The sequence below is a fragment of the Cygnus atratus genome, chromosome 2 (genome assembly GCF_013377495.2).
Source record: "Cygnus atratus isolate AKBS03 ecotype Queensland, Australia chromosome 2, CAtr_DNAZoo_HiC_assembly, whole genome shotgun sequence".
NCBI classification, from domain to species: Eukaryota; Metazoa; Chordata; class Aves; order Anseriformes; family Anatidae; genus Cygnus; species Cygnus atratus.
Genome location: NC_066363.1, coordinates 8,595,933 through 8,667,189, shown reverse-complemented (window position 1 = coordinate 8,667,189; position 71,257 = coordinate 8,595,933). Strand labels below are relative to the sequence as shown.

General features: G+C 47.4%; 1 protein-coding gene across 1 annotated transcript; it reads right to left on the bottom strand.

Annotated features, from left to right (window-relative positions):
• Positions 1–37,067: 37,067 nt before the first annotated feature.
• On the bottom strand, positions 37,068–45,925 carry INSIG1 (insulin induced gene 1). Its single transcript, XM_035554538.1, has 6 exons — positions 45,742–45,925; positions 44,580–44,948; positions 42,722–42,846; positions 42,025–42,191; positions 41,461–41,560; positions 37,068–39,335 (listed from the first exon to the last, which is right to left on the bottom strand). The coding sequence occupies exons 2-6, from the start codon at positions 44,929–44,931 to the stop codon at positions 39,306–39,308; spliced, it is 774 nt and encodes a 257-aa protein (XP_035410431.1). The 5' UTR covers positions 44,932–44,948; positions 45,742–45,925; the 3' UTR covers positions 37,068–39,305.
• Positions 45,926–71,257: the final 25,332 nt, after the last annotated feature.

Here is a 71,257-nt window from a genome sequence, read left to right as displayed (position 1 = left end):
TCCCGTTTGCGTTTTACCTCTTTATGTTACGCTTACGGGCACCCGTTCCGCACACCCCGCAGCGCACAGGGTGACGAAGGGCTCTGTGCCTGCACACCCCAAGCCCCATGGAGCCCCCGGCCCCCGGCTGCCGTGGGCTGGAGCTTGTCCTTCCTTCACTTTCTGCATCGCTGCCTCTCCGTAAAACCAGGCGGAAGGCCATAAAGCCCAGCACGCACACCGCTCGCCGAGGATTGACCGGGGGTAGTAGATACACGCCGCTGCCGTCAATATTTATGGAGGCACGGCGGCAACACGAATGTGAATAACACCATGCGCACTGAGCTGCTATGGACCGAGCTGTGAGCAGGGAGAGCGTTTCATCATTAAATCAATTTAATGGACTGGGGAAGAGATCACGGCAGCAGCGCCGAGCCCGATAGCAGGAGCCTCTGCCTCACGTGCAGCCCTCCTGTGCGCTTCCCGGCGGGTTAAAATGATGAAGAAGATGAAGATGAAGGTGAAGAACTGCCAGAGAAGAAATGTGGGTGCAGGTGAGAGAAGCGAGAAGGAAATAGCTGTGTTTTACTGGGTGGTACGGGGTGTTAAAAGTGATGGAAGACTTTTTGGAGAGAGCGGGATGAGCTGGAGCAGGAGGGTTTAGGTGGGAGCTGGTGCTCTACACCCCGGGTGCTAAATACCCCTGAGCTGAAACCTTGTTTCCAAGTGCTTTCAGCCCCTAAATACCCGTGTGCCCTCAGCCAGTGGTACCTACCAGTGCTGCAAAGCCTCCCGGGATGTGGATGTCTTGCATTTTCCTCCTGGATAAGGGAAACCTCATGAAGAAAGATTTCTGGGGTGAAATCTCTGCTCTGCAACAGGCTTCCTGATGTCTTTGGGTGCCCCCTGATCTTTCTCTTTGCATTTTCTGTGGCAGAGTGCTCTCCCCTGACCAGGCATTGCCCTTTTGGAGCATCTTTGCCGAGCTGTGCTGTGAGCACAGAGCAGCCTCTGCTTCACCAGCTTCCACAGCTGATGATCAAAGGCCTTTTGTAAATACGGACAAAGTCAGTCCAAACTTGTCCTTCTTTTCATTTGAGTAAAAGTGTTGGTGATGCAAAAGACCGGCAACTCTTACGTCCTTGCTTATGGACCTTGCAGGGGCCCTAGGATGAGGAGTGCCATGGGTATCTTTATGCAGAGACACAGCGCAGGGAATGGGGGAATTTGGGGGCGTATTCCTAAACCTGTTCTCAGCACACAGGCTATTCCAAAGCAGTTCACTCTTGCACAATTTTGACCCACTGCTTTAGATGTGGATTGTGTTAGTGCTGAACTACCCCGAGTTGGTGGATGGCACTGCCAGAAGCAGTTGACATTTTGGGAGATATTTGCTTACAGCTTTCTCTTTTCAGACTTATCCCAACCGGGTAATTGATGTTGGGCCACCTGAGGCAAGTAGAGGCAGAAGAGGCAAGGACACGGCCAATGTTAGTTGTATTTTCCCTTTAAGTGAGCATTGCTGGGTGGTTTTGAGCTGCCTGTCTGCTCACACAGTGGGGACCCAGCTGGGTCATCTTTAGCTGGATACAGCCTTTGCTGAACTTTGTGTGCCACCTCCGTGTTCATACACTCAGGAGTATTTTGGCTCATTATGCTCCATGCAAAGGCTGTTGGTAAAGCAGGAGGGATGGAGGACGCAGTGATTGTGTTGTCTGAAGCACCGAGTGACCCATTTTTTTTGCCAGACTGCCTTATGGATACCTGGTTTTGTGAGGTGGGAGCTGGGCTTCCACACCAGGGACTCCAGAGAGGGCACGAGCCCTACTTGCACGTCCCAGGGCTCTCCTCCCAGCATGTCCCCGGTGCCTGCTGTAGGGCAGGGTCCCCTCCTGCACCACCCAGTAAAACCATCTGGAGCAAACAGAGGGGACTGAGTGCCCGAGTTTGGTAAAATAATGTTACTGTCCTGAAAATGAGCACTAAATATCCCTGTGACTGCACCGCCGAAGCCAGTTCATTTATTTAGGCCACTTGTGCCTTGGGGAAGGCAGTGATGGTGACACTGATGATCACGGTAACGATGACGATGATGATGATGACAATGACGACGGCGATGATGGCAGTGATGACAGTCAATGGGGGATGCGCAATGTGACCCCGAGTGCTGTGCCTGGCTCTGAGGACCCCAACAGTTGTGTGCCTGCTTCTCACACCCCTAATCTGGGCACAGCTGCACAGCACTGTTAAAAAAAAACACATTTAGCATCTTTAAAAGCATATTCTATCAGCCTGGTACTTAACCTCGCAGTTATTTTCAATTAACTAGACTACAAAAAACTATTTCTGTCCTTGCTCCCACAGCTTCCTGGAGGTCGGTGCTGCTGCACAGAGCAGTGCTGGTTTCATGAGATTTTGGGTGGATGGACTTACCCATGCTGTATTGCATTAACGTGGCATATTGGCATCCACTTATATGAGGCATTTATGTACGGTCACATGATTTTTTTTTTTAATTTTTTGGGGGCATCTTTTCCTATTCTACTTAAAGGACTGAAAGGTATAGGAAAGAAAAATAGCAAAGTGCAAAGGTGGTCATGGGGGTCACAGTGTGTGCAAGCCTCCCAGTTGACATTAACGATTGTCCCACGTGCAGGAAAACAACTGGACTGAGTCTGTCTGTGCATCTCATGATGCCCATTTTACTACTTTCTGAAGCGCAAAGAAGAGAGGCTGTAGGGCTTTTTATCAAGGCAGTTGCACTGCCAGGATGTGTCAGTGCTTGAAGGCAGCCTAAACCCTGGATTTACCCCTTTTTCTTCCAATTTCCTCCTTACTTTGGTATGGATGGAGTTCCTCCCGACCTCGCAAGATGCAGGAAAGCAGCCCAAATTTGGAGTAGTTCTGCCAGGCTTAGCCCCTGCCACCAATAAACCTGGGTGTCCATAGGGGATGGAGGACTGTCATCGATGTGGGCACGTTGGTCAATTAAACTGCACGGAGCCGGATGGAAAATCAGGAATTTCCTGGGCCCTCAAAGGACCCCAGTGACCTGGCTATAACCCACAGCATATTTTGGAGCATCCTTGTGGGCCAGTGTAGTTCTGGTCTTTATTTAAGCGAGCAACGGCCCAAATTATTGTTATTATAGCCCAAATTATTGCTGTTAAAGCCCCTCGCTCTGGCTGCTGCCTCCACGCAGAGAGCAGAAGCTGGGAAGTGTTTGAGGCGAGAGGCAGCTGGAGCCGCCACAAAAGCAGCCACAGAACATTGAATCTGAGAGAAATTAGGACAAACATTTCCGGGAGCTTTGCGGGGAAGGCTGTTTGTTTAGCCTTAAAGGAGGCAGGCTGCTCCCCGCGCTGCTTCGCTTGCCTCAGCCTGGGAGACATCCTTCACGCTTCTGAACGGCAAAATCCCTGCCAAAAGAGGAGGAGAGGATGGGTTTCATGTGATGTGGGGTGCAAGAAGGGGAGTGTGGTGCTGCTATGGGGTCCCCTGCTAGGTGTGCACCCGCTGACGGCAGGGGTCCGTGGGTCCATGAGGGAAATGAAGTGACAGGGACTTGGCTCCAGCAAAGTGGCCACTTTGAAAAAAAATGTTTCAGGCAGATAATTTATCAGGTTTAATTGCTCTTTAATCCCCCTGATCAGCCTGGTGTGGAGAAATATCCTCTGAATGGGGGAGGTGGTTTGAAAAGTCCCGGAGGGTTGGAGGCAGGATGGAGGGAGGGAAGGGTGGGATGAAGGGAAGGGTGGAAGGAAGGAAGAAAGGATGGGAGGATGGAGGGAAGGATGGAGGGATGGAGGGAAGGACGGAGGGAAGGAGAGCCCCTTCCATGCCCACACAGCCTGGCCCCTCTCTACATCCTGGTGCCTCAGTGCTGCTGCCTACAGCCAGCATCTTCTGTAGTGATTTTATCAAGGGATTAAAAATCCCTGGGCCACTTCTGTCTCTTGTACCTTCCTGCTCAGAACAGGTTGGACCATGCTGTGTCACCGTGGCACGTACATGCCCAGGGGCTCTTCTGGCTGTCCCCAGCCAGGGACCTGGAGCAATGAGCCAGGGGGGACCCAAAAGTGGCACCAGTACCCTAGGGTTGAGCCCTGGTCCCCAGGGCAGAGGGGACTGAAGTGCTCCTTCCCTCCTGGTCGGCAGGGTATCTCCAGTTGCTTTCACAGGGTGTATTTAACTTAAAAATCATGAAATCCCACGCTCTGTGCCATGACACCAAGCTCTCAGGGAATTATAAAAGTCTACTAATCTTCTTAAAAAACAGGCTACACTAAAAAATGTGTCTGTACATCTCACCTCTCACTGCTCAGCCTTGTTTCTTCATGGCCAAGGTCTGCTCTCCCATACACTGGCATCAGTCCAGAGAGCTCCAGGGTGGGTTTGGTTTGACAGGCACGAGCATACAACGAGTGCAATCCCAAGGCAAAGGGAGGTTGTGTTCACCCCGTGTAACCAGCAGAATCGCCCGTGCAGCTTTATCCTGGAAATAAGGCAAGTTTCCCCTTCTCCGAGACATGACTCAAGGCCATTCTCCTGGGCACCTGGGCTCCTCCTACCTCTGTGTCCATAAGTGAACACCAGAACTGCATTTTTATTTTTATTTATTTATTTATTTATTTCTATTCAATCCATATGAATCATTTCCTTTCGATCACAGCGTTTACAGACAAATTCACTGTGCTGGTTCAAGGTGTGTGTTGCCTTTAATCCCGTAGGTACCATTCTGCTTTCATCACACGTCAAGTTGGGAGCACACTTTTGCTTGCTCGGGTACAAGGAGGAACACGCCAGTTAATTCCCGGTGCTCGAATATGCTACCGGGAACCTGTGTCTACAGGCTCCCAAGGAAATTAACCCAGGCTTTCCACTTGAGACTTCACGGGTTTTAAATCAAGATCACAAACCAACTACAGGCAGGTTAATGACTAGAAGAAAAAAATTGCACTGATGAGCCCAAAAGGCCCCAAAGTACATTAACCACAAGGCTCACTTTTTTTTTATTTTTTTATTTTTCCCCCAAATTTAAGCAATGCAAACTCTCAAGGAAAAGCTTCCCAGTGCCTAAAATATGCAACACAAACAAGATTGCTTTCTTTCTTACCCGTGACACACAAAAAAATTACACAGGCATCTTCCAAGGCAGAAAAGCCTCAAATCTTTCATGCAAATTGCTGTAGCTGGAGGGGTGTAGATGTGCCCTGAGCAGCCAAAGCTGCGGGGAACCTCAAGGACAGGTTGTTGTGCCTCAACAAAGAAAAACACCCTGTTGCAATGATGCTGCTAAAGAGCTTTGTGCTGGATCTTGTGAGGAAAGGGGATATTTCCATCGCAGTCACAGCGAGATGCGGTGGCTCCAGCGGTGTGGTTTGTGTAGGAACGGGCAAGGATGTTTCTCCTGCTTAAGGCAAGCTGTGGCTTCTGCTCACTCCAGCACCCTTGGGGCTCCTTGGAAATTGCATTTCTTGGCTCAGTGGCCGACAGAGCTATGAGCTACAAAAATATGAGGGACCAGAAATCCTTTTTTTTGTCCTTTCCACGGGTTGCTCCACCAGCAGTGGGCACCTGGGGGCTGCCCGCGGTGCTCTGAGGAGCTGAGCATCCTCTCTCCTGCAAGCCCACCCCAGGCTTGGGCAGGGTTCTTCCCTCCACGTCCACCCCCACTGCTAGCGAAGGTGACAAGGCAGCAATGGCATAACGATTTGCCTCATGTATGGCAAAAGGAACCTTTGAAACCAAGAAGTAACTTGTGCAAGGGCAGCCTGAAGGCTGGGCGGGGATTTTAACCCCAAAATTCGTTTAGAGGAGCCTGCGTGGAGAAACCCATGGGCTTTTCTAAGCAATTTGGTTGGGAGCAGGAACGTGTTTCCCCTCTCAGTTCAACCAGTTCTGTACCCACATCATCACGACTCCTGATGGTGCTGGGGCAGGAGAGTGGCATCAGAACCTCTAAACCACCCTATTTTTAACACGAGGCCCAAAACTGACCCAGCACACTGTGATTCCTTCCCTCTACACTTCTGTGGTCACTTCCAGATGGACACGTTACCACAACCCATCTATGGGCTTTTTTTTTTTTCCTTTTTTTTTTTTTTTTTCCCCTCTTTTTTGGCAATTTCTCCATTGGCTGCCCGAGGCAGGAGAGTTTTGCTTCCCCAGGAAGCGGGCTTGTTAGGCGTGCTCCCCGGCCTCTCGCTGCTCTAATTACTAGCACGAGGACAAACAGATGAGGAGCCACGAATGTGGTCAGTTCCTCCTGAAAAACAAAAAACAAACAAACAAACAAACAAAAAGACAAAAATGTATATATATATCAGACCTGAATTTGCCAGGCTGAGGCGTGACAGTGCAGTGGGGTGAGCAGTGATAGAAGTGCCTGGCCAAAGGCTGCCAGACGTATGATGTTGCCAAGCCTGGAGCAATGCCCGAGCCCTAAAGGGTGATTAAAGGCACCCCTGGTGTCCCCGTGTGCCCCAGTAAGGGGGAATTAGCTAGGTGAAATGTCCAGGTGGTGGCAGGATCCCTTCTGCAGCTCCTGGTTGCCTCCAGACGCAGGTTCAGCTGTCCCGCTTGTGGGTGCTGGAAATGCTTGCTCTTGTGGCTCCTTCCTTCTAACATGGAAAAAAGACAAAGCAAAGGTCTGATTTACAGGTGCGTTGACATCCCCGGGAGCCAAGAGGGGTCTCAGTGCCTGGGAAAAGCAGGTGATGAATGGCTTCACAGATTGCCTCACTGGGAAGCTCTTCCCTGAGTGTGCCAGGAGGGTCTCCTGCCTGCTTGCTCCTGTACCAGGATGTGCCCACTTTGCACTCCTGCCCAGCTGAGGGAGGAAAAAATATCGCAGGTGAAGATGCAGCTGGGGCCACAACACCAACGATGTTCTACCAGTGCATCGCTGCTTGCTCAGGCGGGGGGATCGATGCCTCTGTGCTTACCTTCTAGGCCTCCTCATGAGGAGGAACTCGTCATTGTGCTTTCTGGAGGAGTTATTAACTTCAAACAGAAAAGGACAGAGCAGGACACAGAAACCAGAGATCACATGAGGTCATTTTGTCTTGACAGACTGCAGCCAATTCCTGAGCTCTATCTTTATCCAAAGACCTAGAAACGGTGCCAGCATTATCACAATGTTTAACCCTCTACGAAAACCACTCATTTCCACTGCTGTTGGCTTGTTGACTAACGGAGGTTTTAGCATTAGCTCCATCAAGGCACATGCATGAAGCTGAAGTGCTGCAGGCATCTCTCCCGCAGCGGGAGCGGCTGCCCCGTGACGGGCAGGCTGTGTTCCTGGGAGACACAGGACCCTCACTGCCCTGCACAGGGATTTAGGCTGCAAATGCTGCAGCTCCTGAGCACGCACGGCTGATCCCGTGCCTGGCCCAGCCCTGCGGGGTCCTTTCCACAGGGCGATGGATGCTGAGTCGGGGCCGGCTGACGGCGTCTGTGACCCGAAAAGCAGAGCAATAATAATGCGGGCGCTTCCACGCTGACAGATTTTAGTATTTTAAAGGAGCCTGCGTTGTCAGACCTGAGCTGATGAGAATTAATTGCTGTCAGCGGCGGGATCTATGTCGCAGCCAGGCTGCGGCTCCCAGCCTCCGCCGTTCGAGCAGCCCGCACCCGATCCGCGATGTTGGCAAGTGCTCCGTGAACAGATGCTCGGGAAAATTGGATCATTTACAACGTGTTTACAAATACTTGCCGTTGGCCGATTTCCAAGTTTAACATCCTTGACACTCACAGAAAACATGCGGGCCCATCCCTAGCCGTGTCCTCCGGGCGCTTTCTGGTGGGCCTGTTCCCCTGCCCGTCCCTGGGTGCAGGAGGAGCGATGTCCCCGCAGCCTGGCTGGGATGCAGAGGAGGTGACAGCTCACAGTTCCTTCTGGGTGCAAGGCACAGCCACAGCTTGGAGGAATTTGGAATGAACAATGTAACCTCATGGGCACAGGCATCTCGCTCTCGTTAATCCATTTATTTTGCCATGCAGCACTTGGGACTGGGTTCAGCTTCTTCACAGGACCTCTGGGCTTGGCTGTCTCCTCAGCTCCCTCCACGTTGGGCTGCCGGACGGACTTACTGCCGCCTCGTGCCACAGGGCTGTGTGGCTGGAGCTCCTTCTGTGGGGGGAAGGAAGCCTGAACAGGCACAGAGCAAGGTGTGGGTAAGCAATTTGGGTGGCTTTCTGCCTCCTCTGGTTGTCTATCCATGCACCAACACCTTCGACATCAGTCGACTTGTAAATTCACCAGCAGCAACTTTGGGGAGCCCAAAGACTTTGGCTTGTGGCTGAACGAGATGTAGTTTGGAGCACACAGAGGAGCCTGGCGATGGGAAGGGCAAAGGCTGCAGTTTTCTTCATGGCTGTGCCAAACTTCCTCCAGCTAACAGGTGCACAACCTAGACTACATCTCACAAGCAGCGACACCGACACAAGTAGGCATGTACATTGCAAATACTCCAAAATAAAACTTCCCTGCATGGGCACCTTCTGATCCTGCTCTCTTCCAAATGTCCATTCTCTGAGTCCCCAGAATACTGCTCTGAAGTGAAGGTTTAAGGTTTTTAACATTAACAAGGGGAAAAGGAAAATGCGTGGCAGGACCCGTCTGCGCAGCCCCTGCTCAGACCTGTCACTGCTGCAGCAGCGACGGCAGAGGGAGCACACGCCGCTGCCTGCCAGGCACTGTGTTTTTTACCTAGATGTGACTTTTAATTTTAATTTTCTAGCAACAGCAAGATAGCCTGGCCCCTTCCTCCCCCCTCCAGTGATGTTTCCTGATTGGCACAGCAAGCCCCGAGCGATCGCAGCGGCGGGGAAGAGCTTTGCCTCTCTGGTGCGAGAGCAAATCCTGCAGCCCAGCTGCAGTTTGCTCCCAAGTAAGAGGCTTGGAGATATCGATTGGGACTGGCGAGGAGATGTGCACAGGAGAAAGAGCACAAGATTTGGGGATTTAAAAATGATATAATTGGATTCCTGAATTAAACACAGCCAGCAGGAAGGCTGGCAATGGCATCTGTGCAGGGGCTGAGGCAGGCTTTCTGTCTCGACTGCCTGCGGGTCCAAGGTGGGACCATGCTGGCTGATGTCCCCTGGGGCGAACGTGCTTTGGGAATATCTTTGCGGATGGGCCAAAATGACAGCGTTGCTTCCACTTGTGTGGTGTTAGGACTGATTTTCCTGTAGTGCCATGGCATAGAGTGGTTCATCTGTCCGGGGCTGAAGGATGTGGCTTGTGGTGCCCAGGGGTGGCCCATAGTTGCACTTTCCAGTGCTCTGCTTCTAGACACTAAAAAATCATATTTTTTAAAATTTGTATCATTTCAAGCTATAATCCCCTTTGTTGTTTATGTTAATGCTTGGAGACTTCCACTTTTGCTGTATTCTACTTTTGCTGTATGTCTCTCTGTATCTGGATGGCACAAAGTACATGCCCCCGTGGCTCCATGGGGTAACCTCTTCCCGCTGGTAGCTCAAGGCTGGGCTATGTGACATGGGAACAGGAGACACGAGGCCCCTTCGCATCACTTCAGGGATGGAGCTGGGTCCCACAGCAGGGCAGCCACTGTCCTACGGCTCTGGGGGACCAAGGTAGTGTCTCCTTGTCCAGAAATACCATGGGGACAGCACTAAACTGTCCCAGAGGCTTTACCCCGAACACAGAGCTTCAGAGCAAGGCATGGAGACCAACCCAATGCAACTTTTACCCCACAAGTCCAACTTCTGCCTCATGGCTCAGGGGTTGAGCATCCTCAGCATGGCAGCCTGCAACAGGGGCTCTCCAAAACATCATCCAGCTACAGGTGTGAGCTTCTGGTAGTTAAACTGCATGCTTATTATCATGTATAGGAAACATATATTCATCTTTTATATGCATTTAAACATTTTGAGAGACTCGGGAGCCCCAAAGCAACAAAAAGCCCATGTTTTGCAAATTACCACTTGTAGTTTTCAGATCTCGAAGCCTCCCCAGGGGTTTCCCACTCCCCGGCTGCCTCTGGCCAGCTGATTTTCTGGCTGCGTTTCCATGGAAACCGAAGCTGGATGGGTGAAAAAAAGGCGGAAAAAAGTTCTCGCACTTGGTGGCGTTTCCCGGCTTGGAAAGCGGGATTGTCCCAGGTGCGGAGGTGGTGGCAGGACCCATGGTGGGAGCAGATGGTGGGACTTGACCCATGGTGGGTCAACGTTGCCGTTTACTGCAGCCAGAGGCTTTAATGTTGTTCCTCGTGGTGGCTTTGTTGCTTCAGAGCTGGCAGTTGAGTTGCAAGCAAGAGTCTCTGGAGGGCTGGGGCAGGGCATGGGGCTGCGAACGACTTCAATCCACTGCTACCAGGCTTTATCAGCAAACATCTGCCAGGGCTTTGAAGCCCTCAGCTGAGCACCTCCATCCCGTGAGGAGTCACAGCGGAGGGGCTGGTGCTCAGCCTCCCCCTCCAGATTGAGATATCAAACCCGAGGTGCGCCGCAGCCGGCTGAAAGCAAACCCTAAATTACGCTCTCTGCGGGGAGAAGTGACAGCCCTGCTATGGAGATCAAGGGCTTATAGAGATGGGGCGGCCAGATCTCCCTCTGGCGTCCTGATAGATTATGTGACACATCAGGTGTCAGGGTATCGCCTATTCCCAAGGGGTGAAGCACGCCGTGCGAGCAGGAGGGGTGCGTTTGCCGGGCTGACACACTGGCCCGGGTGAGGAGCAAATCATTAAGTTACATCCCAGCAGGAGACAGGCAGAGGCAGCTCGCTGCAGCTTACATAGCCTCAGGTGAGCTGTACGACAGGAAAATATACATTTGATGTGGGGTTAGGCGTTCTGGAACATGAAATAATCATCAGGTTGGTTGCTTATTACCGAGCTGGGCGAGAGGTGCTGTCATATAATGCAGGATCTTGGTTTGTGATGCTGGGTTTTATACATATATACACACGCACATAGACATGCACACTCACTGAAGGTGATAGCACTTAAATTATTTATCTATTTATCTATTTATCCATTTATCTATTTATCCATTTATCCATTTATCTATCTATATAATGCACAGCTAGGGGAGAGCCTGCCCTGGGGCTGCTCTCACCCATCCCTTGCTGTGGTTATTTGGATTTACCCATAACATGCACTTGCACTTTTGGGCTTTCTACCCCTACCTATTTCTCTTCTTTCAGCTCCGGGCTGCTTTCTAATGGATAGGTTGAGGAAGTTTAAGGAGCAAATCCCAGAAGACGAAATCCCACCAACCTGGGCATCTCTCTCCCCGCAAAAGTAACCTTGAGCCCCGCATGTGTTGGCAGGGTCAAGGGGGAGGAATTAAGGTCTCACTTCAGCACGCTGATGGTTAACGAGCCACGAGGCACACGCTGAAGCGATGCTCCAGCTCTGCTCCCGTCCGCGGGTACCGCAGCACATATGGCGAGCCCGGCCACACGCTGCTCGGGCCCCGTGAAATCCGGCAGCACAAGGGCACACGCCACGGAGCAAATATCAGCTCTGAGCTCTGGCTGGCTCCAGGGGTTTCTGTCCAGAGTTGCAGTGTTACCTTAACTAATGGTTTTTCGCTGCAGAAAGGGTTTCTTTAAAACCCTGTCTCAAATGAGAAAAAAATTGAGTCAGCTCTAGAATGGGATGAGACGATTGCTGCAGCTGCTCACAGCAAAAGGCTTGGAGTTTTAGGTGATTTTGGGAGCCGGGGTGGCAGGAGGGCTGCCATGGGACACTGGGGGCCAAGCAACAGCAGCTCCAGCAGCCAGGAAGAGACCAGGGAATTGTTGGGTCTCGGCGATGCTGCAGCAGGCACACACGCACTGCTGGGCAGCAAAAGCACCCCCTGGGCTTTGGGAGGCGACAAACATCACGTTGCCTCCAGTCTCAGCTCTGAATGAGCATGATGCCAATGTCTGTCAGACCATCGTCTGTCACAAAACTTCGATGCAGCCAGGAATTGGTGCCCTCATCCCTCACAGCCTTCAAGCCGCTTTTCTTTTGGGGATGTTCATCCCAACGTGGGGCTTGGGCACAGTGGGGCAGCAGCTTGGGGTGGTGCCGTGGCTGCCAAACGCGTGCAGACCTCATCATCAATATATTGATGGTTTCATTCTTCAGTATTGTAAATCTAGTCGCTGTCGTATAGCTGAAGGCAACAGTGCAAGTTATATTTTCCCCTTCCTTTCTCTATGTGAATGCCAAAACTGTCTGCTTGATGATGTTCAAAGAAAGTCACTTCTCGTTACTGGACAAGGTCCATCTCCAGGACAATGCTCCTCGTATTGGGATCCCCAAACTTATAACCAGTCTCCTTGTCCACCAAGAGCCAGGAGCTGCCCCATTTCCAACCAGAAATCTGCTTTTCTCCATCTCCTGACACCTTAAAACTTTTCAAGTGAACAGGATAATAATCATTAAAAAAAAAAGATTTAAAGCAAAAAAACACCTAAAATATTCCAACAAATACATCCACTGTTAACCCCCGTTCCTCACTTCTGAGCAGGGGCTGCCAGTCTGCAGAGCCTACCTGGATAAAACAAGCTGTCCCCAATTTCATTGTCAGAGCATTAAGAGGTAGTTTCATCATTCTAATTTAGCATGAAAATACATCTAAATAGCATTTCATTTTGCCCTTTCGCAGTATTAAATAACTGCAAGTATCTTTTCAAGAGCAATTGCCCACAGCTTTTTGTGCAAATATTCTCTTTACAAAGGTCTCATGACGATTTCGGAGAAGCAATAGGGAAAAAAAAAATGTTTCACTGACAGAAGAAAGGAGAAGTCTAGTGTAATACCCACTATAGCCTTATTTATCCTGTAGCTAATTACAGTGGTAATCTGTTTTATAAGGGAGGCGTTTCAATGTCAAATTTCATACAAGAGATTAACGCTCAGCAAAAGGGGAAGCAGCTGTTTTAGGAAGCTGCTGTGAAGCTGGGTTGGAGGGGTCAACTCTGGAGCTGATGGGAGGTCCCACCAGCACTCTCCAGCACCCACCAGCACCCACCAGTTCCCACCAGCATCCACCAGTACCCACCAACACCCACCAGCACCCTCCAGTACCCACCATCCCCCTCCTCAGCTCCATCCCAGTCACACACCTGGGCACCGGGCAAAGTTGATTTGGGCCTGAACGACAAACATCTGTGGTCATTTTGTTAAAATAATTGCACAAAACCTGTGCAATAATTCTGAAGGGCGTCAACAACCTAAGCATAATGGTGAAGTTATGTTAGCACCAGTTCAACAGGACTTTACTGTGTTCACCACTGGGGAGCAGGCTTAAGAGAGCAGCTACTACTCTGTATCAGACACATTTCAGAAACCACTGGCACAGGCCTCTGCGGGTGTGGGGACTTTCTTCTGTCACACTTTTGTGGACCTATGCTCATCCAGCTCCCTGTGAGGGTGATGAACAGCAATCTGCAAGAACTAAGTTCTCAGCTCAGCCAATTTCCTTGTCCCAAAAAAGAGGGATGCACTCTCACAGTAGGTATTTGTTATGCCGGAGGGGGCCTGAGGTATTCAGGTGACATCTGTGGGGCCTTCCTGAGCCCTAGTGGGGTGACCTGTGTGGTGTTGGCCACCCATCAGGTTCACTGAGAGGGAAACTTGCTCATAACCTCCTCAACATCTGGTCCCAGAAGAAAGTGATGTGTGTCCCAGGCAGGGACCTGTGAGGTCCTGCTCAATGAGGTAATCCTCGAGATGTCCATCCCCTATGGGCATCCCTACTCTGGTTATGAGAAGTGCAAGACAGTAGGTTCAAGGAATGGGAGATTCAAGTTTTCAAGTGTCCAACTGATTAGAACAACAGAAATTTAGGAAGGACAAGTTCTTGTGAAACCACGAACTGAAATGCCATTCCTGCTCCACAGGGCGAGTGCCCTGCCTTCACCTCCTTGTACGGTGTGCCGCAGAGGCTTGCGAGCATCTCTGCTCTCTACCTAAAAATAAAACCCTGAGCATGAAGGAACGAGCCCCCGCCGGCAGCCTGGCACGGAGGCAGAGCATGGTCGCTGCCAGGCGTGTGGTGCCTTTGTCCTCGCAGGTCAAACCTGCAGCTGAGCTGAGGACGCCAGGTCCCCAGATCACGCTGGGAGCCAGAGCTCCTTGTCCCATCTCCCCCCAACCCCTGCCCCACGATGGGCACCGGAGCCCAGCACTGAGCTCGAGGGCATCACCCAAGCTGAGGAAAGCCCTCTCCCCTTTACCAAAGCACACTGAAGGAAGACAGAAGCAAAACCAGAGTGGGTTTTGGGTGGAAATTGTGAAGCCGTGACTCCAGATCTAGTCCAGAAGTGGAAATAGGAGCTTTGCTTTTCCAATGCTTCCTCCTGCAAGCCCCTCGCTGTCCCCCTGGGTCCCAGAGACTGTTTTCTCAGGAGGATGAGGGAGGGAGGCTGGGCTGGGGCTTGGTGCCTTCTGCTTCCTTTTCCCTCCCAAAATGCAGGATAAGCCACTGCCCATCAGAACTGAAAAAGCCATGTCTGAGTTTCCAGAGTGATGTCCCAGCTTCTTTGAAGGCCCACGCCTGTGTCTCAGACGCACAAGCCCAGATGTCCCCTGCACTCTGCCCAGCCAAAGGACACTGCTGACCCTGCACGGACCATGTCCCTCCATGGAAGTGACCAGGGCGAGAGGCTTTGCCTTGTGCTTTGGCTTTCATGGTGGATGAAGCCCGGTGCCCCTCAGATCATCCATCAGTGGGATGTTCCCTCATGCAGTTATCAGTGCTGCACACCCGTGCTTTGTGCCTGCTGTGGTGTCTGCTACCTGGCATGGGTATAACACTGCCACCCCCAGAAGCCAGAAAATGGCAGAAATGCACCCAGGACATCTCCCCCAGGGAAAACAAACTCCCGTCACTGTCAGCTCAACATGTTGGTGAGAGGGTTTAAAGCACTTGCTTATGGGTGCTACTTATTTTGTGTCAGAAGAGTGCCCCTTGGTCCTGACCAGCACTTGGCTCTTGTTAGATGGGGAGAAATAAAACTAAACCAAACCCACACAATACAAAACAGAACTAAAAAAAAAGAAAAAAAAAGGGGGGGGGAGAAATGTTGAGGTTTCTCTTTACTCTGAATCTTCACATAAACAGAGCATCAATAAAACAACGTTCCTGGGAGAGCCACCTTTCAGCTGTTCTCTCCCCTTCTGTCCTACCCTGCCCTGGCTCCCATGGCCAGGAGCTATGAGGTTACAAATAAAGCCCTAAAGGAGAGAAGCTTTGATGTTGGCTCCAGCAATCAGGATTTCTGCTCTGTCTCAAAAAAGAAAAAAAAAAAAGTGGCAAATCTGTCATAAAGTGCTTAGAGGATATCCTCGCGGAGCTCAGGCATAAGCCTGGTGTGTTTATTAAACCCATGGCCTGGCGGAGGGAAGGTGCCTGTCTGAATTACAACACAGTTCACTTTGAAACACTTGGTTTAAAACTCTTCGCCATGGTTTAGTGCATTGTTGGATGGAGGAATGAAGCACCCAAAGTTTACCATGCCGAGGTGCCCTGTCGGTGTGCTGGTCTCCTCAGCGGGCACCCGGGGCTCTGGGCTGGCTTTCTTAATGCAGTGACTGCCTTGTCTGCTTCATGGGGCTGTAAACCAGAACAGAAAATAAGGTGTGCTTGTGTCTGTATGCCACTATCCATATCTGATAGATGGACGGGTGCACTGTGCAAACATATATTAAAATGTGAGGTTTAATTACATGGGGCTGGCTCGGCTCTCGGTCCCATTCCCTGGCCCCAGACCCAGAGGGCCCATGTGGGCCTCAAGCCTTCCTGCGGCCCACGTGTGGGACAGAGCTGGTGAGGGACGGCTGCTGCCTTGGTCCAAACGGAGACGTGCACACAGCCAGGAAGCTGGCCCACACTCCTCAGGCAATAGTGTCCTAACCAACACAGGGCTGAAACTTGCTTCTTGCCAGAGGTGGTGTTGCTGGAAGGCCCTGCAGAAGGCCTGACACTGGTGTGGCTGCAAGTGTCACAGCCCAGAGACTCGTGTTGGTGCCAGCTGCTGGAGTGTAGGAAAACCTCCACAGTTTGCAAATTTCCAGGCTACCACCATGTCTGTGAGTCTGAGGGCTCAGTGACCGCTGGGGTTTGCTAGTGGCTTTGGTGACCATACCACATCACGTGTGACCTTCTCCTTCCCAGCATGGAGGGACCCCAGGAGAAGGGCACACAGTGTCCACAGCCACCCCATCGCTCCCCCATCCCTCCCAGCCCCACAGCCCTTCCCTTTCCCCATCCACACCCAGAGAGGCGGCTGGGAGGTCAGGGACAGGCGCCAGCCCTTCTTTACAGAAAAAGCTCCCCGTTTATTTATGTTTCCCTCCTGCTGCGGTGATCCCACCCATCTCTGAAAACTGTACGAAGTTATTTGCTTCAGCAACCTGACAGCAGCCCCCGGGCTAAACTTTTGATCCGCCAGTTTGCTGCCACCTTTAAAAAGTGCCGCTGCGCCGAGGTGTGTGGCCTCACGTGGGCAGGGGCAGCCGGTAGATGTGGACCCATCCTGGATTCAAGAACAGGGGGAAGAAGCTGGAGCTGGGAAACCGTAAGCTAAGAAGGCCCAGAATCTATGCTGGATAGCCCAAACCTCCCATCTTGCTTTTTTAAGATGCACATGGATTGTCATAGCATGAAGCTTTGTTCCCTAATTGAATAGGAAGAACTGCCTAGCTAATCCACACGTGAAACCACAGGTATGGTGCATACACAAGAGTAATGAAAAATGTGTTCATCACCAAGCTGATACTAAGGTGTTATATCAGGGGAATAAAAAATAAGGCCTCTACTCTGGACCAGACTTTAACCTCTGCTGACTCCAGCATATGGCTCCTCACCAGCTGCTGGATCTCACCCTTCAGCAGCGAGGACAAGCTGCCCGAGGGAAGTGCTGCAAACTTGGTAATGTACAGGGAAAAGTGATACACAGAGGAACGGAGCATGAGATTGGGTAAAAAGTGGCCAAACTCTGAAGCTGTTTCTCAGTCTTTGCCTCCACAAACACCCACGGCAGATGAGTCTGGCTGAGCAGTAAAGGAGTGCAGCAGATCCTCGACACTTCAGTGCCTGCAGGGAGACATCCAGCTCCAGACTCGAGACTATGATGAGTGGCCTGAGTTTCAAAGATATTGAGCATCCAAACTCTGGATGGGATCATAAAAGGACATTGGCATATGTGACAAAAGTGAGCTTTCTCACAGTCTCCCTGGATAACTTTAAACCCCATTCAGCCATCTAGAGCTATGCAGGAAAATCTGTAAATCAAGAAGTTACTCCAGGCAAGATTTAAAATGCTCTAATTGCTTGTTGGATTTATGACAAAAGTACCACAAGAGACAAACTAGTTTCAGTACTTTGGCATAATTTAGGGAAAAAAAAAAATTCTTTCTGCAATAAGTTATCACCACATTAGGTCTAGTGTCCAGACTTTCTTCATTAATTTTGCAGTATTTTATACCCCAAAAATGTGTGTATAATTGAAAATCAAAAATCCTTGAAGATCAGAAGAAAATACATATATATTTTCCCAGTGAGTTTAAAAAACAACTGCAAAAAGAGATTATCATTTGGGATTTTGCTGTTAAACATGATGAGAGGTAGATGTGCAGTCCAAGCCATGTTCTGTTCTCACCACCGTGATGTAATTAGGACTGATCCTACTGAAACACAGTGGGTTTCAAGAGTTGGCCCAATATATTTTTAAATATAGGTTTCATATTTAGACAACTCCTACTAAAGTCCATCAGACCCTGTAGTTGGTTGGATGGAAGAGGAAGGCAAAGGATGGAAGAGGAGGGCAATGGGTAGAAAAAGAAAGTGAAGTAAGGGGGTGGAAGAAGGGGATGAGGGGTGGAAGAGGAACCCACAAGAGCTTTGCTGTCCTGGCTGCTCCCAGGTCATCTTTCTAGGAACAGGGAAGCAGTCTTCATGCCACGCTGCTGTACAACAACATTTTATAATGGATGTGAAATAATGCTGTAGGCTCAAATGTGGAGAAAATTTCATTTGAAAGGCCAGATTCTCCCAATGCTCAGTAACAAAGCCTCACTGATGTAAGTAGTGGTGCTGGTTTACAGTAGCTGTAAGAAATCAGCACAACGTATCAGTAACCGGGGGAATATTGACTTTAAGTATCCTGGCTTCTTTTGGTTCTAACTAGTGGTTTGGATCAAGAATCTTAAAAGAAATTCTGACACTGGCTGTTATAATACTTCTCCCTGATGGTATCTTTCCCCAGGTCACCACTAGAAGTAAAACTAAGAATAAAAATATTTTTTTCTGATCTTTACACTTTATATTAAAAAGTAACTCTCAATAAACACCTTCCAGGATCACTTTTGACATTAAACATTGATTTCTGTGTCCGTTATAAACCTCCAAGAATTGCCTCAGGCACTTGTAATAATCTAAGCATTAGATAGGAGCACTTTCACTATCTAATTATTACCTGGTTTAATACAAGCTGCACTTCAAAAATATTTGAAAAAGGGAAAATTATCTTAAAAAGAGACCCATCCCCCAACAATTCCACCACTGCTGTCAGAGCCAAATGTGGTGCATGCCAATAAGGGGAATGCAAGTCAGACCACCCATTAACACAACTTCTTTGAAAAGACATTGCAGTATATACAGAAATGTCAGGGTCTTCTTCTTTCTAAACAGGTAAAATCCTCTCCCCATCGCCCTCTTTTGCAAGAGGAATAACATCCGCCTTCATTCTGTCCTATTTTCAAAACATGCCCCATTGCTGAGCACATTTCAAACACGAGGTTAATGTAGCAAAGTGCATACCGCGCCAAACTCCCATGTCCCAGGCTGATTCCTGCCTGTTTACATTTAAAAGCCATAATTTATTTTCGCATTTGCTCCCCAATACATGGCCTTCAGGAAATGAAAGCTGGGAACATTCCTCCAAAATTCAGATCAGAGGGGCTGGTGGGGTACATCCAGGGATGGGGAGGGCACAGACAGCCTCTGGAACAGCCTGCATTGAGGGTCTCCTGTCCACTTATTTCCATGGTTTAAATGGTTTAAGTTTACTTTCTTATTCTGGCTTTGTAATTCTCATCCCAAAAATTTTAGGGGAGCGACACACCTAGCATAGGAAGGTAAACACTTGATCTGGAATTAGTTGGAATTAATTAACCCTTCGCTCCCCATGATTATATGGGACATCTAAGGGACTGGCCAGGGTGCAGACACTTGCCACACACATGGCCATGCTTGGGCAATGCACCCCAACCTTGTGCCCACAGCCAAGCCACAGAAGATGCCCAGGCACAGGTGGGGAGTAGGGGGGCTCCCAGAGGCTACATTTGGGGCCAGGGCAATGCCACTTCTGACCCCTGGAAAGGTAGGTGAGGTTACATTACACCTGGGGGGCTCCCACACTTACTTCAGGTTTGAAAGCTGCAGACCCTAAAGGCTGTCTGCTGTCTGCAATTACTCCAGCTAATCTAATGGAGCTGCTTTTTCTTCCCACTAACACTGCCTCATTTACATGCTTCAATAAAAAATAGCAATAACCACTGTCATTGCAAAGAGGCTTCCAAGATGTTGGGAAGATTTTGAGCTCATCTTACAGCAGCACAGCCAAGAAGTACGAGACTGTGACAACATCGCCTGTTTTCCCGGGACATTGCCACACACTGCACAAACAGAGCTAAATGTGATTTGTGCACCAGTTATCGGCAAGAGAAGGCAATGCAGTGAGCAGCAAACATCTCCTGGTGGAAGGCATCAGATTAAAAAAGGATAGATGATTTGAGGCAGGACGGTGTAAGACAGAAAAATCAGAAATTCAGGACAGAGGAAAGGATCAGGTTTTCTCTAGGTCTAAAATAGCAAAGTTTTATGTAGCCCCATATTTTCACTGGCCGAGCATCTGGTGCCACGTGTTTGATCGAACATTACTCGGGTCGCAGGGGTGCAGGAACATCGCAACCTCCTTCCCCAAGGGGCAACAGAGAGCAAAGGGTGTCGAAACCAGTGTGCTACCTAGACCATCTTCCAGCGTTTCCCAAAGGAAACCCATACTTCTCTGCAAGGAAAACACCACACATCTCCACAGTTCAGCAGCCCAGAAAAGAATGAGGTCATACCTTCCAAAAAAGCTTAATGAGATGTTTTTTTTTTCTTTTTTTTTCTTTTTTTTTCTTTTCTTTTCTTTTCTTTTCTTTTTTTTTTTTTTTTTTTGGTGCAGCATTTCATCCACCTCTTCCAGCAACTACAGGCACCTTGGCTGGGACCTCAGCCTTTCTCTGTGGCTGGTCTCCTGCAAAACCAGTTCAACCCTGACTCAGTGAAGGGCTGCATCCCGCGCCACCAAAGCAACGTTGCTGTTATGGAGGAAATTGCTTCGCCTCCTGCTCTCATCGGTGTGGGTTGGGACCAGCTCTCCTTACGTTAGCAGGTGACACCTGTCCCACTGACTCTGGCTACAGCAGGGCTTCTTGTGTGGCAGTGAGGGAGACAAAGCCAGCTTTATAAACCAGATTTTGGTCTCTTTGCACAAGGACAATTTGTAATAAACCCTGTGGCTAATGTGAAGCTATTGCAGACTTGCACTGGCATGAATGAGGTCAGAAACCAGCCTGTGGCAAGCGGCGCAGAGGTACCTCAGAGAGAAATTTGGAATTTGACTTCTTCCAGCCCCTAATCACAGCATGGCTGACACTCCAGCTTTGATGTATTTTGGGTCAAGCTGGTGAGGATCACGGACCAGGACCAAACACACCCAGCATGCAAAAAGCCGCACAGAGCTCGTCGGAGCGAGCTGGCATCACGAGCTAATTAGAACCCTCTGCTCAACGAGTTTAGCTTTAACTGCTCACAGAGTGTCTGCAGCTAGATTGGGATTTCCTCAAATTGATTTGTAATTTGAGGTTACTCAATTAATTTCTTTCTTTTTTTCCTTTTTTTTTTTTTTCCCTGCTCCCTGGCTCACCCGCGCGCTCGCTTCCCCTTTCCCCGGCCCTGCTCCCGGGCTGGGCACACGTTCCCGCACTGCAGCCAGCACTAGCCTCGTCTCCCACCATTAACCAGCAGCACAGGAGGAGGTTTCAAAGAAGCAGCACAGAGGAAATTCAAACTTTTTGCTTTTCTGGGCCACGCAAGCCTTGCCCAAGGCGTTATCCGTAGAAAAAGTAGGCTGCTACACGATTCAGTGGCGGGGTGCAGAATTTAAATATAATTTTCTTTTGTCCCAGTTACACAAACCCAGCCTGATTCCCCCATCCCTTCTGCTGGTGGCAGCCAGGAGCAGCTCCAGCAATGTGGCCAGGATTTCCCACCCACCGCAGGGTCCAGCTTCCCCCTGCTGTGAATACCTGCAAAGGGGCAATCCAAATTCATTCTCTTCCGAGCGTTTTTGTGGTCAGGCTTTGGCCGTTGGTGTGTTTGGAGGCAGTGAATGCAGAGGGTCCCTTAGTCAGGATGCTGCATGGGAAATGTTTATAGTGTTCATCTCCCACAGCTGCCAACGCAGGGCAGCCAAGGGACCCGCTTGTGTCCCTGGGCTTTGCCACCTCCCACATGCAACTGCTGCTTTAAGCCTCACTGGTCTGTGCTGTCTCTACCCTATGGAACTTTTACACTGTGAGAATTCAGCTGGCTCCAGGGAAGTCCCAAAATAAGTGGCGTGCTCTTGGGAACCATTTGGTTCTGGGAATGAAACTGCAACTCCCGTCCAGAGAGCTTTGCTTTCACAATGATTGGGATGGACGAGATGGGGACTGAACCTCTCCTGCAGGGTACTGCAGACCCTTCGATGCTGCTGCTCAGTCTTGGACTCCGTTGTTCCAGCACCCAAACCCAAGTATCTGTCAGTGAGAATATCTGGATCATTCCGAGTCCAGAATGCTCCAAAACATTTCAAATAGCCTGCAAAAGGTACCAGGACACTGCCTGCCCACTCAGACACACACCTGTGGCTTGGTCCATTGTATATGTACCTAAAATGCCAACATGAACACTTAGGGGATATTGCAGGATTTCATAATAAAGGTACTTTGGGGGAGGTTATTCAGATTCTCCCCCTGGGCGGTGGTACCCAGGTGCACAGTGAGCTGCCTGTGGTAGCAGGGGGGGCAAGGTGGCTTTCCCCACCACCACCGGTCTTCCCTCCTCCTGGCAACTCTGATTTTAAATCAGAGCAACTCCACCAACCTCAGGGAGCACCTTCTGATTTCCGAAAGTATGCCTAGGAATATAATCAGGTTGGCAAACCTCCGCTGACAGCAAAGCCCCATGCCAGCTTGCCTCAGCAAGAGACACAAGATGGAGCAGGGGGGAGCCAGCTGCGGGAACCAGCCCCACCCAAGGCTCCACCAGCCCAAAGCCTCCCGCCACCTTCATCCTGGAGATGAACATTTCAGGAGCAGGACTGAAAATCAATAGGTGACAGCACAATAAATTCACCTACAGGGAGGAGGTGGATTCGGCTGGTACCTGGCAGGCTCCGGGCTGCCACTGGAGATGGTGGAAACCTTGCTCAGACCTTATTAAGGCCATGGATGTGCTGGGCAGGATTTGGCCCATGAATGCTGGTATCTTGGTGTCTACACGTGAGCAAAATGCACAAGAGAGAGCCCTAGGGCTTGTCACAGGTGCCCCCAAAATGCCTGGAGGTGTCCTGGGGTATGGGGGACACCCATGTGGTGACGCAAGATGTCACCGAGGAGCTAAAATGGCCGTCGCTCTCCTGGGCCAGCAGCTGGAGGTCAAATGGGACTCCCTAAAGAACATCTCGACTGACAGCCTAGAGAGCCAGTCCTGTCCTGGACCACACCAGCAGCAGCGTGGGCAGCAGGGCAGGGAGGGGATTGTCCCCCTCTGCTCTGCTCCCGTGAGACCCCACCTGGAGCCTGCGCTCAGCTCTGGGCCCCCAGCACCAGAAGGACAGGGACCTGTTGGGGTGAGTCCAGAGGAGGCCACGAGGATGCTCAGAGGCTGGAGCACCTCTGCTGTGGAGCCAGGCTGAGGGAGTTGGGGTTGTTCAGCCGAGAAAGAAGGCGGCTCTGGGGAGACCTCACAGCGGCCTGCCAAGGCCTAAAGGGGGCTGCAGGAGAGCTGGGGAGGGACTCTTGGTCAGGGGTGTGGTGATAGGACAAGGGGGAATGGCTTTAAACTAAAAAAGGTGAGATTTAGGTTAGACATTAGGAAGAAATCCTTCACTCAGAGGGCGGTGAGGCCCTGGCCCAGGCTGCCCAGAGGAGCTGTGGCTGCCCCATCCCTGGCAGTGCCCAAGGCCAGGCTGGATGGGGCTGGGGGCAGCCTGGGCTGGTGGGAGGGGTCCCTGCCCATGGCAGGGGGTGGCACTGGGTGGTCCTTAAGGCCCCTGCCAACTCAAACCACTCTGTGCTTCCCCGCCACTGGATACCAGCTGGTATCTATTAATAGATCGTCAGGGTGAACCACGGCAAAGATTTCTATTATTTTGATAATTCGCAGCACTGCTGGGGGGGGTGCAGCCCAGCTCGGTGCAGCCCAGCAGTACCCAAAAGCTGCAGCCAAGCCACCAACAGGTGCCGGCATGTGGGGCTGCCGCTCATCTGGGTGCTTTGGCACCGTGTTCCTCACCGCATACATCAGCAACACCTCCAAAGTGGTTGATGCCAGTGACACCGGGGGCTCTGCCAGGCATGGGGCACCCCAGCAGCACCGCTGGGCACCGCAGGGTCCCTGGGTGTGCTACATGTCCCCTCTGTCCCCACTGCACATCCCCTCCATCCCCGCTGCACGTCCCCTCCATCCCTGCTGCCCTCTCCTCCGCCACCGAGGGAAATGGAAGTTGCCTTTTGTCTGGCAGGGGTCAGACAGAGCCGGTTTGTTCGATAAAGCTTTAACGCTTTGTGAACACGCAGAAAAGCTCAACCCGAGGCCCTTCGACAATCTCCATTGTTTTGCAGCTAAAAAAAAAATAAATAAAAAAAATAGGAAGAAATAAAAAAAGAAAGGCTAGTGTGATTTAAAACACCAAGTTCATGGCATTTCAAAGAGGTACGATACACAGCGTATGGATTTGTGTGATACGGAGAGATAAAGCAGGGAATAAAATGCCAGGCAGGAGCATTACAAACGCTGCTCTCGGGGGTGAGCCTGGTATTTTGCCATCTGATTATTTTAAGAGGTTTCTCTCTCCTCAGCGAAATCTCTGGCATTAGCCGCACACCCCAACTCTTGGGCATTTGGGGCAAAGTCTGGGAAAGGAGAAGGTGTGAAAAGATGAGCGGATAAGCAATACTTCACTTTAATGTCTGACGTGCCCGGGAAATGGCATGTACATGTGTACGGTCCGCTTCATCCACACTGGGTTTCATTGTCTGCAAAATTCATAAGCAGCGTAATGCACCAGTTGCCAAGCAAAGCCGGGAACCAGGAACCCTCCCCGTAGTTTATTTAAACAACAAGATCCTAATAATAAAATAAAGGGGATCCTGAAAGAATCGTAGGAGCTGGCGAGGAGGTCAGTTGATTGAATATTTCATTTATTGAGCGCGCGATTGCCAAAATAAATAACCTGGGAAGGAAAGCAGTAGTCAGGAAATTGCCTGTGGTTTTGTCTCCGGTGAAGTTTCCCTTGAGTGATTTCCTTTGGAGGCTGCGAGCCCCGCGGGATGGGAGGGAGCTGCCCCAGCCGAGGGGGCCACGGCACCGTCCTTAGGGCGCACGGGGGGACGGGACCAGGGCCAGGCAGCAGCGAGGTGAGTGGGGCCCTGACTGCCTCCCCTAAACACGGGTGGTGTTCGCAGCGCTGCTTGGTGTCATCTGCGGGTGTGCTGTGTGCCAGCAAGGCTGTGCCCAAGGGGTGGATGAGGTGGGGGACTGGAAATGTGTACTGCCCTGTGGGTTGCTTTTAATTTCTTTTCTTTCTTTCTCTCTTTCTTTCTCTCTTTTCTTTCTTTTTCTCTCTTTCTCTGTTTCTCTTTCTTTTCCTCTCTTTCTTTCTCTCTTTTCTTTCTTTTTCTCTCTTTCTCTGTTTCTCTTTCTTTTTCTCTCTTTCTTTCTCTCTCTCTTTTTCTCTGTTTCTCTTTCTCTCTTTCTTTCTCTTTCTTTCTCTCTCTTTCTCTTTCTCTCTCTTTCTCTTTCTCTCTCTCTCTTTCTCTCTCTTTCTTTCTCTCTCTCTCTCTTTCTCTCTCTCTCTTTCTTTCTCTCTTTTTCTTTCTCTTTCTCTCTCTCTTTCTTTCTCTCTCTCTCTTTCTTTCCCTCTTTCTTTTTCTTTCTTTCTTTCTTTCTCTCTCTCTCTCTCTTTCCTTTTCTTTCTCTCTCTCTCTTTCTCTCTCTCTTTTTCTTTCTCTTTCTCTCTCTCTTTCTTTCTCTCTCTCTCTTTCTTTCTCTCTTTCTTTTTCTTTCTTTCTTTCTCTCTCTTTCTTTCTTTCTCTCTCTCTCTCTCTCGTTCCTTTTCTTTCTCTCTCTCTCTCTTTCTCTCTCTCTTTCCTTCTCCTTCTCTTTTCTTTCCCCTCTATTTCTCTTTCTCCTTTCTCTCTTTCTTTCCCTTTCTCTCTCTCTCTCTCCCTCCCTCCTTTCTTTCCGTCTCTCTCACACACCCTTTTCCCTTTTTTCTTTTAAGAAACGCGACTTTTGCCGTGGCGCGGTGCTGAAACCCCGTCGGGAGGGCTGGAGGGCTGGCTGGCTGGAGGGAAGGGAAGGACGGAGGGAGGCAGGCTTCGTGAACGCCTCTTGCCCCCTGGCGTCCCCTCGCTGCAAGAACAGCCGGGGGGGCCGGGGAGGGGGCCGGGGAGCCGAGGGGCTTTCGGCCGCCTCCATCTCTCACCACCTCTTCCCCCCCGGACCCGACCCACAAAGCCAAAAACCGACCCAAGCGAAACCCCCGGGGCCAAACTTGTTTCCCCCCCCCCCCCACTCCTCAAAGCACCTTTGAAAAATAAAGATCCTGCCCAGCTCCTCAAAGGGAGGATGGGAGGGGGGGGGGGGGAAAGGAGAAAAGAAAGGAAAAGAAAAAAGCAATAAATTTAAAGAGTTGGTTGCTAGGAAGGGAAGGTGGTGGCTTATTTGGCATTTCTATCCTCCTTTGCATGGTCTCAGTTTCAGCTGGCAGCCCAGGAGGTATGTGGTTGCCTCCATTAAATCTGGTTCTCACTGCAGGCTGACAAGATTTTAAGAAAGGTTCCTAATGACCGATACCGGCTGGCATCTCGGCTCAGTTTTGCAATTAAACCTTACTGAGCAGCGGCAGGAGCTGGGGATAAACGTCAAGGCTTTTTTAGTTTGGTTCTAATTTTTTTTTTTTTTATTTTTCCTTTTATTTTTTTTTCTCCTCGATTTTCGGAGGAGAGGCAGGCTGTGCCACACGGAAACTGCACCCGCCAAAATAATGCAGACATTATTTTGTCTGGAGGACAGCAACAAGAATAACTTGCACAAACTTCCCCAGCGAGCCGGGAGGAGGGCAGTTGGTGGGACACGGTGCTGAGCATCCCCCCAAAATTCCCGAAATAGGGAGGTGGGAGACGGCCCCGCAACAAGCCGCGGCAAGGCTGGGGAGCTCGGTGCGTGCCGAGCTCGTTATAACACTTTTTTTTTTTGCGGAGAAAATGGACTCGGGTGATGAATTCGCGGTGGGAAAAGAAAGAAAAATAGAAAAAAAAAGGAGGGAAAAATGAAAAAGAGGGGAAAAAAAGGGAAAATGGGGAAAAAAGGAGAAAACGAGGAAAAAAAAAAGGGGGGGGGGGAATAAAAAAAAAAAAAAGGGAAGAAAAAAATTTAAAAAAGGAAAGGAGGAGAAGAGAGGCACGCCGGGGCGGTGACGGGCACCCCGCCCGGTGCGGGCCCGCCCCGAGCCCCCCGGCGCTGCCCCGCGGCCGCCGCCTGCCCCGCCCCGCTGCCCGGCCTGCCGCTCTGCTCCGCGGTTTTCTTTTGCTTCCTTCTCTTTTTTCTTGTTTTTATTCTTCCGTCTGTTTATATTTTCTCTCTCTTTTTTTTGCTTTTTTCCCCTTTTCTTCTTTCTTCTCCCTTCTTTCTTTTTTCCTTTCCCCTTTCTTTTTCCTGTTCAATTCCCTTTTCCTTTCCTTTCCCCTTTTTCATTTTTCTTTTTCCTTTCCCACTTTTCTCTTTTTCTTTCTTTTTCTTTTTCTTCTCTTTCTTTTTCTTCTTTTTCTCTTTTTTTCTTTTTATTTCTTTTTCTTTTTCCTCTTCTTTTCTTTCCTTTTCCTTTCCACTTTCCCTTTCCCTTTTTCATTTCATTTCATTTTTTCTTTCCCTTTCCTTTTTTCTTTTCCCTTCCCTTTTCTTTTTCTTTCCCTTTTCCTATTTTTTTCTTTCCCTTTCCTTATTTCTTTTCCTCTTTCTTTTTCCTTTCCTTTTTCTCTTTCCATTTCCGTTTCCCGTTCCCCTTTTCCTTCCCCTTCCCCTTCTTCCCTTTCCCCTATTTCTTCCCCTTCCTCCCAGCTCTCCTTTTCCCTTCCCCCCCCCACCTCCCCATCCCCTCTCTTATCCCCGGACCTCCCCAGGTCTTCGCGGGGCCGCGCAGCCCCCGGAGCAGGGCCAAGGAAGCGTCTCCCCCTCACCTCCCTCTCATCTCCCCCTCATCTCCCCCTCGGCTCCCCCCCGGCGGCGGGGCTCCTTCGAGCTCCCCCCAATTCCCCGCAGCCCCCCTGGAGCCGAGCCCACCCCCGGGCCGCCCGGCCGAGCGCCTTCACTTCACCGAGCACGCTAAAACTTCCGAACTGCCGACTTTAAATATTTGTTTTTAATTTTCTGGCTCAAAAATTGGAACTAAGGGGGATGGCTCCTGCCGCCCCGCTCTGCTTGCACGCGGGGGCTGGGTGTCAGCGCTCCCCTGCTCAAACATTTGCTCCTCGCCCCCCGCCGAATTAACCCCCCGTGCCGCTCCTATTAGCTTTTAATTAGATTTTCTGCCCCCGCACACGTCCGAGGGACCGGGTTGCGCGGTTATGGAGCGAGATTTCCTCGAGAGCCCACTTGGCTAAACGTATTTACAATAATTCGGGTGGGTAAACAGCGCCACGGCTGGGGGGGGGCTTTAAGCAAAGCCGAAATTTAAGGCTGAAAAAAAGTTACCGAGAACCTCGGGCTCCAGCCTGCCCGGCTTCGGGCTTTCGTTGCCTTTAATTGCGGCTCGTTTTCCGAGCGCCACGCTGTTATTTTCAGTGTTTCGGTTTATTTTCAGCCAGCCTTTCCGACCTGCAAAACCTGCGGCCAGACAAAAGGGGCTGCGTGGCCACAGCACCCCCGGGCAGGAGCTCAGCACCCCCCGGGCACAGCGCGGGCACGGGCGGGGGATGCGCGGGGGATGCGCGGAAGATGCGCGCCCGCGGCCCCCAGCGCCGCCCGGGAGCGGATCCTCCGCGGGACGGAGGGAGGGAGGCTGCCTGCCCCGGGAGGCACGGAGCCCTGTGCTCCGCAGCAGGCTGAGCGAGGCTGGGGGGATTTTTTATTTTATTTTTATTTTATTTTATTTTATTTTATTATTTTATTTTATATTTCACATTATTTTACTTTATTTCATATCATTTTACTTTATTTCATTCTATTCAATTTTATTCTATTTTATTTCATTCTATTCAATTTTATTCTATTCTATTTCATTCTGTTCTATCTCAAGGCTTTATGGAGGCTTTGCGTTAGCCTCCCCCCTCCATGTTTTCTTTTGCTTACCTGGTGGGGAGGTGCGAAGGGGCTGCAGGGCTCCCCGCTCGCCCCATCGGCATGGAGACGGGCTGCCCAGGTGCTGTTCCTTTACCCCTTTCCATTTCCCTTTCCCTTTCCCTTTTTCTTTACTTCCTTTTTTCTTCCCCTTTCTCTTTATTTCCTTTCCCTTTCCCTTTCCCCATTTCTTTCTCTACCCCTGCTGCTCCCTCTACCTCTACCTCTGTCTCTACTGTCTACCTCTAACCCCTATCTCTAACCCCTATCTCTAATCTCTACCTCTAATCCCTACCTCTAACCTCTAATCTCTACCTCTAACCTCTACCTCTAACCTAACGTCTACCTCTGCCTCTAACCTCTGCCTCTACTTCCCCTCGATGGTGAAAGGGCAGTCACACTGATCCAGCTCCCAGATATCCTGGTGCTGAAATCCCCAAATCTTTTCTTTTATTCCTCGCCCTAAGATGTACATTTTTCACCAAGTTCTCTGCACAGAGCAGGCTTGTCTTCCTTCTGGACCGACAAGGCTCAAGCCGAAAACACATTTTCCTTTTTGTCCTGCCTATTAGATATAATTTAACATAAAACGCCTGTTATAATTACTGATTATACAAGGGGTCCCTTGTTTTCGCAAGCTACTAACAGGATTATCTAACAAGTGCTAGACTTCAAATTAACCATAAACATCACTTCAGTATTAATTTCTCCGCTCTCGAAATGAGTGAAGGGAAGGATTTGGGGTGGGGAACAGGGTGGTCCCGGGAGGGTGGGTGGGAGCCAGCACCCAGCATCGCTTCCCCCTTGCCCGAGATGGACATGCCAGGCAGAAGCATCACCCAGCAGGGCTTATGAAGAAATAATTACAAATCATAAAATACATATAAAAGTCAAAGAAAATATATATGGGAATGTTTTAAAGTGTTGTGCTGTGGGGGTTTGGGGCAGCCTGATCCGTCCTGAGGCAGAGCAGCAGCTCAGCTTCCTGCCCGCCGCCCTGGCATGGCCACGGGAAATGGAGGGCTCTAAAAAATCTATTAGAGATGAGTTAATTAATGGTAATTGGAAAAGGGACCTCCCCTACATGAGATAGTCTTTCCTCACAAAAGAACATTTAAAAAATAATCTAGGAAAAATAAAATAAAAATGACCTTGTGCTTTTACTGCTGAGGGCGGCAGTACGAGGGCAAGGGATGTCCTTGTGCTGCGTCCCCACCAAGGGCAGCAGCTCTGCTCACCTGCCGCCTGAGTGAAGCCTCCTGCTTTGCCATGAAAGCAGACTCTGTGGTCACCTCCGCATGTGGCCCTGCTTTTCCTTCTGCCTGGAAAGTGGCCTCACCTGGGGGAACAAGAGGGCTGTGGGGGACTCAGCCCCAAGCACAGGCTCCAGGGATGATGCTGAGGCTCTGCCCTGCCTTCGCCCCATCCCTCCATCCCTGCCTTCCACCCATACTTTAGGCCTCATGGAAAATAAATCCTTGTAATGAGTCAAATAATTTTGGACACGAGAAATTTCCCCTTCTCCTTTGTAATTAGAGCTGGCCGCGTGTCTAAAATGATCTGCTTTCCAGGGGGAAACAATAATTGAATTGTTGGGTGTCTCCCGAGCTTTGCCGGGCTCCGGGAAGGCTGCGAGGGAAGCTGAGCCGCTCTCTTGTTAGCGCCTGCAATGAGAGCGAGACACCCTAGAATTCAATTACGCGGCTCCTCCAGGAACCGTTATAATTATAACGTCAAGTTGTTTTTTAAAATTTCATAATTACGTTTTAGGATCCTTGCGCGCGAGTTCGGGAGCGTGCGTGCCCGGCCGCAGCCCCCCGTGCACCCTCATGTGCCGCAGCCTCTGCCCGCCCGTGCTGCTTGGGAAGGGGTCGGGGTTGGCGTCCCCTCCATGTGCCTGGCTGTCCAGGTGCCCTTCATCACCAGCTCCATTCCTCATGCCCACGCCATGGCCCTGGGGACCCTTCTTTGCATCCTTGCTTGCTCCAATCCCAAGCCCAATGTCCCTCCACATTTGCCACAGCATCGTGGCAAACGGCCTGCCCCTGGGCTGGTGCCACGTCCCCGTGCCAGCTCCTCCTGTTCAACCCCTCCCATCACCTTTCCTGCAAAATTGATTCCCGCACATGCGTATTTTGGAAGAAAATTGGGAAAAAGCAGGTCAGAGTCACCGGTTAGTGATGGTTTTCCACACATATAAGGAGAAATACCTGCCCAACGTTGTCCTCCCTCTGGGGACACCAGAGCATGGTGAGAGCTGGGGCCCATTGGGCACACAGGAGAGGGGTATCCAACCCCTGCTTGGCTCTGCACATTTATCTAGAAAAACACAAACATGAAATACTGAAAAACTCTTCCATCCCCTTTTGGGGTTGGAAAGAAAAGCTCCAGAGGGCTTGACGTGCCACTGGTGGTGCCTCCATACTACGGCTGGGAGCAGCATCGTGTTTGGAGGGTTACTGAGCAGCTTTTATGCTCTATTTATAAAAGTAGACCAAACTGCTTGTATTTTAGGTTCCTGAATCAGACAGCAGGGCTTGTGTGGTGAAACAAATAGTTGTTTTGAAATGAGAGAGCTGCGGCTGCTGTCTTGGTGCTGAGCCCATGCTCAGTGTTTCTTCTCTCCCCATTTGCCAGCTGCCAACCCACGGTGTCCTCTTGGAGTGGGCTCCTGCCCAGGGCTTCCTGAGGGTGTTTGGTGAACGGACTTCTCCCGCGAGGAAGAAGGAAGGAGGAGACTGAAAGAAAGGGCAGGATAACCAAAGAGCAAGAAGACCAAACGGAAGAAAGGTGAGAGAATCGTTCGCTGCTTCTCCAAAGAGATGGCACACACAAAAGCTAAGCCCAGACAGACACCATCAGAGCACGGAGCGTGACCCATTTCCAGGTCTGTGCTAAAAAGCCTCAGGCTGTGGTGTGGATGCTTCCTCAGAGGTGTGTGCAGGGAAACGTGCTGTGTGTTGGCCAAGACATTTTCCTGGGAGAAAAGAGGGAGAAACGTGCCCATGGTTCCCACCAAAGCTCCCCATACCCAGCAAAGAGGCACAAAGCACGCAGCAGAAGGGCTCATGTTCTCCAAGCCCACCACATGGCTCTGGCCAAGATGGCCCCGAGCAGAAAGAGTAGTCAGCACAATGAATCCTGGCCAACAGTCATCAGCACCAAGACACAGGTCCCAACAAACTACCTTGTTTTGATTGCGCTTCTAGCACTCAGCTGCTCAGACCAGCTTCTCCTGTGCCTGGACCCAAGTCCTGAGGAGGCTGGTGCACATTTTGCAGGTCCACATCGCTGTCCAGGAGAGGTGCAGAAGACGAAGAGCACGTCTCAGCCCTTGCAGGTCGGGGCCCCGCATCATTGCTGCGGCACTGGGGCGAGGGAGCAGAGAGGAATAGGCAATGACTGTGCTGACTGCGGGCTGGGAATAGCCTCACTTTTCATTCTCTCAGACAAGCAATTAGAGCCATCTCCCCAAGCAGTTCCCACCCAGCAAGGAGTTCCAAAATATGAAAATTCTCTCCTTTCATATTATTTTCCAGATGTTCAGTCTTCGCTTCCCTTTATTAATGCTTCTTTTGCCAGGGTGACTCATTTAACAATTAGCTTAGGCGTAGGGTGTAGCATCTGTTACAGATATTACCTGTGCCTCCAAGGCAAAGCTTCTTACCTTCATTTTTTACTCATCTCTCCATTCCTTCTAAGTCTTTAATAACTTGTAAAAATATCTTTAACGGCAAACTCTGATTCCTCAACCAGGTCAACAGATGGCTCATTTGGACCCGCCCTCAATTAAGCAGGTGGAACATGCCCAAGGAGCAGGCAGGCAAATGCAGCTGTTCTTTCCCCAAATCCCACTGCCGATACGATGGGATTCACTCACCGGCCCCTGTGTGGGGCTGGTTGTTCTAGCAACCTCATAACTTTGCGTTCAGACTTCCCTCTCCTGACTCCTTCCCATGACTGCTGGTGGTGGGGGTGATGACGCTGGGATATCTGCGTGTTGTTGGCTTCGGGGTCCATTTCCAACGTTTGATTGTTGGGCAAAATCCTGAAGCGCTGGTATTTCTCATCTTAAGTGCTCATTGACATCTTCGGCTTGTGTATTAGTGGATAGCGATGGTGGGATTCAAAACTGAAGACTTGTGCCACCCAAGATGTCCCACGTCCTCTTTTTGGCCTTCAGAAGCCACTCTCAGAGGCTGTGGGTCTCCTGTGCCAAACCTCTCAGCCCCACGAGATTGCCTTCAATGACCTAGGGTGTCAAAACTCACGGCAGATGTCTGTGTTTCACAACTGGGGCCCGATGAGAGAATTATTAGTCTCCAGGTTGTTTCTTTCAGTACGTATTGAGTACGAACTAATTTGTACCGTGGTAAGACTTCATCCCAGCAGCTCTGCAGGATGTTTGAGTAAAGACAAAGTGAAAACTAAGCAAAGACTCTAGGATCTGTCCTGTTGATAGCAAGGGCTTTCTTCACATAAGAAGAAGAAATCGGGTAAATATCTGAGCTCTTTTCCTGATGTTTTTATTCTCTCTTTCTCAACCCGTTCTGACATAGCCTTCAGCAAGGTGCTTGGAGGTGACCTACGGGAGCTTTGGTAGGACGATTGCTCAGTGGCTTTAGAAATGACCAAGACCACCAGGAGGGGATCTCCAGCCCTTAGCCCTGACCTCCCTGTTGTCCCAAGGCTGCTGCTGCCTCTGCGAGCACAGCTCCGTAAAAGGAAGAAAAAAATATTTTTATCCTGGAAAATATATTTTTCCGGAAAGGAAAAATATTTAAAAACAGAGCTTGCAAAGAAACTCACTGCTGCAGAGCTCGGCGTGGAAACGGATGCACTCTGCTTGCCCGAACAGGATCTCCATTGCACAAGCGAGCCCTTGAAGTTTTATTCGTGTGCTGTTTCGCTAATGCTGGGCAAGGCAGCAGGGAGTGTTCCTGGTGATGCTTCCCCAGCTCAAGAGGGATTCTCCCCCACGTCTCTGTTAGCTTCACGGGGATTTCTGGGCAGCTTGTGCGGCACCAGGTGGGAGGCACCGGCTCAGTCCCAAAGCACGGGTCGGGTGCTGGCGGTCCCTGCCCCGACTCGGTTTGTGTGGGTTGGAGATCAGGGAACCCCCTGAGCACCACGCGGTGTGTGTTGGAGAACACCCAGAGCCTCTTTGACCCAAAATTGAACAATTTTTTTTTTTTTTTTGCCTGTGAATGCAGGGTTTGCCCATGAAGCCCCCTTTGCTTGCAATGTGCCCGCACACCTGGCTCTGATGGTCTGGCACAACAGGAACCAGCCAGGGTCACTCCGAGGCACAGCCAAGTTTCCTTGCTTTTGGATGACACCAGATTCATACAGCCAGCTTTAAATCCATTAGCAGCGTGTGTTTATAAGGCAGCAAATACCTCCCGGTATTGAAACCTGAATCGGGGCTTTTAGGTTTCAGAGCTGCCCCGCAGCCCGAGGGGGTCGCTCTCTAGGAGCAAGAAGGTACCTAGTGAAATTCAGAAAAGTTTATTGACCCCCCCCCCCCCTTATTTTTATTTTTTTTTTGCCAAAAATGCTTATTTATCAAAACAGAAAATTTCTACAAGACATTCTTACAAATTTCTGTAACACGGAAAATAACTGGAGAAAATGTTTAGAAATTGAATTCGCTCATCCCCCTTTTACAAAAAAGCCTACTTCAGATTTTTGGTAAAACACCGCAGTGCTAAACAACTTGGACCACTTTTTGAGGAAACCGTGTGCTTTAACCCCAAAAGCTGCAACGATTGTCCTGCCCTCCCAAAAGGAGGGACTTCTCAGTGATCTCACTGTCTCCTGCTCCCAAACGACCCCTGATGTTAATGGAACATCTCCTTTGTGTCCAAGGTTCAAGAACTCCACCTGTCCCCAGAGGGATCACGAGCCCCTTGTTCAACCATGCACGTGCCAGAACCCCTTGGTGACCGCAGGAGCGGCTGTAGGTACTGCTGGGCACCTTCCCAGCCTTTCTGTACGGCAGAAGTCAGTCTCCTCCAAGCTGTGGTGGTCCCAGGACATCTGATCTGAGGCTTTCTCGTGTCTCTTGGGCACACTACGATTCAAAATGCCAGACCCTGTCCTGGAGAACCCCGTGGTCACATCCAAGCTACTGACCTTCCTGCAGAAACACCTCAGCAAGCCGCCACAGGCCAGGTTTATTGGATGCGACCTTGGCTCCCCTCTGAATCCAGTTTATCATATTCTATTTTAGGGGCATCTACTTCAAGATGCCACGAAAAGGGTGGTTTTTTTGTGCATCATGCACAGCTAACAGACATATACAGCCTTCAGGAGGCCTAATATACAAATATATATTTAAACAGAAGGTGGTTCACTTAGATACTGTTAGAATACAGCCCTCAAGGCGTCCTGAGCAGGGCTAAAACCTCAGGACTACTAAATCTGACCCCTGTGAAGTCAGTTATGAGCTTCTCTGAAGCTATGAGCTACTCAGCCGCTTTTGATGAATCAGAAAACACCAGCACAAAGAACCCTCTGGACCACGTGCTGTAGGAGACAGGGAACTTGGAACATCCCTGGAGCAGCTACAGGAGCTGGCCTCCCCTTCCCAGCACCGAGCCCAGGAGAAGCAGGGCAGCCGTGTTTGATTTCCGTGTAAAAATGCTGATCTGTTTTCATTACTACAGGAAATGTTACAAGTTGGTGGAATTTCTGCAGCACTTGTCTGCTGTTTAATATAACAGGACTCTGAAACCACCTAGACGTGACTTACCGTAAGAGAGAAAACATTTACAGCTGGGGGAAACTTCACCGAGCAGAACTCATAAGCTCTGACCTTTCAGGACTTCTTGAGCAGTGATGCTTTATTTACAGAAATTATCATACATCCTCTGAGTTCCGTCTTTGAGAGTTAACCAGATCAGGCCAGCAGCACCATTATAAGCTACCTGCTTTCTTATCATGCAGCTGTGCAATAAAACTGCTCTACTCACCCCCGTGTTATTAATCTGTCATCATAACCAGCATTCGTAGCCTGCAAAGACAGAAAAGTATCATTGCACAACAGGATTTAAAGGCAGGGAAAGGACTACAACACGAGGCGGGGCAACTCACGTGGTACTTCGTTACCCAAGGAAATCACCATTATTTTTAGGGCACCGTCCTGGCCCCTTCACTAAAGGGACCTCTCCAGCTGTGTCCCCTGGAGACAGACACCTCTCAAAAGCTTCCCAGGTAGAACCCTTAGTGATCTTTTCTATAGAAGAAGTATGCTTTGTTCAATTAGTCCTGCATGTAATGCTTTGTTCTCATGAATTTTGGAGCAACTCCGATGTGCAGGAAGGCTACTGAGACTTAATTTCATTATTCACCTCAATATGTTCCTGCTGTATTCAGTGAACAGTCTATGGGCCCTCCTGTGGCTAATTTAGCACCTGCAAATCCCCACGCTTAAAACCAAAGGCAGAATAACCCACAGAATGAGCATGCAGGAACTAAACACAGGTCAAATCATCACACTTTCTGGCAAGACTGATACATACATACATATATATTTTTTTTTTCATGTAGAAACTTTGGGCACACTTCCCAGTCTCAAAGGGAGACCATCAGTCAGATGTCCTAGCTCTCCAAGACCAGGCTACATCCCAAATCTTTTTGTGCATGTTTTTTAATTCCTTCTGGCAAAGCTCAAGCAGAATTTGAGGGAAAGCAATGCACCTGGAGGATCTGGGCCATCCTCAGACCGGAGATGTTGGCTACTGCTTCAGCTGGCGTGCAGCACAGTTACATCAAACTGAAGGCAGGCTGGCTAAGCCAAAGCTGTTAAAAACCTCATCATGAAGGCTGCTCAAGCTAAACCAAGACTGCAGTGAAGTGGACAAAGATTGATCACAAAACCATTCTACTGCTTCCCCTACAAACACGGCAGCTTCTAGAAGCCCCAAATAAGTATATTTAAATAAAGTAAAATCAAGATATTTTTGTTTAAATTAGCAAGATGTTATCTTTCCTAAATCAAATGATGCAAGTCCTAGCAGTGCCAAGCCTTACCAGCTGTGCTTATTCCTCCTTGCTGCGTGCCCTCTAAGATGCTTTGGCATTCAATAATTCATCACTGCAGACAACCAAGCTGGAAGTAGCATGTTTACCCTGCACCCTCCGTATTTTATTTCAGATTATGAACTTCAGCATCTTGGAGGACAATAGTAATAGCGTGCTGTACCCTAGGTCACGTAGCAGTAACGCATACTTACGTCAGTTGGCAAAATAGCAAGACTGTTTTTCTTAAACCCCATAACCCACGCTGGAAATCCTTCTAAAAGTTAATCTTACAGATTCAGTTTAGGATTATTATTTTCTTTTTTAATACCACTGAGTATGCATGACTGACTGTTAGTTATGCAACCATAACAACTGTCCTTTTCAAGAAAGATTCCTGCATAATGTGAATACAGAGAATCCATGGCAAACGTGACTTGATCGTAAAACTTTAATAGTAAAAAAAGTGTAAAACCAAACACACCAATGAAAACTTATCAGTAAGAATGAGAATTTAAGTGTTCAAATTCAGAATAGTGCAAATTTTCTTCACTCCCCTCCCACCTCTTCCAAACTTAAATCACTTTGGTTCAGGTACCTCTAAGTATTGGCAAAAAATGAACTTTTGACTTACATTTTTTGGCTGCATTATTTTTAACACATACAGATCTAGCTTCAGGCTTTACAAATAGATCTTAAATATTTCTTTATCAATCAAATATATGTAGAGATCAGTCATCTTATATCCAGTTTTATGAAGTTTTGGAAATGGTTTTAAGATGGTTGCAAAATTGTCTCTCCAGCAGGTAGCACACAAAGTATCTGAGCTGATCCAATCCTGATCTGAAGACTTATGTGATTATACTTTTAGGTTTTAAGCATTTGAGAAAAGGATCTTATGCCAGTGAAATTACTCTTAATTCACACCAAAGCAAGATTAGAATCGGGGGCTGTTTTGTAATACCGTCTTTGTGCTAATCTCTTCCTCCTATGCAGAAGCACAAGCAGCAGTTATAGCATTCCCGTAGAAGAGTGAAAACAGCCAGGATGCTGCTACCTTGCCTCAACATCTTTTTTGATGGGTCAGTCTTTAACAGATACCTCTAATTATATCAGAACCCATGTAAGGGTGGAAACAAACACACACGAAAAATGTAGAATACAAAAAGGCAAATGCATAAAAGTTTACAAGTACACCATAACCACAAAATTGGAGTTTCTAAAAATTTGGGCTTGATGAAAGGTACAACAAAACTAGCTTTACTATTACTAGTTAAATAAATTATTGCTCCATTTGACTCCATGCAGCATTGAAATGAACTCAGAACCTTCTTCTCTTTAATCTGTCATAAGAAATGATCGCTATGTAAGAGAATACAAGGCTCAGATTTTTACTGTACATTGCACTTCAATTTTAAGACCTAATACTTGCTATTTAGGTCTACTGTGGTCTAAGCTATCAAACGAATACATTGTGCTCACACAACTACGTATTAAGAAACACCAAACGTTTAATGTAGTGACATAAGCACTTTTCTCTTTTTTTTTTTTTTACACATGGCAATCACAGATTGCAAGTTCTATAGGGTTGTGAAAAAAACAAGTAGTGATCTTTTATAAACTGAACTAAGAAAACAAGCTGTTCAAAATTCTTCACATGCAGTTTAAGTCACATTTTAGGCTTGCTTCTGTTTCCAATGTTTTTAGTCAAAAACCTCACTCAAACAGATGCAAGATCAAAAACAGCTGTAGGAGGAAACTGCAGATCTTCCGAGGAGTTGGGGCCACATCCTCACTAACCACAAGCACCTGCAATGCAGGTATCTTCAGTGACACCACACATTTAAAGACACCTGAAGGCTTTCTTTGGTGAGACACTGAAGCACGAGCATACTTTTAAGCAGGAATACTTACAAACACTTAAATTTCCTACTGAATTGGGCCAGATTAAGATTTGCTCAAGCTAAAATTTCTTGATAAAGTTCATGTTGGAACAAGATTGTCTCCAGCGTTCACCTATTGTACTGAAGTAATTTAGAAATTTCCAAGCCAGGTGACTTCAAGCTTTCCATCCCTTGAACTCCCTCCATTGCCAAAGTCAAACTTAATGCAGCATTACAGGTAAGGTCATGATTCCTTCATAAGACTTCTAAAAGCATTAGTGCAATGCTTTTAATCTGTTTTGATCACTCTTATTTTTAAATAACCCTATTTTTTTTTTTTTAAAGATTTGGATAAATACTATTCCTATTAAACCATACTTCATCATTGTTAAGCACCATCGATCTACTTCCTTTGGGCACTGATACAGGCGCTTGTAATTAAATTTCTGTTTCAAGGCTTTAAAAAGTGGCAGCTGCTTCAATAACTTACACTGGAATCTAATACTTGGAAAACTGCCACTTAGCCTGAATGCTTGTATTCAACTTGGTGTTAAACTCTTCCAGAGAACAGCCATATGCAAATGCTTATGCAGTAAATCAGGGTAAGATTTCAAGATAAGCAGTTAATTTCACTTGGCTATTCTAAGAGTGGATTAATTTTTTTTTCCACAAGTCATTTGTGCAGTGAGCCCATAGAGAGATTATTTTTTCTAAATAATCTTCAATTTAAAACAGGAACATGTCTTCTCAATGTTGCTTTCATGCTGGCACCATGCTCTCTCCTCCAAGGATTTAGTCATTGTGTGGTTTCTCTGGAATACCCTATGGATTAAAAAAATAACAAAAAGTATGTTATATTTTAACAACATGTAAGAAGTTACTATGTTATGCAATATTTTCAATAACTAGAGTTAGTTGACTATTTAGTCAAATTGGACAGTGACCTAGCAGACATGACTTTTTGTAAAAGCCCAACGAGGATGTACTCCATAACTGTGGACAGAAGCATCACCGTGGTTCTGTGCTGCCTCAATTTGTTCATTTGATAAAAAGCATTGGGCTTGGTAGATAGATTAATAAGACTTCTTCAGCCTTCCTCTCTATCTCAGTCTATTTATTTGCAGGTGATGCACAGCACTCACTTAATAGATATGTTTCATTTTTAATGGCCCTCTTTCAAGCTGACTTCGAGCAAAAATTACTGGATTTTCCCTGCAAAGCCTAGTATCAGATAGACTTGCTCATCTCCTCCTAAGCTCCTTTTCTAGTGTGAAACCCTAGTACATCAATGTAAGAAAGCATTTAAACAACTTTTATTTAAAATAGAGCTTGTAGTAAATTTTCATTCTCTTGAGAAGATGGAAATGGCCCCAGGTATTCAATGTGTTCACAGTTCTGCAACCCCCAAGCAGTAGCAAACAAATACTCATGAGGGCCATGTTCTAAAGACAACCCTAGTTTGCCAGACGCTGAGAATGATGGTTACAACTCAAGATGTACTGCCCTCCATCTAATCCAGCTGATGGGTAATGAAGGAGCAACTTTAGGTGGCAACATGCAGCAAGAGCTGCAGCAGCACCTTCACCTTCTCTTCAGAAATCAAACTATTAAATGTTGGGTTTCATCAAGCTGAGAGGGAGAAAGTTACTAATAAGTTACTAATATATTTTATTTAAATTCTACCTCTCTCCCCCATACACTTAGTCCTAAAGGAAAAAAAGCACATGCAGATTGCACATCCTGCTGGGATTTGAAGTGGAAGTAGTGAACTTGTATTTTAAAGAATGACAGAGCAAACCAAAATTGACTGAAATTTTAAGATTGTGACTGAGGTCCTGGGAAATCTGGCTTGATACCAAGTTATATCAGGAAATAATTTTTAGAAGAAAATATTAAAATCAGGTAGACTTGCCAACACTTTTTTTTTTAAAAAAAAAAGTCTTTTGTACAAGAGATTACTATTAATTTAGTGAAACTGAGAATCAACTATGTAAATTAATCAGTGGTGGTCGAGCAACATGGCTTTTTCCCCCAGCTTGGCTGCAAGCCGCTCCATCTGCTGTATCGAGTTCTGACCATCCACATCTGAAGTACATGAGTGTCTATGCCCTGGGTTAGAAAGGTTAGGCAGAAGGGACAGAAAGCCTGTTCTAGGCAAGACAGCTAGCTGCAGACTGACCTTTTTGCTCATTTGTAGTTCAGTCCCTAAAAACAGCTTTCCCCTTTCCTAAACAGCTTTGGAGACTTGTATTTCAGGAGCTCCTAATGGATAGACACCAAGGCCCTTCCTTCAGTGAAAAGGAAAGGCACCTAAACTACTTAAGGAAGTAGAATGGTTGAATGCTTTCCAGAATATAAAGGAGTTATGTAGGAAAAGAAGTTAAATTATTACTATCCATCAGTGTCTGACTGCATTTGACAACCAGACCTAAAGCTCATGCACAGCACCAGGTTTACTGTTAAGTACCCTACAAGGAAATTACTACTTAAGGACCTAGCAAATGAGATAACTTCCACTACAGCAACACATTTATGGAGTGATACTGGAACTACATGTTAAATGACCAGAAAGAACATAAGTGCTTTACTGCATGAGCAATTAGAACAAGCCTACCTGTCTTTCAACTTGCTAGCTACCTTAGATGTTAAGTCAAGCTACTGATAGAAAGATACCTAAGATTCTGACTGGATCTGGTCTACTGATTCAAGTCTCATTTAGGCTCTTGCTGGAAAAAAGTTTCACGCAGAACATACCCAAACACTTGCTAAGAAAATTCCCACTCCACTGGTAACACAGGTTGCATGTTTACATTTCAGCTCTTGGGAAGATAGGTATTAATCTCCCGATCTGTGAGTCATACCCTTAAAGGCATAGTTTGTTCTTGGAGTAACAATGACAGAAGTTATTTGGACTGCTAAAAGGAAATGCTAATTGTACAGTAGTTACCATAGCCAGCTGGCGTCCTATGTTTCCTACAGTCACACCTCCTGAGAAAAATATACACGGAAGCCAAGAACGAATGTAAAGAAAATCTGGGGATGTATACCTAATAAACAAAAGGAAATAAATGAGAAACAATGTATTATCATGTTATCATCACTTCACATACTGTTAACAAGATGCTCTAAGTTTCTCACCAGACCCAACCAACACAGAAACATAGGAGCAGAAATAGGGAGACCAAATTAAGTCTCTTAACTTACGAGCTTTAACTAGCCAATGTCCTTGCCAGCAAGGTTTAGAAATTCTTCTCTCCTTGGTTGGTGATGTACCAAGTCAGGAGATGTTTGGTTTGTTGGGGTGTATGGTGAAGGGACAACAGCTCAGTCTACCCCCCTCCCCTCCATGCTCCATGTCATCATTTAGAACAGCATGACAATTAGCTGCCTTAGACATATAAGATGCCTTATAAGAACACACCAAATATGTTAACAAGTAGTTTACAATACCTGTGCACCCCCTGCTTTAATTAAGACAAGAGTTGAAATACTATTTTAAAGTGTAACTTACTGATAAACACCATTATATACAAGGAACTGAGTTATCAGAGTTGCTACAAAGGCTATTGTAATTCCAAGTCCGAGACCACTTCTTGAACGATCAAATGTCCACCAGAGACCCAGCGATAAGGCTGCTAGAGTCAGGGACAGCTGGACATTGTTTGCAAAGTCTAATTTCTGGAAAAAAGATGTTAAGGACAATCCTTTTAAGTCTGCACACATCCTACTCAAACTGGAAGTGAGTATGATTTTGTATTTCTAGATACAAAATGGTAGGGATCTGCCTTTCAGACCTGCTGAGCAATTACAGCTCTTGCTGACTTTAAGTTTTCTGCCCAAGCCATCACCATTCAGCACAAACAACGCTCTTACTGAAGATTTTAGTGGATCTCACTAGTTAATTGTGTTAGTTATTACATAGAGAACACGTACAGATTAAAATAACACATTACCCTGTTACACTCAGCTACACCAGCCATACAATGATGTCTGGCCCTTCTCCATCCCAGAACCCCGTAACTACTTTTAAGTTAATTATGTCATCCGTCTTAAAGTAGATATTGCACTGTATTGCAGGTCTCAGAAGTCTGCCTCTGCCAATAGCATTATCATTACCTTGGTAATTCTCCCAGGCACGAGTGGAAGAGCCTGTTTCATAGCAATACACTAAGTACATCAAGCAACAACATCAACTAGTTGAAGGATACAGCACTTGCATGATTAATGCCAACGAAAACTGCTATGCATCGCATTACGCTGGCCCACTCTCTTTTGAACTTGTGCGGTTCCCCCAGGTGGCTGTCAATGCAGGGGTACAGCAGGCCAACGACAGCTGCAAGAGAAGCAAGACCACTTATACTAACCATTATACTCTGATTATTTCATTATTATTAAATATTAGTTTGGCAAGTAAGTGCTTGATAAAGCCTCCTAGTAGTGAGGTGCCTACCATACTACTGGAGGCAGGATGAAGAAAACAGTTGTTAGTATTCCCACCCCACCTCCCCAAGCTTTAGAAATGAAAAAAAAAACAGAAGACTTTTTCAAGCAATATTCTGTTTGGACCTTTATAGCAGAGATACATAGTGTGAAGTATCTGACTTCTAGCTCTTTTTTTCCCCCCATGAGGAAGTATCATTTCCCAGCCTGAGTAGATGCTTGCTTTATACCAGTAAATGAAAAAAAAGCTTAATTATAGTGAGGAATGGATTATACCTTTATTGCTCATGTGCAGGACAGCTCCTTTTACAAACTTGATTTACTGCCTGTGAATCAGGCCCTGAATTACTATTTGCTTGGACTAAGAAGTTTCTTGGCAGAGCTGCTTTCCCTCCTTCTTCTGGACTGTAAGGCAGCCTATGTTCCCATCCAAATTAAATGAATTTGGATATCAAATAGAGGCAGGGCAGAACTTAAGGAAAAAAACTGCCATCAGTCCTGTGTCAGTGAGAAGTATCTACTCACACTGTTAGCCAGAGTTTTACCTGCGTATAGCCTTTTCTCAGCCTTATGAGAAATGGTTGCAGAAGGGAAAAGGTTAGCGTGCTCAGTTGCTGGACACTTGTTTCATTCTTTTAAGGATTGCAACTCCACGTATTGTCACAAACCCTGATTAGACAGTGAGCTTTAATTGTTTAGGATGTTTGTTTCCTCCCCTACTTTGTTCTTCTCCTTAGACTCCTAAGAAAAGTCAATTCCATATGAAAAGAGTTACAGAGATACTACTGTAAGTTAACGGAACTGATACTGAAAGCCTCACTTCTTGGTGCCAGTTGCCAGGACTTTTACCTTAAGATAACAGCTACATGCCAGAGATAATCCAAGCATGACAGGACTATCAGAAGCCTCATTACAGCCTATCTCGTGGCACTTAGCATGGAGCTTATCAATCTTGCTCAACACCGCTGCATTTAAAAATAGCTAGGAAAGCGCTGTGAAAGCACTTTTAACACAAGCCGTGGTCACAACGGCGTTGTTTCTCTTGACCTGAACTGTCGGCGCTCCAACCCCCAGGAAGGCATCGCGTCGGGGTTCACCAGTGCCAGCAGGCGGCCAGGCACAACGCCGCCGGCCCGCTCCAAGCCCGGCGCGGCTCCGCTGTGCCCGTCCTGCGGCCGCGGCTGCCCCTCCGCACGTGACTTCCTTGTTTTCGGCCCCGCCCCTGGCCTGTTCGCGCCCGCAGCCAATGGCGAGCGCCGCCCGCCACTCACCAGTTCGGCGGCAGCCAATGGCGGCCCGAGGGGGGCGGGGCCAAGCGGAGGCGCGCGGGCGCCGCTGTTGCCGTCGCGGGAACGCGCCGCGGGTTGCGCCGCGCCTGCTGCTGCTTGCGGCGTGCTTCGGGGTAGGGGGGAAATAAACCCCAAAATACCCAAATCGAGGCGGTTTCGTGTTGTGGGGAGCGGCCACGAGGTTGGGGCACAGTGCTGGGGTCAGGGCACGGCGAGCTGCGCTGGCTGCCCTCCCCACGGGGGGTGGGAGGCACACACACCTCCCAAAATAACCCGCAAACAATTAAAATCCAGACATATACAGAAAAATGAGTCAGCCCCGACGCGTGCCGCTCACCTGCCGCCGTCCCGCAGCACGGGGGCACCCACCAGGCGGAGGAGAAGAGCGTGGCGATGACCTCCTCGGGGAACAGCGTCACGTTCCTCTGCACCTGCAGCAAGTTCAGCACCAGCGCCATGAAAGCGCCCACCACGAAGAGGACCACGCTCCGCTGCACCAGGTGCCGGCTCCAGTTCAGGGTGCTGCCCGCACCGCCGGGGCTCCGCGCCCCACGTCCCACCGACGCCTGTGAGGGGCCTCCGGAGCTCAGCATCTCATCCGCCTTGGTGGCCGCGTCGCCCGGCTGCGTTTTGTGCCTCCCCCTGGCAGCACACGAACAGCTCCAGGCGCAGCTCTCCAGCCTGGGCATCGGCCTCGCTGGCAGCCCTGCAACGCGAGTGGGAAAACAACCGGTTATAACAAGCCTGAAGACGAGCACCGTGCTATGGGGCGAGCCGTGAGGAGATGTGGCAGGAGGGGAAGGAGCCGGGCCTGGAGGCAGCAGGAGACCAGCAGGAGGACAAAGATCCTCACTCCACTGGGATGGGGGCTCCCCTTCCTGTCAGGATAGGGCCCGGGGGGCTCCCGTTGCGGCTGGTGGGCTCCCATTCCTGTCAGGGTCCGGCCCAGGGGGCCCCTTTCAGGGCCGGGGGGCTCCCATTTATGTCAGGGTTGAGCCTGGCGGGCTACTCTTAGGGCCAGGCGCTCCAATTCCTGTCAGGATCGGGCCCGGTGGGCTCCTGTCAGGGCCAAGGGAACTCCCGTCCCTGTCAGGGTCGGGCCCAGGGGGCTCCCATTCCTGTTAGGATCAGGCCCGGGGGAACTCTGGTTAGGGCCGGGGGGCTGCCATTCCTGTCAGAATCAGGACCGGGGGGGTCCTGTCAGGGCACAGGGGCTCCCATTCCTGTCAGGGTTGAGCCCGGCGGGCTACCGTTAGGGACGGTGGGCTCCCGTTCCTGTCAGGATCTGGCCCGGTGGGCTCCCCTTGGGGCCGGGGGCCTCCCATTCCTGTCAGGATCTGGCCCGAGGGGCTCCTATCAGGGCCGGGGGGCTCCCGTTCCTGTCAGGACCCACAGCTTTGAGGCTCCGACCCCCCATTCCTGTCACAACCGGCCCCTGGAGCCCCCAGTTCCTGTCACGACCGGCCCCCCTCCCTCTTCCCACCGCCGCTCTCTCTCACCTCAGGCCCCCGCCGCCTAGCCTCAGCCCGCGAGGGACGGGACGAGAACAGAGACCGCCCCCACCGCCGTCCCGCTCCCGGCGCTCGGGTTTATAACCGCCGGCCGCCGCGGTCACGTCAGGCGCCGCCGACCTACCGGCGGCCGGGGGCAGCGCCGGGCCCCGCCGCAGCCGCCGCCCCGCCCCGCGGCGGAGGGGCGTGGCTAAAGGGGAGGGGGCGTGGCTAAAGAGGAAGGGGGGGTGGCGGCGGTGGGCGGGGCCGCGGCGCGAGCTCGCCGAGCGCGGGAGTCGCGCGCTCAGCCCGGCGGCGTCGGGTGAGGCGGGCGCAGCCAATGGCGGGCGGGCGGCTGATATGACGTGCGGGACACACCACCCGCCCCGCGCGCGGCCCCGCCGCCCCGCTCCTCCCTGCCGCCCCGCCCCGCCCCGCCGCGGGAGCGCGCGTCAGGCGTTACCTCATGGTGGGGGGAGGGGGGGGAGGGGGGAGCGTTACCTCAGCGCTGAGGCGGCAACGGGAGGGTGGCGGGCGGTGAGGCGCCTGAGGGGAGCTGAAGGGCAAAATAATCGTGTAATCACAGAATCATAGAATCATAACAGAATGATAAAATACATGAAATACACAATCACAGAATCATAGATTCATTAGGGTTGGAAAAGCCCTCCAAGATCACCTGGTCCAACCATCCCCCTACCACCAGTGTCACCACTAAGCCATGTCCCTAAGCACCACGTCCAACCTTTCCTTGAACACCCCCAGGGACGGTGACTCCACCGCCTCCCTGGGCAACCCGTCCCAATGCCTGACTGCTCTTTCTGAGAAGAAATGTCTCCTCATTTCCAACCTGAACCTCCCCTGGCACAACTTGAGGCCATTCCCTCTAGTCCTATCACTAGTTACCTGTGAGAAGAGGCTGACCCCCAGCTCCCCACACCTTCCTTTCAGGTAGCTGTAGAGAGCAATGAGGTCTCCCCTGAGCCTCCTCCAGACCAAACACCCCCAGTTCCCTCAGCTGCTCCTCACAGGACTTGTGCTCCAGTCCCTTCACCAGCTTCGTAGCCCTTGGTCCTAGTTCAACCCAGTTGTGTTTCGTTGATGTGTGCAATATAACAAATGTCAATAAATCATATGAAAAGAAGGACATCCCTTGTGTATGATAAAGTGAAAAATTCGTCTAGTGTATGGCTATCCCTTCTGATCTTTCATCTATCCCAGCTGGTATACAGAGCCATAGGATTGCTGAGCCTACTGAGCAACATGCCTTTTGGACTAGGTTCTGTACTGTCTTTGAGCTGTATAAATTGTTAGTGCCACTGCTAGAAGTCATAGAAGAGACTAATGTTGTTCTCTGAATAGTGACCAGCTTGGGATCAGACCAGTTCCACCTCTTAGTCCTTACTGCTGGACTGCCACATATGCCGACTCTGTATGTGGCTCTGTAGATGTTCACTTTCTATTTCTGTTTTATCCCCATAGTGTACCGAAGCAGTTTTGGTTTTACTCTCATATGCTAAAGTTATCTTGATTCTTCTGTCAGATTTTTTGAGATGTTGAACAAGATCGGTAATGTTTTTAGCTAGTTCAGAAGTCCCCATTAATTTGAATTTTGAGCATGCATAACTATATTCAGTTTGTTTTACAGTATAGGTTTACTTTAGTCTTTCTTCCTCTAACTTCAAGTAAGTTGAAATGTCAATAAATAGAAAATTTCTTTCATTCAAGAAATCTCACACCTTTTCCATCCATCGTTTCTGAAGTGGCTATAATGTTGATTAAGAGGTGACTGAGGAGCTGACTGAGGAGCTGCCTTCTGCACATACACTGCCAGTTTGGTTTTGTCGTCGTGGAATGGCACATACCAGCATTCTGCCACATACACCAGCAAAATGTGGTTGTGCCAGTTAATTCAGAGTTGCTGGTTTTCATCCTGGAAGAATATCCCTTTTCCTTCTTCCTGCCTCACCAAGTGTTCTTGTGTTAGTGCAGCTGGAGTTTTGCTTGTTTCTTAGCCTCATGAGTAGCTCACATGGCAATGCAGAACTGTGTTTTGCATTACACCATTCATTTCCTTTCCTTCATTTTTTTTTTTTTCTGACCCAGTGGACCTGCACTGTAAGTTTAAGTTAACTATTTTCAGAGAAGACAGCCTTACTGTATTGTCAGCACTTATGAGTTCCTCTGCAGAAACATTTGATTTGTTCCAGGCAATCACATGCAGACTTATCACTTCCCTTCATGGCAACCGTGTACTCGTTTTGAATTGACACAGGTGATTTATGTATATTCCTGGAACACTAAGCAATATCTTCAGCAACTCTAAATGAGGGCTAGAGTTCATTCCCTGGGAAATTTTCTTCTTGAATCACTTCAAGATTTATCAACAGGACTGCAGATCTGAGATAAAATGACCCGTCTTTGTAAGAAATTTCTTTTGGAGTTGACCTAAGGGAAACAAATACTAATTCATCCTTGCTTGTGCTACATCTCTACTTTAATCAAAAAGATATCTTTCTGTATTTTTTTTTTCCCTAAGTCCTACCCATCTGGGCAGAGTTCATGTTCCCTTGTGCTGCAGACATTTGCTAGTTATCTTTCCTGAAAGAACCTTTTAAGCATTTTTTATCCTGTGTTTTCCTTTCCTCATGGGTATGTCTCCTTCACTACCTTCTGCAGTATCTTTTTCTAACTTTTTTTTTTTTTTTCTTCCAGGCTTCTTTCAGACAGCAGAGACCAACTTCTGAGATGGTAAAACTTGCTGCAGCTTTGCTAAAACCAGTGGAAGCAATACGAATGTACACTAGTTGAGAACTATCCCCAAGCATATTTTTCATGAATTTACCTGCTTAGAATGGTTAAGTGCCCCATTATGATTGCATTGCTTTATAGTCATAATGTCTTGGATTTCCTTTTCCTAAAAAGTGTTAGGCCTCTGCAAGCTTTGATTAATGCCCGAAATGTTATGCTTAGCGGTTATTTCTGGAAAGAAGTGCTCAGGTGTCTCTGTGAGGTTAATGACAGCTATTTTTATCTCTTTCCTTAGCAAAGGCAGCAGACTCTGGAAGTACTCAGCATCATTACGTAAATTACAGAAATGATTTCACCTGCTCTTTCCTGCTTTCTGCATTAAGCTGTGACATTTCTGAAATCTGACAACCCGCATGTCTCACAAAGACTGTGTCGTGGGCCTCTTAAGCAGGAAACTTCGGATAGGTCACTACCGAATACTAGGGCATTTTGTTTTCCTCCCTGTTCACAATAGACCAAAACCTGAGCTGGCTGCTGATACAATCTCAGAAGGCAGCGGTAGAGAATCACAGAAATAACCATTTCCTCTGCTGCTGAACGAGATGTATTATCCCCAGCGCTGCTCGCCCTCTGCTTCACTGGGGACTTCTTGGATTTTTATTCACCTTTCAGGCTTTCTCCGATTGATACAGAGAAAAGGAACTTGCCTGGTCATAACCTAAACCTTAATCTCTCGTGTCTCCATAAAGGGATTTAGTGGCATGCATTGTTTGATCCCTGATGCCAACTTTATGCTCAATAGTTCCAAAAATCTTTTGACACGGGCTGCAGTTGATCAAACTGAGTTCTTTGCTTTGTCGGCTGTCTTCAGCCGTAGTTGGGTGAATTGTCAGGAATCTTCACTGAAGCCTGCGGGTTGCGCGATGCTTCCTCAGAGATCCCAGGACCGCAGTAACGTGGTGCCTGCAGAATTGTGTAGCACAGGTTTGTGAAATTGCCCAAGTCCCAGTGCAGGATCTCGTTAAAAGCTAAAAGGAGAAGTACAGGGAGTGATTACATGGTACAATAAGCAGTATGCAAAAAGTATGGACTGGTGACAAGACGAACCCCAGCCAGAACACTTCAGGCGTGTAAAACAAAGGGGTAAAGCAAAGTGTGTTGGTGGTTAGTATATAATAACATGAGTCATCCGCAGTGAGCAGAACTTAAAAACTCGGCTGCTTGTATATAATCTGAGGGTGACAAACTCAAGTTGGAGTCTTAACATGGAAATTAAACCCTAAGATATCCTAACAAAGCCATTTCTTTGTGCAGTTAATAATATCGTATCGGGCATATGACAAATGTTAATTGAAGTTTTTTTGTTTAGTTGCAGACATTTCTCTAGCTGTGTTTCTCCCAGAACAAAACAGAAAGAACAATTATATGTAGGCTGCAGTCTTCAAGTGTCTATAAATTCATGTAACAACTATCATATAATTAGCTAATCAACATCCCACATGCAGCTGTGGGCACTGACTCACTGTCAATGAACCTCTGTCCTGACACAAAGACAGCGTCTTTGTTTCAACTTCATTCATCACCGTCCTCCTGCGTATTTATGGAGCAGCTAGTTCAGTGAGTTCGGGCTTGATAGTCAACATGGTGGTTTGATCTAAGCTTCATAAGGAAAAAAAATACTATTTGTTGGTTATACTGTACAAAAAATTTCTGATGGCATTAGCAGGTTTATGAGGCTGGTGTGAGCAGTGTTACTCACCATTGCAAACACTTCCGTCCAGGCGTGGTTAAAAATTTCTGGAATTCTGTGGGTTTGTTTGTTTGTTTTTTACATTAGCTGTGGCATAAAAAGCAGGACACTATAAGGAGTGTGTTTCCTTAAAAGCAAAATTATTGGCTGTATTGCCTTTGTAAATGAACAGCTAGTCAACCATCACGTGAGGGAACATCCAGTTTTTTATGAGTAGTCCGAGTCACGATAGTCTAAAGCACGGGTGAAATAAACAACAGATGTTAAAAAACCAACCAACCAAACAAAAAAACCAGAAGGAACATTGCCTTTTATATAGATTATTTCTTGATGGGAACATTATTTGCCCAGAGAAGAACGCAGAGGAGTACATTTCTATCACTGGTCCTTATAAAACATGAAGTGTTGTAAAAGGGCTTCTCCAAGGTGTATGTGCAAGCCTGTCCATGGCTAGTTGTGAGCTCAAATGTTTTTAACTTCTTTAATGACCTGGGGCTTGGTCATTCCCTTCTACAATGCAAACAGAATTTCCTCAAGGAAATTATTGCACATTACTGCAATGTGCAATAAGTTCCCCTTACAGTTCCCTCTTCTTGTGGTACACAATTCCAGCACTTTTTGCCATCTCGTGGTGGAAACCTTACCATTTTTGTCACTAAAATGGGTAGAGGGACTGTTCCCTTCTAGGAGGGCTCCTGCAGCCTTGGTGCCTGAGGAGACAGGAAAGATCTGAATCAGATGAGCTCTCCTCTGCTCTGCCACTTCCTTGTCTGGCCTTACTGTAGTAATAACTGTAAATAGCAGAGCTGTAGCTACCGAGCACAGACTCAGTGTCACACACCGTGGTTATGTATCTACATCCTCATGGCCCTTAAACTCTGGGCCACAATGGTCGAGAGTTTTAGAGCTACTGCTAAAGTGTGGGAAACACTTTCTTCTAGAGCTCTACATATAGGATTGTGCTGTCCATTCACATTGTGTTATTTTATTTTATTTTATATATTTTATTTTGAAATACATATATTAAAGACACATATAGCTCATCAAGGACTCACTATAACTACCTGAAAGCAGCCCGAGGAGATGCCTGAACACTTCCAGTGCCTCTTCCAGGCTGTGTGAATATGTAGAGTTAAGCTCACCTTGAAGTACGAGTGATTAAGTTTGATTTTTTCTCCCATCATAGTGTAGACTCATATATTCAGAGAGCACTCTTACCTTTGAACAGGGCACTGGGAAAAGCTTAGCCATGTAAATCTCGGGATACAGCCAGGAAGACCAATGGAGAGGAAAGACAACATCGGAGAGAGAACTTGGGCACACATTACTGCATGGTGTGATATGAACATGTGGCTTCCCTGTTGCGTCATGGTTAGTGCTACCGTTCAGACACTTTTCAGACAAAATAGTGCTACTGTTTTGCCCCTTTTCAGACAAAATGTTGAGATTCCTGTTTCGGTGATGACATCAGCAGTAATCTGAAAGGCAGTGCACTCTACCTGGGTGGTGAGAATTGCTGTCAGGTATATTTTCAGGCTGCCAAACTGAACTTTAAGTTAGAAAAGTGCAGCATGCGGGGAGCCTACCATTTCGCCTGGGGCAATAGTTTAGAAACTGCTGAGGCCAGGATGTGCTGAAAAATGCATTTATTTAAAGCCAAACCCTTCAGCTTTTACTCATAAGAGGACACGCTTTACTTGTAATAATGAGATCAGGCCACTTGTATGTAAACTCAAGGACATAATTATATGCTAAGGTAACTCCTGCTATTGTTGTAATGTATGGTTGGTCCTTATAGGACTGCTTCAGCTGTATGCCATAGTAAATTTTACTTTTTTTTTTTTTTTTCCCAGAAACTGCTAACAGAGTCATCGTAAATGCAAAACTAGCTTAGGATCCTGCAGATTTCATCTTGTTAATGATCTGAGCGGCACGCCACCAGCTTCACTGTATTTTTCAGGCTTACTGGATTTCAAAACACAGGAGAGCAGCGTGCATGGTGTAGGAACATGCACCGCGCCCACTCAGCCTGCTGGGATTAACGCACCTGATGGCAGTGCCTCCGTTCGAGCCCAGTTCCTTGCAGTTGCCTTTGCAGGCAGCCAAGTGAGTGAATTCGTACCTCCACAGGGCTGCTGAGATCTGACTTTGAACTGGCCTTGGGAGGTGCCTGGTTCCTCCAACTGCAGCGAAAGCTTTTGCTTTCTGTATTCAGCAGTAAATGAAGGATGGATTCGAGCTCTGAGGTCAGACGGCGGCCATATGTTCATAGCCCGCTATCATGCAGGGTACTTGGTATGCCCAGACCTCATCCAGCTTTAACTTGGTGGTAAGGTTTGTTTGTGCATTGCCTCACAAGGTCAGGGGTTGGTGCCATTACTGAAGATGAGATCGGTGCCTTCACATCTATTGCAGAAGCTCAGAAATTGTGGTTGCAAAAAGACCTCACGGCAAAGAGGCACGAGCCTCTTGGGTGTTACTAGTTTCTTGTGTCCCACGTCTGGCAAGTGAGAAACAAGCACAAGGAATAACGAACTACACCCCCATCAGAGAAAAGAGCAGACATAAGTACAAAATGGCCCAAGATAAGATGGTTCTGTATCCAATTTTAGAAGCTATAATAGCTCTGTATCACATTTTAGGAGCTAAAAGGGCTTTGTGCCCCATGGTTAGAAGCTGTCAGTCTTCTCATCAGCCAACTTTGGCATCTGCTGGACTGGATATGCATTTATTTTCCCCATATTCACTGGGGGAATCTCAGCTGGAAAAATCAAGCAGCAGCTCCTACTTCTGAATCATCAGCACAAAGATTTATGGATATCGAAGAGAACTTCCCCCTATTTTTTAACACGAAAAAATCTGCTGGTTTTGCTGCTTTGTGGTTAGATGGTTGCCTGTGTTTGTGTGTGGAAATCTTTGTTCTCGCGCTGTGTTGTTTCTCTGGAATGCTATGAGCAGTTGTTTTTGTTTGCTCATAGTTGGGTGGAGCTACCTGTCTAATTGGGTAAATATTTGCAATGTTATGCTTGCATGCACAGAAGACAAAGAGGGCCTGATTCCTATTGACACCAGTGGCCTTTTACACCCTCCTGGCAATGCAAAGGCATACATAAAAATGATAACTACGAGGCCACAACATACGGTCACGCCATATAAAGTGGATTCAGCATAAATAACTGTCCTGCCCATATTTCTTTCAAATTACAGACGGACTACTATTTTCCAGCCAGGAGGCCTTGTGGTTACAGCCACGAAGGGGGAAGCTGCTTCATTTGCTGACTTCAATGTTCAGAAGCGCTCAACTTCCACTGAGTGTTGAGAAACAAGTCGCTTATTTACCAGTCTGTCTTCAGACACCAAGGGGGAGTTTTCCACAGATGTAGAAATTTCCTGCGTGAACACAAAGGCCAGATAAATGGGTCCAAATGCCCAAAGCTGTTTTGAAAATTGCAAGTTCCTCATGCTCACGGAAGGTGTATTTCTATGTATGATAAATATATTTAAACCTTGCCAGGTGACTGTTGCATGTGTTATCATTAGCAAAGCTACAAAGTACACTGTAAAGACTTACACATACATGAACACATCATAATGAACACTCATGACTGAAGGGACTGTTAACAGATAATTGAGCCTTTCTTCGTACAAAGGATAATAAAAATGGTTGTGAAATAAGGAAAAGTGAAAATGAGCTCCACAACTCAGGTGTCGTATAAACCTGATCCTAGCTCAACTTCTACATAGCTGCAGCTGGGAAAGCCCGGAGCTTACTGTGAACTGATTTATCTTGCCTAGTCTTGAAAGAATTGCATAGGCTCCAAGAGCCATTGCTTCATACATGCCTTATGGGGACAACACAGAATGTGCTTAGTGCCTTTCTTTAGGTCTAAGAAAAAACTTTAATATATGAGGGTTTCATTTTATTAAATATTCTTCTTCTTGTTTGAAATTCTCACTCAATATTTTCTTCAAGGTTCAGCTATTAATTCTTGTCCTTAAGAAATAAATAGGAATAATTTAGAGTTTCAACTCCACAGAGTCAAACTGTGATGCTCTCACACTGGCTGGTACCATACTGGGTTCAGTGATAATTATTCTGGTGCAAAGTAAAACTTCCAGTCTGTTTTAGGCCTTTTATTATCACATTACATCCATCCACTCCTCCATTCACCCTCATCCTTTCCTGCAGGTTCTAGATCTTTGTCTGACTTTCCAACATATGGATTGAACCCCAGATTATGCAAGCATTTATTGACTGGCTAGTCAGCCCTATCTCTATTCCTGCATACTCGTTCCTGTTGCCAGCCCCTACCCTGTGCTCACAGATCTCTCTGTGCAATCATTCTGTGAAGCAGAATGGGGACGGCAACCAGATAAAACTGACTGGTTTGCTCTTTTCAGTCCTCTCTGATCTAATTTACTTCTTATCCATACATACTGATTGCGTGGTGCTTGGGAATAAGCAGCTGCAGAGGAGCTCTCCTCACAGCCCCACGAGATGTTTTGTCTTCTCCGTTTGTAAAGAATGTCTCTGCAGTTAACCACCAAGGCATTCCACAAATGTTGTACCAAAGAGTTTCCTGTGAGCTTGTGCCTTTCAACTGATGGCAAACCGACTAACTTTTCTTGCTTTTGGGGCTGTAAGCTCCTTTGTAGGTTCTTGCAAGTACATGGTGTTATTTCCCTGAGTCAAGCGTTACTGGAATTTATAAAAAAGAACATATGATGCTGCCTTTTTCACTGCTGCCTTCATTCTGAAAACACCTATAATTTACTCACTCAGTGACCTTTATGCAATCGTAAAACCAGGTTAAGATTGGTCAGTGGTTTTAAAGTTACAGGATAAGTAGGAAAGCAAATACCAGAGGAGGCAGCAAGGCCAAATAAATCTTTTTTTTTTTTTCATTAAAAAGGGAGGCTAAAAATGGTACCACTTCCCTTCCCCCACTCGATACTTGTTAACTTACTAAATCTATATAAACAGTCGTCCTTGTGATTTTGAGATTAGTACTAATCCTATTTCTCTGCAGTGATTTTCCTGCTTCTTATATGTGAACAGACTGTAGTAATAGTGCAACGGCATCTAATCCCCATCTCGTGGCAGCCACCCATGGAAATACACTCCTCCTTCATGTCTCGCCTTTTCTCTGGGTGCTGCGTTTAATCACGGTGTTGATGTGTGCGTGAACAGCCTATGACGTTTCGCACCCTCCATCAAACCTTTATCCATCGTCACTGTGTTTTCTGAATGCTTCTGTCTGGTTCTGCTGAAAGATTTGGCCAAATCTTTCTGACCTGAATTATGTGTGTGTTTCGTTGACACTACTGTGATTTCTCATCTGAGTTGTGCAAGCAGAATTTGTCCTCTTGTTTGGTCTTGGGATATTACCGAGGCTCGTTTAAGTATCAGAGAAGCTTTCATGAGGCTGAGAAAGGAATGTGTCCCTTTCTGCTCCTACTCACCTACGTGGATCTGCTAAAGCTGCGTCTTGCCCATTCTCGAGAGAAATTTTGTCATGAATGTCTGATATTTGAATTGGCAGTCCGTCAGAAATGTCTAACTGCCTGATGACTTTCTTCATGAGCAAAAGTTAAATTTGCACTGGAAAATTTTAAGCACATGTTTAAAGTACACAGCCTAATTTGCTGAGGGAGGTCATTAAGGTTTAACTTTGTATTGGGAAATACCCTTTACCAATCCATTTCAATGGGGAAGAAAGATTCATTCATGAAAAGCTAAGATGAATGAAAAGGAATTTTACAATATTTTAAAAGACAATATGTCTTCTATGAGTGTTTCAGATTAGACTGACCATATATTTTACAAATAGCAATTAATTTCTCTGATCTTTGAGATAACAGTGTCATAAACACTGTAAGAATTACTGGCACATCTTTAATGTTCCTGTCTGCATAACATTTTGGGATTCTCCATAGAAATAATGCCTGCTGCTGTTTCATGTTCAGGATGAAATATGTCCATCAATATATTTCCCGGGGGAACAGAGAAAACGAGGGCTGGGAGAAGGTTGTTCTGCAAATACAGTCCTCGCGAGGAGCCAACTTGCAGAGTAGCTTGTCTTTAGCTCTTCCCAAGCAGTGGAGCGTGTCATTGCTTTTGCAATAAACCTTTCTTCAGGAACAGATACAAAACAGCTGAAAACACTATTAAAAACATAATTTTATGTAATACTGCCCGTCAAACAACTAAGTCTTTTCAAAAGGCTGCTGTTCAGCTTGAAAACAAAACAAAACCAAACAAACAAACAAACAAACAAACAAAAAAACAACAAAAGAAAAGACTGACGGAAGTGCAAGGAGAACAGAGAATATTTCTGACTGGTGGAAGTACAATTGGAGTTTTGCCCTGGAGAAATGGCTTGGTGAGATGTACTGCTTAAACCAAGCATTAGAAAAATAATTTGGACCTAGACTTGAGGTAATGATGTTTATCAAAAGTGCTGCAAAGGCTTCTTTACTGCTCAAGTGATATTGAACTGCCAGGAGCCTAGGAGCCTGTTATCAACTAACCCACAGCTGTGAAGTTGATCAATCCTACCTTTTGGGAGAGTTTGAATTTCTACTGAGGTATGAAATTTTTATTTCAAGCCTTTTACAAAGTTTTGTTCCCATTAGCCCCAATCCTGTCTGACTTGTCTCCTGCAGTTTTCTTTGCAGTTTATTGCATAGGCAGCATCAGGAAGGCAAACAACGCTTTATCCTACTCTGTCTAGAGCAGGATTTGCTATTTGGAACAGATCCTTTGATTCAACCAGTTAAAAGAACAAAAAGCAAAATTCAGTTTTCTATTCGAATCTAGCACACATAACACTTCTTTTTAGGCCCACAGTCCTGTGTAGTAGGTATCAACTCATAACTACAGAACAAGAAAAAATGCGGCAAACTTTAATAATTATGCTTGGATTAGCTACTGTAGCATTGTTGCTAGTGTCCTCTTCTGCTGTTAAGCAAATTTTTATATTTTTTCCCCAAACTGCCTGAGCCATAGCTCTTTCAAACTGACTTCCCGTTTTCTTTCCCCATTTAGTCCATCTGCTAACACCACCAGATATTATTTTGTCTCCTGAGAAGACTGAAAGGGGGAGGATCCAAAGCTGGTTGAAATTCACTTCCCTCTGCTCGCCCTTAATCCGTGTCAAGTGATACTGGATATGCTGTTCTGAGAGACAGCTCAGACTTCTCTATCTGCTGTGGTAGCATTGCTTTGCTTTTTAAATCAGCAAATAAGAAGTCATGCCATAAATAATTCACTTCATTATCTTTTGTTTTGGATCTTTTTGTTCTGTTTCTTAAGAAACTTTGGTGATCACAGATAATCATAAGGACATTCATTTTTCCTTGTAGCTCATGAATTGAATGGGCAGTTTGTAGTCATTTGTCTACAATAGCGCTGTGGAAATCAATTCTCTGTTATCTACGCACGGCTTGTCTGGGTTGTGGATTAACCAGGCTGGGGATGCAGTGACCTCAGTTTATTTACTACGTGGAAAGTTGACTTCGGACCAGCAGGCCGTATTGATCGAAGCGGAGAGTTATGTGAACATCTGTCAGATCTGTAGCTCCCTCCAGTCCAGTAGCAGATTACCTGCGTCACAGCTGTGTGAAGGCCTTGCCAGCAGCCCCTGCAGGCTCCAGCAGCGGTGTGCAGTGTCAGCCTCAGGATTGTGCTCCCAAAGGGACTCTGGAGAGAGCAGGGGAGAGACGTGAACGCTTCTTTGCACTGCTGCCATGAGTCAAGTTGGGCTTATTTATGCTGTGGGATCTGTGGTGATAGATCCCACAACAGGATCAGACCAGGTATCCTTGGGGTACTCAGTCTCCTGACCCAGAAGTCTGGGACAGGGAGCAGAAGAAACCCCCCACAGTTCATGTGGAAACAGTTAGGGGCCTGCTGCTCCACCTGGACTGTCACAAGTCAGTGGGGCCAAGCTGCTTTCCAACATCTATCAACAGTCACGGTCATCTGTAGAGGTCCCAGATATCTGGAGACTTGCTAATGTGACGTCCATCTATAAGAAGGGCCGAAAGGTGGATCTGGGAAACTACAGGCCTGTCAGCATGACCTTGGTGCCAGGGAAGGTTGTGCAATAGATCATCTTTAATGCAATCACACAACATATGCAACACAACCAGGGGATCAGGCCCAGCCAGCATGGGTTCACGAAAGGCAGGTCCTGCCTGACCAACCTCGTCTCCTTCTACGACTGGGTGACCTGCCTGGTGACCAGGTGGTTGAGGGAAAGCCTGTTGACATAGTCTACCTTGATTTCGTCAAGGTCGTTGACATGGTCTCCCACAGTATTCTCATGGAGAAGCTGGCAGCCCATGGCATGGACAGGTACACTCTGTGCTGGGTTAAAAACTGGCTGGATGGCCGTGCCCAGAGAGTCGTGGTGAACAAAGTGAAATCCAGCTGGTGACCGGTCACCAATGGTGTTCCCCAGGGGTCAGTGTTGGGGCCCATCCTCTTTAATATCTTTACTGATGACTTGAATGAGGGAGTTGAGTGCACCCTCAGTAAGCTTGCAGATGACAACAAGTTGGGGGGAAGTGTCAATCTGTCAGAGGGTAGGAAGGCCCTGCAGAGGGACCTGGACAGGATGGGTCGATGGGCAGAGGCCAATGGGATGAGGTTCAACATGGCTAAGTGCTGGGTCCTGCACTTTGGCCACAACAACCCCACGCAGCGCCACAGGCTTGGGGCAGAGTGGCTGGAAAGCTGTGCAAAGGAAAAGGATCTGGGGGTGTTGGTCAATGCTCGCCTGAACATGAGCCAGCAGTGTGCCCAGGTGGCCAAGAAGGCCAACAACATCCTGGCCTGTATCAGGAATAGTGCAGCCGGCAGGACCAGGGAGGTGATCGTCCCCCTGTACTCAGCTCTGGTGAGGCTGCACCTCAAGTGCTGTGCTCAGCTTTGGGCCCCTCAGTACAAGAAGGACATCGCGGCCCTGGAGTGTGTCCAGAGAAGGGCTACGAAGCTGGTGAAGGGCCTGGAGCACAAGTCCTGTGAGGAGCAGCTGAGGGAACTGGGGGTGTTTGGTCTGGAGGAGGCTCAGGGGAGACCTCATTGCTCTCTACAGCTACCTGAAAGGAAGGTGTGGGGAGCTGGGGGTCAGCCTCTTCTCACAGCTAACTAGTGATAGGATTAGAGGGAATGGCCTCAAGTTGTACCAGGGGAGGTTCAGGTTGGAAATGAGGAGACATTTCTTCTCAGAAAGAGCAGTCAGGCATTGGGACGGGTTGCCCAGGCAGGTGGTGGAGTCACCGTCCCTGGGGGTGTTCAAGGAAAGGTTGGACGTGGTGCTTAGGGACATGGTTTAGTGGTGACACTGGTGGTAGGGGGATGGTTGGACCAGATGACTTTTAAATGTTCAGGTATTTAAATAATCACCTCTATATGAAAATGATGTGAAAAAAAGAAGGATCTAGTTTGTTTTGTTTAATTGAAAAAATCATAGGTTTATATTTACCCCATTTCAATAACTTTATCTTTTATTATTCCAAAGAGACCGTGAATAAACTTGCTATCTAACCTTTAACTGTAATTTTGCAGTCTTATAATCAATCAAAGCAATAATATATTTTTCTGTTGAAAGCAGCTGAGCAATAATTAACTCATGTATTGCATTCGTGTTTTGGCATCCATTCCATTTTCAGGAAGTATCTGCACTGGCAGGTTTTTTGTTGTTTGTTTGTTTGATTTTTAAATTTCAGAGTCTTCAAAACTCCTGAGCTTCTATAGGAAGCTCTCTGTAGCATATGGGAGTGCTTGATGCCTCACAGAACTAAGTCCCAGGAGTCTGTGTACACATTAATTCACTGGCTATATTCACAAGGACTTTGATGTGGCAATCTGAATCCTGAGGTAACAGAATTATTTCTCCCACTGAATTACTGCTCCTGGTTATTAGGACATTTCTCCATTCTGCCGTTGCACGTCCAAAAGCTGTTTATTTGTCCATGTGTGCTTTTGGCAACCTGTATTCCTAGATGACCTATTTCTTCAGGAATCAAATGCTTATGACAGGAGGAGGTTTGTATTGGTTCTTGCTGGTTTGGTGCGCTGACACCACTGTAGCGAGAGTGCTCGCAGCCAGTGACAGTGCAAGCCCTGGCTGAGCAAACTCCTTTCCTGCCATCTGTGCAGACGCTCCTGTAGGAACTTACTAGCAGTGTGTACTCAAGAGGCTGGTGTCATATAGCTGTGTTTCTATCAGCAGAACTGACCCCAGGGTTAAATAGCATGCATGGCTGGTGCAGGAATGGAAGAGAGGAGTTACTCTGCAGAGTGTACTGGTGCAGGAACAAGGATGCACTCCTTTTGTATTTACCAGGTACTGAATCACAATAAGACAGTTTTCCTTGTAGCTTCATCTTACTCAGCTAAAAGTTGTAAGGGTGTGACACATCAGCAGAGGTCAGGTGAAACTGGATGGAAGGGGAGGAGTTGCTCTCATTTAGATTTTTTTTTTTTCCAAAACAAAGTTGGAAGCACCTCTAATAGCTAGACTCAGCTGTGTTTTCAGGTAATGTTAATAATAGGTTGCTAGACTGCTTAGCTTGTTCAATCCACTCAGTAATTAAAGCCAGCGCCGAAGTCATAAAATTGAGTATGGGGTGAGGTCTTAATGAACATCATAGTTTGCCTCCTAGTGCATCTTTGTACGGCTTCCTCTTGAATGGAACAGGGCAGTCACCAGATAGCACAGTGAGTATATGTGGCAGCTGAGGACAAAAAGTGGGCATTTAAGTGACCATCAATAAGATCATTTCAGCCATGCAGGCTGGGGAAAGCAGAACTAGCCATACTCAAGCCAGATTAGTTATTTTAGTCATTTTTTAAAGTCTCAAAGTGCTGAGAACTTTGTGCATATCTTCAATATTAAGGCTCACACATCCAGCAATATCCACACACTGAGGCAGTGATTTTAATAACTCACAGGGAAAGAAGCTGTGTACTGAATCGCCAATATCCAAACCTGCAGATCTTAAGTGTTGTTGTTGTTGTTGTTTTGTTTTAAATCTGAATATTATTAAGCATGGTCTTGTTCTCGTTAGGGATGAAATAGCCACAGACGATGAGTCTCCACTTTCATAACAGCAAAAAAATGATTTTAATTTTCTCCCACAGAATCTGAAATGTGCAACCTACAAAAGTATGTTGTTTACAAGGACAGAGAAAAATAGAACAAAATAATGGAAGGAAATCAATTGAATATGAAGACAAATTTCTGCTCATGAAGTTGCTAAACTCTAAGTTGCTGGAAACTGGGAAAATGTCCGGGCTGGCCAACCATGCAAGCTTGTCCTGTTCTTAACACGCTGGCCACTCTCAGATACTGGGCTAACTGGACCTTTGATTTCATCTGTATGGCTATCTTCTGCGTTCCACATGTTGTCCATCTTCTCTGAACACCACAAGTAGTTGCATCCCATTAGAATAGACAATGGGTGTCCCAGGCTGTCCCGTAGTCAAAGAACAATGATATTTAGTGAAAAAAAATTGTCAGGTAAAAATTATTTGAGGATAGGAACTACAGAAAGGAGAAAAGAAGGTGGAAATTCAAAGGCAAAAATGATTAGTAATAGAATCCATATTTCATAAGATCTAAAATGTAGTGAGAATATTCCCTGGGGTTGAATGCCATTTAGCTTTAAAAGTAGACTGAGTAGGAGGCTGGAAAATGCTGTAAAAGAACTGCTCCCACATTTTCATCTGCTGACCTACTAACCTTTTCTTTACAACATCTGTTATCAGAAGTGATTTGCAAATAAGCTGGATTTTTTGTTACAGCAGAAATCATTCTGCCTAGCCACTGACACGTTTGTTTTCCAAGCAGAGATATGCCAGGACAACAGTCATAGGGATTACCCAATGTTTGCCTGCTTAAGTGTTGGCAGTAAATGCTGGCAAAGGGGAACACCTCTTTTGGCTGCGTAGGCTGCTCTCATCGTATCTACCAGTTTGAGAACAGCTGGAATAGTTATAGGGATCCAGAAACAAGGACCTTGAGGCCTTAAGCTTAAGATCCAGATCCACTCTTATACCTCTGCTAATCTGAAGTAGATCCCATTACACGACTCTTATTTCAAAGAAGTTTACCTGCAATGTAAGTGTTAGAGGTACTGCAGATCTCTGTTCTTTGCTATACTGAACGGATTTGCTCGGTTAATTCTGTTGGAATGTCACTTCGGCAGATAAAGTGGGCCAGAACTACTAATAAAAGAGTTCAGACGAGGTGGAGAAAAGTACAGCAATTAATTACAGGGGTGTTAAAAATAGATTATATAGGAATTAGAACACTTTCCAGCAGATGAAGATGTGAAAGTCAGAGTGGGATTCACAACTTTTCACCTCCAAATTATAAAATTCTCCAAGAATGACGTCCCATTGATGTGTCAGCTATAAGTGTTATCCACATCGAAGTGTCTGCTTTTACTGTCATGGCGGCATCAGGCTGACTTACCTCTCCTTCCAGGTGGTGATTCCTTCCAGAAAATGACTGAGGAAGCAATCCATGAAGCTTTCCCTCTGTTTGGTGTGCATGCTTTGTGGCTGAAGGACTGCAGTCACTCTGCGGGTGCTGAGTTTGGTCACATACCTACAAAAAAACTAAGGAGGATGACTGCTGAACTCTGTGAAAAGGCTGATTTGGAACCGGCCTCCTGTTAAATCTTTTTGCTGGAGTAATTACATAGCTTGGAAGAATTGAGAAAGGCCGTACGCTTTGTACTTAGGGCTGTAATTGCAAAACAGCCAGCAATAAACAATGGAAAGAAAAGCATTTAGCTGTGATGTCTGAACACTTCAATTAACGTGAAGCTAACTCAATAGCTCTGGTGTTATCATAGTTCTGACTTTGATTAAAGATGTGGAACCTCCGGAGCCCTGGAACACTGTTTATACCAATTTCATAACTGCCTTCAGTTCCTCGTTCAGTAACCTGGCTGTTAGCAGTTAGAAAGCTTTTCTGCTCCTCTTACTTAACATTTCAAAGGAGGAAGAATTCAGCCTTTTGCCGTTCTGTGCTGTGACAGTGGCACAGACGTACGCCTTACACCTCGCCTGTTAATCAGGCGCAGTCACAGGGCTCCAGAAATATAAATGCCCACTGATAAGAATAGCATCTTCTCCTTTACACTTCCTCAGTCCCTCTCCTTCCCTGCCTCTCCCCTGGGCCTCAGCAGAGCTCGCCAAAGGGCTGGGACCTGTGCCCGGGAGACTTCGCTGCCTTTTGCAGGCTGCAGCACGTGAAGCCGTGCTGCTGGAGTTCGGCTGTGGCAAGGTGCAGGTGGGAGAAGGGGCGACTGTGTTTATTCCTCCTCAGCACTGAGAAACAAAGCAAGCCCTAGGGTCGCTCATGTCTTCCTGTGTTATCCCACCAACCACCCACTGGCAAAGTTTCAGTCACTTTTTGTCGCTCTGTTTTCCATTTCAGTCTGCTTTTAAGGGTGGATGAAAAATGATCTTCTGCTTCAATTTCCTCCTGCTCATGCTGGAATTAATTGTTCACTAAGTTTCTTGTGGGGAATGTAATGAAAATATGGTATGACTGTAATACACACCTGGTGCGATTCGTGGTTACCGATGGAAATATTTAATGATCCTTTTGTACACATGTAATAATTGCTTCTTCAGTATCACAATAATAGCTTGCAATACAATTACAGTCTTGTTCTTCTTCATATAAGGAATGGGCATATGAGTGGAAGAGAATCTGAAAAGCAGAATGTCCCTCATATCTTTACAATATTCATCTGCTCACTTGAGATTCTTCAGTCTTTTGAATAACACTAGACTCTTATAATCAAAGTGATTGTGCAGTCTTAAGATAAACAATTCATAAGATAGCTAAAGTTCATTTTCATAACAAAACTAGGCATTAAGGAGTTATTCCTAAGTCTTTCCCTAAAGGTAAAGGCTCTGAGGAACGCAACACATTGCAGATAAATCCTCCTAATATAAAGCAATATATTCTCAGTTACACAGAGAGGAGCAACACTCACTTTTCTCTAATAAACTTCGGCTGTAACCTGGCTGCTGCTGGAAAAGCCTGTCTCTTCGAACAAAGGAGTTCCTGTCTTGTGAGAGCTCATTACCCATATGATAATACTATTCATTTCCCTTGCTCAATTCATCCGAGGGTCAGCGTGCTCCTTGCAAACATCTAATTAGGTCTCGCATCATCCCTGAGCAGCAAGTGTTATTTTGCCCATTTTACAGGTCTGGAAGTTGGGCAGAGGGGCTGCGGCGGGTGGCCAGGAGCCACCTGTCCTGTCACTTCCCAAGCTAGGAATAGACCCTGGGTGTCTTTACTCCCGGCTCTCTCTTCCAAGCTGTAAGCCGTGACCTCTTGCAGAAGCTAATTAAAAGCTAAGAAAATGCTTTGACAAGCTTTCAGAAATGTTATGGGTATCGGAGATTTCTGCTGTCTGCATTGCTAAAGCTTTTGCAAAGCAGTCAGAAGACTGGAGACATGCCTCTATTCCAGATTCGTCGCAAAGCTCATCACAGTTCCCTGTGCTGGCGTTCTTGTTTTCCTTGGCACGCTGACTCCATATATCATGGGCATTTAAAAGTGCAAAACCCTGAAGTCAGTGACCCAGCTTCTTTCAGGCAAAAGGTGCTGCTGCCTGCATGCGTTGTTTTGCATATGCAGAGTAAGAACTGATATAGTTCCAATTACTAGCTGCTGATTTGATTCTTTTAAGATTATTATTATTATTATTATTATTATTTATTATTATTATATTTTTTTCAGTCTCTTTTTAAGAATATAGAAAGCCATTAGAAGAAGGATCCCAGGTAGTCCATTAGAATTCATTATAGCTCAGCTGTCAAAACAAGATGAGTGCACTTGCATCTGGAGTGATGTTAGATTACAAACCTTTAGCCAATACGACTGGTTAGGAGGTGAAAAGAGCTAAAACGCAGGGAAAACTCCTGGGCCACCTTTAGAAAAAGGGAGTTATACAGAAGTTGATGAGAAGTGAGAATTACTGAGGAGTTGGAACTTTTGAAGGGAAATGTGATGATTTCAGCCAAGTGGCACTAAGCCTCCTCCTGCTGGCATCAGGTGCGGGTGAAAGCGGTTTGTGCCGGGAGGCAGGGCGCTGCTCGCCCAGCGGGAGGTGCCAGTTCTCTTCAGCCTGGATGGAAAATATGTCGGGCAGAGGGTCTCAGATGTAGAGGTGAGGGACTGGGACATCAGGAAGAGTCGGTGCTTCAACGGCAGGTTCCTTGGCCTAACGTTTTCTGGAGCACCCCTCTTTGATTCTCCTTGGGGTGCCCTGGTGGCTGTACCCCAGCACTGCTGTTCGCACGCCACCCAAGCCGAGCCCTCTGCCACCCCGTAGGAGCAAAGGGCTGCCAATTCACCATTTCCCACATCCTTGTCACTCCTAAGGCATTCTCAGAGCAAGGATTTTAGGGAGCACTTGTTTAATTCAGGGAACAGCTGAAGGCAGAATGGGGTGCATTTTCTTAGCACGTAAACTTAAGACCAGCCAGCAGGAAACAGCTAAAAAGGCACGGAATAAGTTAAGCCTTACAAACAACCTGGTGGCCTGGTGGCTCTTTGCTGCCAATCTCCCACCCTTTCAGCCTTCGGTGAGGGTGACGTGCCAGCCCTGAGGCAGTCACGCTGCCCTGCTGCTGCTGGGAACCACCGTGATGCTGCACGAGGAGCGAGAGCAGGCTTAGCAGGGCTCCCTGAGCCCCGAGCCAGCCCCACGGGGCCGCTGAGCTTCGTGTTGCTCCATCAGTGTTTCACCTATACAACACGGCAGCGTCTCACGCTCCTGGATCAATAAACGATGCTGCCAGCTGTTGGCAGTGATAAATCTCCTCCCCGCGGATCCCCCCGCTTTGGATTCCCACTGTCATTTAGCAGCCTGGCACTGGCTGCAGGGCCGGCTGCTTTCAATCAGTCAGCTCCGTGCCCTTTCTCCTGGGGTATCGATAAATCAGGAAGCTTTCCGCTGCTTTCTCATGGCCTGACTGCGAGATGCCAGGCTCAGCTAATTAGAGTAGGACGTGAGGGATGTGCGGTACCTTGTGGGAGCAGCTTCTCCATTCATAACATCACCCTGCGCTGCCTCTGTTTGGCATGGTGGCTGCTTGCTTCAACGAAGTTCTCACTTTCTCTTACCTCTTCCCAAAGGGTTTTTCTACTTTTTGGCTTCCTAGAGTAGACAGAGTGGTGCTCATCACTTCAGCCTGTTCATGCAGAGGCTAAGCTTGGACTCATCAGTCTAATAGTTTAATTGCCAACATTTTTGTGTCCTATGGTTTTTACCCCTCCCTGTTTTTTCCAGGAATATCTATTAAAAATAAAGGATCTCCTAAAAGACACCGTGTCTTTCTACCAACCTTGGATCCTCTGTTCACCATAGCTTCATGGCAGCATGAATGTTGCTATGAGTGGGGTTTTTGCCATGGTTCTGTATAACCATACACAAGCAGGCTTAGTAGCAAGGGACCAGCCCTGCTGGTGCTGGTGGAGCTTTCAGTGAGGCTGGTAAGATTTCAGCAAATCCTCTGCATAGACATATTTATGACTTACGCTGCTCCTTTGCTTTTCTTTATAAGATACTAACATTTTGTCTTCCAGCTTGGGAATTTTATTCTATGTGGTAATTATTATTAACGTAATTATTAATTACGTGGTAAATTCTACCACGGGCTGGAACAACAGACATGGGGATGCCCGCCTGCATCTCGCCTTACCTTTGGCGTGGCGCTGCCTAAGTAGGACCCGCAGTGCTTTGTTTCCATCCTGCCGTGGTATAAATAACTATGTAGGTCAGTGAGCAAGGGTGAATCATGCCACGTGGCCTGTACGTATGCAAAACATCGCTCTTTGTATGGAGGCTCTTGCAGTTTCCTAGGGAGAGTGCTGGGAGCTGGGGCTCGTGGAGATGGTTTCCAGGTAAGTGCATGGCACTTACAGAGTGAAGAGAATCACAGAGTGGTTTGGGTTGGAAGGGACCTTGAAGATCATATAATCCCACCCCCTGCCATGGGCAGGGACCCCTCCCAGCAGCCCAGGCTGCCCCCAGCCCCATCCAGCCTGGCCTTGGGCACTGCCAGGGATGGGGCAGCCACAGCTCCTCTGGGCAGCCTGGGCCAGGGCCTCACTGCCCTCATAACAAAGAATTTATTGCTTGAAGTGCAGGGGAGCTTGGGTCCAATACTTGGTTTTATGCATTCTCTCTTCTCAAGGGAGAAGAAAGAAGGTTGCAAGGTGCAGGTGTTCCTGCAGAACAGACTTACCCAGGTTTCAGCCCCAGATTTGTTGCAACTTCTTTGTTCTGACCTAGAGCGAGTCACCCAAATGTTAGGATAAAATCCCAGCTAGCGATAGCTGTCAGTAGGGATCTAGAGCTGAGGATCCACCTTAGGCTCCCTTTTCAGCCAGTGGTGATAAATGTGCCAGTTTTTTAGGGGCTCCAGGTGCCTGCCTTTGGCTGCCCTTTGCCGGACAAGTCCCACACAGATTTTCATGCACCACAAGGGGTGTGCAGCTGCCTTGTCACAGCTCTCCAGCAGTCATCCCTACAGAAGAAGACAGCCCAAAGACAGCCCCGTGTCCGTGCCCTGCCCAGGCTGGGGGCACAGCAGGAGCAGGTCCAGGCCAGGCTCCTGGCGCCTTGTCCTACACGTCCCCTGCCAGGAGGCAGCTGGAAGGCAGGACCCGCTCCCAAACACCATCAGCATTCTTCTTAAGAGCTTTTTTTTCCCTGTTAATTGCTTTATAACCAGTTATGATTACACAGTAATGATTCCTGGGTCTAATGATAGGAAGTACTCATTAGCACATGGGCAAGGGAGCAGTTCCCCAGAGCACGTGCCTGTACCAGAAGGGATTACACGAGACTTGCAAGTTTCCAAAACAGGAAACTGAAATTTTAGGATATAATACAGCAGCATATTCTCCATTACCATCAGCTGCCACAGACCAGAGAAAGACACAGAGGGAATCAAGTATGCATAATGCAAACTCATGTAATTATAACGCTATCAACCTGACTTTAGCCACTTGGCTTGGAAACAATTGCCCCCAAATATTGGCCTTTGACTGCAGAAAAGAAACACTCTGGGGAGAAACTTTCATTTAGATAGCAAATTAGAGGCATAAATTAAAAAAGAAAAGCAAGTCACTTAGAAAGTAGCTACCCCTGGTGTAATCCAGCGAAAATCAGTGAGCTCTGCTCCATGGCTGGGGATGCTGCGTGCTGCATCAGAATATAGCACTGCGGCCAGCGTAAGATTTTGTTGGGGTTTTTCCTTTGTACCTAAGCATAATGATCCAAGAAGCCTAAAATCTCTGAAATTCACAGTCAAAAATAAAAACAAAAAAAATGGGAGAGAGGGGGACGAAGGGGGACAGCAGGGTGATGTGCTGCTGAATCCCCACCAGGGACGGGGCCAAGGCCATGCTGCTGGCTGTTACATTTTCTCCCAGAGCAGAACTGCCCGAATCAGTCCCAGCACAAGGCACAGAAAGCGCTCCCAACTTGCTCTTAAAATGCAAAATCAAAGAGTCTTGCCTTTAAAGATGCCCTTCCTAATGTGAAACCATTGCACACTGGCCAGGAGACAGTTGGCCTCGCACTGCAGTCTGAGGTCAATGCATTTAAAGAGTCCAGAATCAGGGAATTTTGAAAAATAAAATAAAATAAAATAAAATAAAATAGACAGCCAGCCTATGCCTGACTTCTACAATGGAGTGTGCTTGCAGCTCAAGCATTGCGAGTGCTTTTTCTAGTGGAAGTAGCAGGAGGATCAATTGTGGGACCGCAGGCAATTATTCCGGGCTGCAATTTCAAGATGCTGTTGACTTTTACCACCGACACACTGAAGAGATTAGTTGGAGTGTTTCACAATAGCAGGGTCCCAGGAAAACATTTCCTCTGCCAGGCTAATGGGGACACCCGTTCCAAAAGGAGAAGATATTCAATTATGTAAAAGGAGAGAAAATGAGGAAAATAAAGGTATTGTCTGCCATTATTATCAGCTGAAGGCCCAGCTGAATTTCTGCAGATGGTAGATAGCTTTGCCAGTCTCCAGAATCCAGGAGCTTTTCTTTGTGTTTGTTTTGTCTTTAGGGAAACATGCGACATTTAACAATTAGGTGTTGATCCAACTCTGCAACAAGGTCAAGGAGGGCTTTTATGATATTGCTTTTTTTTTTTTTTTCCCTAACATAGCTAATTTCAGAGAACATGCTCATGTGCCTTTTACTGTGGTAACAGTGGAGGAAGAAGTCTGTGAGTGTAAAGTTCACAGCCTAAAATACAGGAAAAACATTTACTGGGAGCCCAGAGAAATCGGGGACGATAAAAGCGGGGCTTCCCATTCTCCCAAAGATCGAGGGCTGGCAGTGACAAAAGCTTACAGATTAGGAGTGTTTTAGTTAGTGCCTTTCTTCAGTTCATCCAGTGGTTAGGAGTTTTTATTTTTCATTGCTACTTTCTGTTATGTCATCTAACTTCACGCATCTCACCCTACCATTCTTCTTTCTTTCACACAATTGCTGCGGGACTTTCCAGCATAAATGCAAAAAGCCACAATAATAATAATAAAAATAAAAAACATTTCCCTGCTGTCAGGAAGGATGCAAGAATTAAATAGATGTCCACCACACTGTAATACAAATTGATCTGAACCGAGCCAAAAACCGATAAGTAATAAGGATTTGTGGGCTTGCCTGGCTTTCTGTATGACAGCAGCAGAAGATAGCATCGAGAACCCCGCACCGAACCTCTCCACTCCGAGCAGAGACCTTGGTAGGTCATGGGGCAGCTCTTCCAGAGGCCCTGGGATGTCAAATCACCCCAAGCCCAATACTGCCCAACTCCAGACCTGGGTCTGGCTTTAGTCCCTGGAGAAGAAGAAGCCTCTCCTTATCACACCATGACACCAAGTGCAACGGCAGCTCGTCCAGCAGCAGCAGGAGCTCAGAACAAAAAGCTGTGGGGTTGCGGATGCTAAAAGCAAGGTGAACCCCTCTTGTTCAGTGCCACAGGACACATGGCAAGGTGGGCTGGAGTCTGTATTTCCCACTACACCTTTGCAGGTCTGCATTGAAACCCCAGAAAGAACTCAGTGAGTTTTTGTTCACGTTCCTGGGGAGGCAACAGCTCCCCTGGTCCCTGGAGGCTTTGTGGAAGAGGATTCCAACTCACCTCCTCTTCCTCCCTGTGGGCTAACCCTAACCCTAACCCCAATCCTAACCCTAACCCCAGTCCTAACCCTAACTCTTGCATGAAGACCTGAGTCATCTCCTGTGATCTGCGTCCCCTGGTTGGAGCCTTCTGCCTTAGTTTTGCCCCTTCCCACCAGTGGTGCTTCATGCTTGTGGTCTGGAGCACACCATTTCATAAACAAATTCATCCATGCAAATTAGCACTCAGGAACTATTACCGATTCTTTCCTAACTTTTACAAAAATAGCCAATGTAATTTTGAAATCTTAAGAAACATCTGTCTCAGCTGACTTGTCTGGCTCTGTTCGTACTGGGCTGAGTGCAGCTCTATTACAAATATCTGCAGCAATTTGCTTGCCTACAGGGACTTGATTAACAGGGGGCATGGAAAAAAAAAGTCTGCACCGAAATACCTCAGTAGCATATTCTCTTTCGAAGCAAACACAACACAGACTGGTATTGATGAGGCTGCTCTGCTCAGACGAAGGTCAGGAGAAAGATTTTATGCCAGCAGCAGTGATCTTCTCGGGAAGATGATAAGGCTGGGGGGGGTGGGGGGACGCTGCAGTTTTCCAGCATATTTTTGCCTCTTTGCTTCAGCAGTGATAAACTGGCAGCTCGGCTTGGGCTTGGAGCTGCCTGCCCTACCTGTCTGGGCACCGAGTCGTTCTGCGGCACAAGCAGCCCTGCACAAGCTCTCCTGCAGCCTGGGCGCACGAGGTGTCATGGTGCAGAGCTCTAGAAAGTGCTGGTTGTCCAGCACAACTGCACTAAAATGCAATGATTTGGGGAA

Excerpts from the sequence above, each read along its gene's own strand:
- INSIG1 (XM_035554538.1), bottom strand. The coding sequence starts at position 44,931 with ATGCCCAGGCTGGAGAGCTGCGCCTGGAGCTGTTCGTGTGCTGCCAGG. Across the intron at positions 42,847-44,579 it reads GTGCTGCGGGACGGCGGCAG|CTGTCGTTGGCCTGCTGTAC; the intron begins GTGAGCGGCACG and ends CTTCTCTTGCAG. Across the intron at positions 41,561-42,024 it reads GTATATAATGGTGTTTATCA|GTATACATCCCCAGATTTTC; the intron begins GTAAGTTACACT and ends TTTGTTTATTAG.